Below are 69,909 nucleotides of genomic sequence, written 5' to 3'. Positions count from 1 at the left end.
AAGTGGTAGGTATAAAACTGGTTCATCGTCACCTTGCTTCTTTCCTTCAGTTGCAGGCTCCTCCCTAACTACCATACGGAAAGAGCAGCACGAAGTGGAGCGGATCATACTTCCCGTCGAACTGACTCACAAATTGCAGGCCCCCACCACGCTTCTATAGAATAATGTTTCACCTTCCATCCCCTTCGTTTCTATCTCCAGGCATAAGAACATCGACTTTAGAGATTATGGGTTGATCGTAATGGCGATCGTGGACAGATGGCTCGCCGACTCATAGCTTGAACTCTTGGGTGGATGCAGAGTGAAGCGCTTCTTCGTTGTACGCTTGAAACTAACGAACAAAGCGGTAGGCCACAGCCAGAGTGTCGGGGATCTTTTCAAGGATGCTGCGTCGCAGATCGGGGAAGATTGAGCTTCGTCGGTCGATCTGGTAGTCCGTGTTGTAGATGTAGATTTGAGTAACTTAGGGAGCTTGACAAATGGGGGGCAGCAAAGCATTTGAGATCCGATGACAGATGCTGCCTTGGATGTAGTACGCGTACACGCCAGCATGGGTGTCGCAAGTGAACGGTCAAAATTTGCACTGTTGGACGTGAAATTGAAAGCTGAATTGTAGGCTTGAAGAAAATTACAAGAGTGCTTCGCCTCCTCCGTCGTCCGCTCCAACAGAGCAAGAAGTGGTGCAGGCAGGTTGGGAAACGCCAACAATGCAACCTCGCCATCCTTGTAGCATAACTGGAACATTCGGTTTCGCTTACTGGAGGCAGGTTTGCATTCTTGTAGCCACATCATTGATTGGCACGAAGCGCATGTTGCAATCATGCCTCCGAGAGAATGCGGTCGAACATTGCCACATCACGGGTAGCTGCAAGGAGTGTCCTCACATTGTCTGATCCTATCGATCAACGGTACGCAATTCTCTCGACCCGACGATTGCGCTCAGTAGCGAGCGCAATCAGCGTCTAGAAGGGTAAATGAATTCCTATTTTTAGTAGTAGAGATTAGTAGTAGACATATACGTTTAAAATGAAATATCCAAAATAATATCGAGAGATATAATATTTCATTACTCGTACAGTAGAAGCGTAGAAGGGCATATAAAAAACATTTCTTATTTTTTACGCCCATTTTCTATATTTTATTCAGAAAAATATAAATATACCTTCCCGTCATACTCTCTCTTACATAAGACATTAGGGGCGATATAATCAGGCTTGCCGACCGTTGACTTCGGTTGTGAATGGAACTCCGAAGACTAAATTCGAAAGAGAAAAATCAATGAAAGATTTAAAATCTAAATATACAAAGTCAAGGACGTCAAACCTTGGAATATCCAAAATCACAGATCTTCAATGTAGGAGCCAACGGTGTCAAACCTTGGAATATCCGAAATCGTAGATCTTCAATCTGGGAGGGAAGTGAGGTTGTCGGAAAGGAATTGCCAGTGCCCAGTAGAGAAGAATTGATGGCAAGGAGGGAAGTGAGGTCATTGGAAAATGAAGTGAAGGAGAGCGAATGAACATGAGGTGCTTTTTCACAAATTTTCATTGTTTGCTGATGGCCCTTCCAGAAAATGATTTTCGTGGCACTAAAAACAGAAAACGGGTTTAACCTGTTTGATTCCTTAAAGCGGGTCTCTGGACCCATTCCTTGTCAGCCAATCAGCGTCCAGAAGGGTACACTGATTCCTATTAGTAGTAGTAGAGATGGGAGCACTAAAGAGTTAGGTGCATGTTTAGGGTGAGCGGTTAAATTTTAGGGTTTAGAGATGAAAGCGATTAGTCTACTAAAAACATTGAAGAAAAGATTGGGTAATACTATGAAAGGGTAGTTACATAGATGAGGAAATGGATAGAGAAGGGAAGAGAGGAAAAGAGACGGATAGAGAGAGATAGGGTGACAGAGTTAGAGAGAGAAGGAAATGGATGGGCCAGGAGAGATCGATAGCAAATGCGCAAGGAGAATAGGGAGGGATAAAAAAAGGAAAAATCATGGACACAAGAGAGAGAGGGAGAGAGAGAGAGGGAGGGAGGGAGGGAGGGAGAGAGAGAGAGAGATAGAGAGAGAGAGATGAAAGAGACGAGAGAGATGAGAGAGACGAGAGAGACAAGAGAGATGAGATAGAGACGAGAGAGATGAGAGAGACGAGAGAGAGAGAGAGGAGAGAGATGAGAGAGATGAGAGAGATGAGAGAGACGAGAAAGATGAGAGAGACGAGAGACGAGAGACGAGAAAGACGAGAGAGAGAGAGAGAGAGAGACGAGAGAGAGAGAGTGACCCAGAGAAAAGAGCAAGAGGGAGAGATGATATGGACAATTAGAGGAAGAGAGAGAGAGAATATGACTCAGGGAAAAGAGCAAGAGGGAGAGAGGATATGGACAATCTGCAGGAAGATAGAGGGAGAGAGAGAGAGAATACGATTCAGAGAAAAGAGCAAGAGGGAGAGAGGATATGGACAATCAGCGGGAAGGTATAGAGAGAGAGAAATCAATGGAAAAATATGGAATTAAAAAGCAGGAAGGATCAGGCCAAAGTAGAAACCCAATAGAAGTTTTTTTAGATTAATAAGATTAATAAGAGGGTTTTTATTCGTAGAAGTTAGAGAAAGAAAAGATGGAAATTTTGAATATCCATGAAAATGTCGATAGAGAGATAGACGTAGAAAGAAAAACACAGAAAGAGAGAGAGAGAGAGAGAGAGAGAGAGAGACAGATATAGAAATTCGAAGAAAAGCAGAACTCCCATTAAAGAAAAAAAGCTTTGGAGATCCATTAAAAATCTGGAGACATATAAAGAGATCAATAGCCTGGAAGGAGTAAAATAGTAGAATCAAACTGGGGAAAAATCATAAAGCCTCTAAGATGATAAATAAGAAGGAACTAAATTTCGAAGACCAAAGAGAAATCTAGAGATCGGGATATATAAAGAGATAAAGAGATCAATTTTGAGATTTAGAAAAACATGACGAAAAAATTAAATCCGACCATGAAATTCTTGAGAGAAGGACATAATTGACTCAATAGGGAAGGGAAGAAATCGACTAATAGACGGCGTTATACCGGTGGATGTCTTTTTTCTGAGCGAGGAGGCATTCGAGGATGTAGTCCTTGCAGAAGACGTGTCCCTTGGGGCAACAGAGAGGGAAGACAAAGGGCTTCAGGCAGAGGCTGCACACATCGAAGGGCTTGATCGAGTCTTTCCTGAGTCGTTCCTTCTGCGTGCCATACCTGATATTCCTCTTCTCGTCGTACGTGAAGAACCCGAGGTCGTTGTTGTTCTTCGAGTGCCTCTACGGCATCTTTGAAGAAGAGTAAGAAAACCTAAACTGGCGCAAAATTCAGGATCAGAGAGCAGGAAGGATACGCGGAGCGAGAAAGGAATGATCTCTTCGAGAGAGTATTGCGAGCAGGCCCCCTCTTCTCTCTCACTCTCTCTCTTCTCTCTCTCTCTCTTGTCAGCCAATCATCATCCAGAAGGGTACACTTATTCCTATAAGTAGTAGTAGAGATTTGAACAATTTGATCTGGTCCGATGTGGCTCAAGCAGTTCGAAGCGAATAATTTCAGGTTATCTGATCCAATCCAATGGGTTAGATCAATTTCAAATGGATTTTCTGGCTCAAACGATCGAGGTTTGGATTTGATCGATCAAATACTTGATCCTGTGAAACATTCTATTGATCGGATCGAATCCTTGATCCCCACATGGGATAGAAGGTCACAGAGAAAATCTTTAATGGGTAGTAATTATTTCATTTTAATGGCTGATATGTGAAATGTCTTTACATAGTCAATCAATGCCTACTACAACCCAACAATAGTTTGTGCCAAAAATTCTAGACAGGGAGGAAATATCTCATATCTAGAGTTGGACATTTAGGACTTGGGACCAGTCAGACCAGACCAAATTGGGACCACATGTTTTCCATTAAAGGTGGATTAGCTGGTGGGGGGTGGATTCAGTTTCACAGGATGGCAACAGAAGTAAGTCATTAACTACTTATTTTATATTTTACTGTAAAAGAGAATCCTGAGCTCCCCTCTCACTTCCCACCTCAAGATCTTTCCTGAGAATCCTGAGCTCGCCTATTTTATTGTAAACTGGAATCCTTCCCCCTCCCACTTCCAGCCCCTGATCTGCACCATCGTTGGCTCCCTATACTTGATGTTGAGGATGCCCCAATATGAGAGCTAAAGAGCATTATTACATGAATAAAAGATGGAAGTATAGAATTTGAGTATGGGGAGAGAAAATTTTGATAGGATCAGAAAAACTTTAGAACTAGTAAATTTAAAGGTCTGATGGATTAATCAGGCTTTAAAAGAAAAAAATACAGTTCAGTTTCCAACTTGTCCCTGTACTATTTCAAGTTAGTGAGTTCATGTTGATAATTATCTTGCATATTCCCATGATAATATTGGTAATGGTGATGAGACAACATGCACGAATACGGTTCCTAAACTAAAGAACAGGGAATCGTCACCTCATCCATATCAAATAAAAGTGATACTTATGTGGTCTGAAAATTAGATTTAAGATGATCCCCACGGTAGATAATAATGATATAATAAAAATACTAATGCATTGGAACCAAGTCATAAGATTCCCATATGCATTCAAATCAGCCACGGTAAAACATAACTAGTCATCTTTTGGATGTAGCTAGAGAAGATACTCCAAAGAATTCTCTGAGTAGACTCTTTTTGCGGCATCTTAGTTGTAAAAAAATTCAGAAGGAACTATGTACACCTACAAGGAGACGGAATAAATTTAGAATTCATTTTATTACCGTATCATTTATCTGATGTATGATTACACATAAAATGGGAAATCTATGGAAGTTGCGTCAATTATAGCTTTTGTAACCTGTCTACCTTCTGAATATATTTATTTACACCCTTTTCATCTTCAGCTAAAGCCACAACAGATCGCGGAATGATCACTATCTAACTGAAGGAAAGTCATGAAATTGATGAAAATAAAAATTTTAGATTATAGAAATATCTCTAAAACTCACAAATAACTCTATAATCCATTTTCACTACTTGAAGGATGTAGAAATTCATTTGTGGGATTCACCAGTCAATAAGTTTCTTCCAAGAAAATGAAAACCTGTGGAAGGACCTCCACCACATAGAGACGTGTCCTCCCGTCCACTGCCCAATGCGGAAGGTTCCTTCCTTCACTGTCTGCCTTCATGAGAGTGGACTTCACAGCAGTTTGTCCATTCCTCCTGGGCCCAAAGGAAGATGACATGTTACGTCAATGAGGCAAGAATACAACTTTATAAGTTATTACCTTTGTTTCAATTGGGAGGTGAAAACAAAACGAAATCTTCTGAGTGTTCAATATTTAGCAGACATTGGACTTTAAAGGCAAATGCTCTTTATAAAGCCTTCACTGCAGTTGAAGGCTTGCAATCTGGATTCAAGAGTAAAACTTCAATCGTAGGAATAATCGGTTACGTTAGGACAATTTAGGCCAGCAGGGTATCTACCAAAAACTCAGTGCACAGCACGTCGTGAGAAAGATATAGGTAAAAAGAGATAGAGCAGAAGGGACAAATGAATAGAGTTCTCTCTTGGCGGTTAAAAGAAGTGGTGCGGCGACGAGAGAAAGATAGACAGAGAGAGTAGAGAAAGCGAGCGATCGAGACACAGAGAGAGAGAGAGAGAGAGAGATAGATGGATAGAGAGAGATTGACAGATAGAGAGAGATAGACAGATAGAGAGATAGAGAGGGGAGGTGAGAGAAAGAAAGACAAAGAAAGAGAGAGAGAGAGCCAGAGAGAGAAGGGAGAGAAAGAAAGAGAGTGAGGGAGAGAAGAGAGCTATAGAGAGAGAGGACGCGAGAAAGAAAGAGAGAGAGAAAGAGAAAGAAAGGGAGAGACATAGACAGCGGGAGAAAGAGAGCGAGCGAAAGATAGAGAGAGAATTTATCTCCGGTAACGTGTAGGGTAGTCTGTCAACATCAGAACATTATCATGCAGAAAATACAAATAGTAAGCTGACTAATGGACGAACGTCTGCTAAGAACTGACCAAAAATTTATAAATTCGAGTAATTACAAGCCTGGACCAGAGGCCCCTAAAATAACGGGGCAAAAATACGGCAACGAAGGAGCGAGCGAGCGAGCGAGAGAGAGAGAGAGAGAGAGAGAGAGAGAGAGCGAGAGAGCGAGAGAGAGAGAGAGAGAGAGAGAGAGAGAGAGAGAGAGAGAGAGAGCTTAGCTTTACTAAAACGTGGTCTTGCGTCAACCATCAGCTATTGATCTTTGGGAAAATCAAAATAATAGGCTGACCGAGGGACGAACTCATTCATCAACCTCCGCCTAAAATTAATAAACACGAGATGATAGGTTGTTCTCTCCGCGCGTATGAACATTCTCTTATTATTTTTTTTCCTTCTCTTTGGGAGCCACCGCTAATGGCGTATACGCGTTGTCTCTTAATCCTCCACAAGGGAATTGGTGCCCAGCTGTCATTTGATGCTGTCTCCAATCAGAACCAACACAAGATCCAGAACGCGTTTGACTTTTAATTTGTCTCTCCTGACTGAAGATGTTCAATCTTTGCAGGAATGAATTAATGAAAGTGCGGGAGTTGTATGAATTATTCAACTTGAGATGATGAATTGGATGTAGAAAGATCAGTAAGATAAGATATCTGACTTAAACCTCAACAAAATCATAAATTTTCATTATTTATTCTCAGATCTATGCAATCTAACCTAACCCGCGGAAGATATTCAACTGTGTCATATTCATCCTGGTTGCGTCCAGCTGTCTGATGTTAAAAAATTGAATCAAAATAGACCCGGTGCCCACTCTGTTCTCGAATAATTCATCGAGTTTGATCAAATCCAAGTAAAAAAATTCTGAGGGCTCCCCTCCCTCGTCCAGAGGGCACTAAGCATGGCACGCGGCACGCAGACAGCGCAGGAAACCTTCTATCATTTATTTTAGGCTTCTTTTTATTTGTATCCATCGAAAATTGGCAAATTTAAGGAGAGATAGACTGGATCACCGTCTCGCTCTTGTCCCACTCAAACCTAACACCTCCACTGTGGCAGATGCTTTCAGATGCCGAGGGAGGCCGAGTTAGACTGGGGCAGGTGGGAACTTACCTCTCTTCGTTGAATATAGACGGCTTGAGGAAGACTATACCAATCTCGCTTCTTATTGTGACGCCTATAAAGATGGGAGATCGAAGACAAAGTGAGCACACCGAGCTTGAAACGAAGAGCTCTCTAGTAGAGCTCTGGTCATGTTTAACACAGCCATGGCGGTGCAGTGGCACCGCTTCCTATTTGTTTTAGCAGCGCTCTGTCTCGCCATAGCTGTAGTTTCTGCCGACGACAAGCATTACGCTTACGGCTCGCCTCCGCCGCCGTATAAGTACAAGTCTCCACCTCCTCCTTCTCCATCTCCACCTCCTCCTTACAAGTATAAGTCTCCTCCTCCTCCTCCACCGTCTCCGTCTCCACCTCCCCCTTACAAGTACAAGTCCCCACCTCCTCCTTCTCCATCTCCTCCTCCCCCATACAAGTACAAGCCCCCCCCTCCTCCGTCTCCGCCGCCCCCTCCTCCTTACAAGTACAAGTCCCCACCTCCGCCATCTCCGTCTCCTCCTCCCCCATACAAGTACAAGTCTCCACCACCACCATCTCCATCTCCTCCTCCTCCTTACAAGTACAAGTCCCCTCCTCCTCCTTCCCCTTCTCCACCACCTCCTTATAAGTACAAGTCTCCTCCTCCTCCATCTCCATCTCCTCCACCTCCTTACAAGTATAAGTCCCCTCCACCACCATCTCCATCTCCTCCTCCCCCATACAAGTACAAGTCTCCTCCACCACCATCTCCATCTCCTCCTCCTCCTTACAAGTACAAGTCCCCTCCACCACCATCTCCATCTCCTCCTCCTCCTTACAAGTATAAGTCTCCTCCCCCACCGTCCCCATCTCCCCCTCCTCCTTACAAGTACAAGTCCCCGCCTCCCCCTTCCCCTTCTCCACCCCCTCCTTACAAGTACAAGTCTCCTCCTCCTCCTCCTCCTCCTCCATCTCCTCCACCTCCTTACAAGTATAAGTCCCCTCCACCACCATCTCCATCTCCTCCTCCCCCATACAAGTACAAGTCTCCTCCACCACCATCTCCATCTCCACCACCTCCTTACAAGTACAAGTCCCCTCCTCCCCCTTCCCCTTCTCCACCACCTCCTTATAAGTACAAGTCTCCTCCTCCTCCTTCTCCATCTCCTCCTCCCCCATACAAGTACAAGTCTCCACCTCCTCCTTCTCCATCTCCTCCTCCCCCATACAAGTACAAGTCTCCTCCACCACCATCTCCTTCACCTCCACCACCATATAAGTACAAGTCTCCTCCACCACCATCTCCATCTCCTCCGCCCCCATACAAGTACAAGTCCCCTCCTCCACCACCCCCCTTCGTGTACATCTACAAATCCCCGCCGCCACCTTACCACAAGCGGTGATCTGGAAAATCAAAACCAGAAGTGGCGTCCTCAAGCATGAATCATGGCTATATTTCTGAGGAATCAAGGCAGCAATAAATGGATCATGGGCATGCATCGTCGGCTGTGCTTTTTTATGTTTTTGTATGTTTGCTGGAGTGATGTTTGTGTATGTGTAGTGGATAAATAAATGCTTGCTTGCATTCTCATTCTGCTTCTTATTTTCTCACACTCTATCCACATCTAACCACATCTCCAATCATAATTTATTCTCAATATTTTCCCTCTGTAGAACTCTCAGTCCACCTCTTTCTACTTCTCAGTTCAGCCTTTCAATCTGATATTTTTAAATGGTAATATTATATGAACATACAGTGATTCACATGTGTCTCCCTGCTTATTCCAGATCTGACTAAAAAACATCAAATGGAGGGACATGCGTAAAAACATATAGAGGAGGTGAAGTCATATAGTAAAAGAGGAGGGATGACAAAGGGAGACAGTAACATATTTAAAAGAGGCGCAATAAAATATATATTTTAATGAAAGCTAATGAAATTTAATGAAAGCTACATTAATAGACATTCCAACAAAGACACCAATGGAAAGAGAGATGGTGCTTTTAGGCAGACGTACAGTAAATGAGGGAAAATTAGTGAGAGATAAGTAGGGTTGTTGTTATACAGATATCTCATAACGGTAATTATAATGCCCCAAGGTCTTCACCAAAAATTACGTACAAAATTAATTCCATATTAACTCTAATGACAGAACAACCAATATGTAAGCACTAGTATATTGATAGTGAATCATGATTCACTTGGTCACCAGATATTCAAGCAGATATTCCATAACTCTAATGGCAGTTTGATTTTGTGGATATTATTCCTCAAAGGACTATATACAAATGATAGACTAAAAAATGAGGATTTATATGCCTTCTAAATGTGTTTGTTCCTTAAATTATTCCCCATAAGAAACATAACTCTATTTTATATTTAGCTATGTTTTTAATATGCTATTTTTATTCATGAATAGTTGATCTATTACCTGAAGCACACAGATGACACTCATTTCCTCTTTTTACTTTTAATACTTGTTTAGCTGTGAAAAAATTGACTTCCACATACATATTTATCATGTTAAATCATCATTTTATATGCTCTTAGAATTATATTGGGGTATAAATACTATCTATGTGCTGGCGGGACAAATCAGAGACAGGATACAAAAAAAAAACAACAAAACAGTGGTTGATGGTGACGGCACCTTCCCTCCTGCTCAATAAACCTCTCTTAAATAAGGTTTAAAACTAAATGAAAGAAACTATACGTTGACTTTTATGGCTCCATGGTAACTTTTTTATTGTTTTCTTTGTCTCTCTCTCGCCCTCATATTGTTAAACATTAACCAAAATATCAGTGAACAGTAATAAAAACTACCTTGGTAGATTTCTCCTAGAAAGTTCTTAGTCTAAAATTATCCTATTAAGCATTAAAACTGTGTCATACGAAAAATTTAGCAGCAATGTAAAGATAATGTAATATCAAGTTTGTTTGAAGGATATATATATATATATATGCCTGTAGAAAGAAATATAAAGATACTGCAATATATAGTTAGTTTGGAGGAGGTCTTGACAAATACCTATGCATGTATAAAAAAGTATCAAGATACTATAATATCAAGTTACTTTGGAGGAGGTCTAGGAAAATATCGATCCCCGTATAAAAAGTGAAAGATACTGTAATATAAAGTTAGTTTGGAGGAGACCTTGGTAAATATATATCCCTGTATAAAAAGTGTAAAGATTCTGTAATATCAAGAGAATTTGGAGGAGGTCTTGGTAATTATCTATCCGTGTATGAAAAGTGTATTAACTAAAGAGAATAGACTTAATGTTTTTCTAATATAAATTTGAAAATAAACTTATATAATGAATCATTATTCATGGAAATAATACTTTTAGATTTGATAAATAATGATGGTAAGTTATTTCCCTTAAAAGTGGTGACAATTCAACATTTTCATTGGAAGGATTCATGTCTCGGTTTTGACTAACATTAATTCATCCATATTTTCTATGCCCTTATGGTCTTGGAATTTCGTGAAAATTTGTTCATGAAAAAAAATACTCTCTGGACTTCATATTACCTTTTAAAATTATTTTCCTCTAGTTCACAAAAAATCCTGCAATGGATTATCAGTAACCACCCACAGTTGATCCACTCTACTTTGACCTTCATAAGGTTTAACCTGAATCAATGATTCTTTTTAGGGTTTAAATTGGTTTTTCTGTTTCCATAACAAGGGCTAAAAATTCATGAGGTCACATGAGTTCTACCTTATTCCTTCTGTACATGATACGTGCAGTACTTTTCATACCATTTGCTCACTCTTCAACAAGTAGCTTTACTAGAGGATATTCCATCACCCCTTCAAATTCACGCAACTTAAAACTTATATATGTATAGAACATACCTGATTATAACTGATGAATAGCAGATGAATGAGAACAATATGTAGGAAATAGAAGCTCAAGAAGTGCCAGTATTTCACCGAAGACTACACTTTCATGCTTGATATGATTATTATAATTAGATACCTCAGGATAATTTACTTCTCCCTCTCAATATTTGTACAATGTGTGTTTCAGTGTTTCAGTGACTGACGGTCAGAGATATTGGAGGATTTAGGTAAAGTTTTGGAGGTTCTTGATATAGTTCACATTTCACGAATGCATTTTGGTTCAACTCATAAATACTTTTTCTTTATATATATCTCGCATCCATAAACCCTCCCATAACTTTTTCATCCCTCTTGGCAATTTAACAAAACTTAAAATCATAACATTCCCAGAATCAACATAGTTTATGCACTCAACAAAGTAATCTAATGACACATGCATATTTCCTGAAACGAACTTTAATATATCTCATCAACTTTATAGTATGAAGCACTAAATTAATATTTTTATCATTGGTCTGATGTGACTTGGATGTGCATATAAGAACAACATTCCCATGAAATTACGGAGGTATTGGCCCGTCCCAAGCTGGGCCAAGCATGGGCAACTCTTAAGCCTTTCAGCACAGAAGGAAAGGTGGGTTTAGACACTCTGGTGAGTGCCCCTTTGCACCTTCAGTCATCTCTCATCCAAACTCCCCAGGTCTTCTCACATACATGCATCCCTGCATGTGAGGAGTGGCAAACTACTTCGGCACTCGGCGTTGTCCACTCCACCGAATCGCGCTCTTCCCCATTCCCTTCTCTCTCTTGCCTTCATTCCTACTCTCTGAGAACTGAAGTTGGAACCAAACTGCAAATATATCTATTCTGGAAAGCAATCTGAGTACATTGGGTTCTATCACAATCCATGTCATTTTTAGTGTATGCCCATGTACGTGCCTCTAATGTTAAAATGTTGAACTCATGATTACCAAGGCGGAGGAAATAAACTCTAATATTAGATAAAATAATAAAATATATTGAAAACTTGACTTCCATCAGGAAAAGTGGTCTTGCCTTAGAAATACAATCAAATCTTTGGGCAGAGATCCACTACGTTTAAGCCCAGAAAGCCCTCCAATCTCCTGGATGGGCCACAGCAGCTTTGGTGATATAGGAAAGCACAGATCCTTTGAATCTGATGAAATAAAAAGCACACAGGAATGAGAACAATAATTTAATCAAAAAAAGGATGGTCTTATCTAAATTGGTCAACACTCGATGATTATAATGTATTTTAAGTCAGTAGAAAACAAGTCACAGTTACAAGTCTAACAGATATGCAAACAGATGACGAGAGAGCTTAAGAAGTGTGCATATTCAGAGAAAAAAGAGGGAGATATAGAGAGAGGGGGGGAATATTGAGAGGACGAAATTGAGAGAGAGTGAGAGAGAGGGAGGTATAGTGAGAAGAAACTGAGAGAGAGGAAGAGGGAGGGAGAAATATTGACAGGAAGAAACTAAGAGAAAGAGTATAAAATAGAAAGAGGGAGAAAGAGTGAAAGTAAATAATAGATAGTGAGAGAGGAGGAAACATTGAAAAGAAGAAAGTGAGAGAGAGAGAGAGAAAGAAATACAGAGAGGGAGATAAATAAATGGAGAGCAGGAGATAAATAGAGACACACAGAGAGAGAGAAATAAATTGAGAGTAAGAGAGAAATAGAGACACAGAGAGGGAGAGAGAAATACGAAGAAATAGAGATAGAGGGGAAGAAATAGGGATAGGGAAGAGAGAGAGAGAGAGAGAGAGAGAGAGATGTAATGAAAGGTCAATAGTCAGTGGAGAAGGGACCTGTTAGCGTAAGAGAGTCTGTGTCTTCTGTAGGGTGCAGCATTGTAGTCCCAGCAAGCACAGTTATAAACCCACAAATAACTGACACGATGTCACCTGGCCTCTCCCCAGACCAGTCCTGGAAAACAAATACGCAAATGTAAATAAAAATCTTTAAACATTCACACTTGTCCCCCTCGAGGCAGAGAGGAAAAAAAGATTCAAATGAATAGAGATATGAATATTTACCTTGTACATTATAGAGCTGGCGATGATAGTGAAAGTGGTGAACATGACGTAGTATATGGGAGAAACCACTGCAGTGTTGAAGGTGTCAAGAGCCTGCAAAAAGAAAATAAAAAGGTATTGTAATAAATTGAAAGAAAAGGATGAGATAGTGGACTGCAGCGAGAATTTCTGAGAATGTGGAGAAGAGACAGAAAAATTGGGGCAAAATGAACTGACTTTATTACTGAACAGATGCCCCTTTTATACAAATTTTTCACAGAGAGAGAGAGAGAGGTTAATGCTTTTGTCCAACGGTCAAAAACTGACCGTTGGAAAAAGCTGCAGAAAAGATTCCTAATTCAAAAAAGAACTTCCAACAGCTATATTTATAGCTGTTGGAGGCTGGGCCTGATATAAATCAGGCCCAGCATATATTAGGTCCTTAATGGGCCCCTCACTATTGGGCCCTTAATGGGTCCTTAGTGTGCCGTTAATGGGCCTTTATTGGGCCTTTATTTAAATCCATTTTAGGTTAGTTTTTTCATTAGATCCCTTGGATTAGTCTATTACACGTACATGGCCTCAGGCCCATAAGTTAGTAAAATTAGCCCTAACTAGGCCGTGATGATCTAACAGGTATAAATTTGAATTTTTTTTCGTACAGAACTACAGTAGAAAAGGAAATGAAATACTTCTGGCGACCAGTAGTGACCACCAATTTGCAAAAGAATTGTGATAGAGGCCTTGATGTAGATCTCTGTCTGATTTAGATATCAGTATAGATGTCTATCGAGGAGACATCTAAAAGAAGATGTTATAGAATGAAAGACAAAGTTTGGGAAAATACCCTGGTCAGGGTTTAGGGATTGTATGACTATGTTACGTTCCCTCCTCCGAGGATCTTCAGTCGATCAAGACGCGACTAGCTCCGTAACAGAAATCAAGAACTCTCGTTCCAAGAACGTGGAATAGAGGAAACGAGTAGAATAGGAAAGTGTTTGCTAACAACGAAAAATAGAAAGAAGAAAGAAATAGGAGTCCAATTTGAATGGACCTCCTCCCTCTGGATCGGGCGTCTCCCGCTCTCCAGGCTCGCGACTTCTGAAATGCCAAAAAGACCCGTTTCTTTCTCCCGGTGCCTTTATCTATATGACTCTTTTGTTGACCGCTACGCCATGTTTGACCGACGGCGCTTGGTCCTCTGGTAAGTCCTTGGCAGGGTCGTATCAGACTATCAGGGGCAAATGAATGAGAAATTAGGAAGATGACAGAGGAACAGTGGCAGCAGCAGGCTCTGATTGGCCCTTAGAGAGTTTGATTATTTTTTTTGAAATACCCCTAGAGAGTTTGATAACTGCGTCTACATCTTCTGACCCCCTGTCCTCCTTAGGGGAGGGCTTCATTTATACATATGAAACTACCCTACCTTCAAACTATCAGTTGGAGATCGCAACAAATCATAATATTTAAACCAGAAGATCATAATAGGGTTTGGAGTCCTGGACGATGATGACCAGTGGACAATGACAAAGATACATTGTCATCATCATATTTCTGAATAATTGGATGACGAATTCGTCATTTTTTTAGTCATCATCTCATCATTACCTCAACATTATCTTGTCATTGTGTCATCACCGTCTCATCATTCATCTCATACCGGAAACAGATGATGATGAGGAAGATCAGTTCATAATGGTCTGCCAATTCCAGCTCAAAAGCCCACATCTTCCACATGTTGAAAAGAGATTTCATATTTATAAAAATGCCAAATACACAAAAAGCCTCACCTTGTTCAAATAATTGAGTTGGATAATAATGCAGGTGGCAGCTACCATGGCGAAAATCCATGCCTGAAAGCTATCAGCTTGGTTTCTACCCTCCACTGCAAGCTTAATAGCGATGCCTACAGCCTTTATGCTCATGACCTTCAGAAAGAGTATAAGAACCATCAGTTTCACGTCAGAAAAATGAAAATTTTCAGAATTTACTGGATTGATCACCGATTCCGGGTGATCTTCCCTTTTCTCTTTCAAAAAAAAACTTCAGAATTTATTGAGAATTTTTATTGCCTACTCACAGTGAGGGATCCAATCATAGAACATATGCCCAGATCAATCAGGACGTTTGTCTGGCCATAACGCAGGGAGAAGTGCAACATAAGAGCCAAGGAGACGGCCACCACTGACGCCATATACATCAAAAACTCTGAAATTGAAGAGCAAGTAGGTGGATGAGTGGTTGGATCCCCAAATTCTCTCAGCAGTAGTTCCATCTTTTATCCTTAAGATTATTTTTATATGAATACATCTAGCCCCAAATGAGTTCCCTGTTGTCATTAGTTATTCTCAATCTCCTTCTATAAGTCTTTCCATGAAAAAATATCTACACAAAACTCCTCTTTCCTCTCATTAGAGATCTATATGAATGATCAGATTAAGAAATACAATAAAAAAACATAAAGTATAGAGAAAATAACAATTTCAATCACCTGGTTGTGTGGCGAGAACCCAAATCTCATTCACTGACCCGGGAGATTTCTCCTCTGGCGCATGCAAAACGATCACGCAAGAACCCACAATGCATAGAACGCAGCCCCAGACGCCCATCTTCTTCAATCTCTCGCCCAGCATGAAATGAGCAAGAACAGCGCTGCACCCATTTCATCTTCTCTCTTCAGAATTGCCAATCAAATCCGAAGATTTTAACTTAGAAAATCAGCTGCCTCACCTCACAATTATGCTCAGAGCACCCAAGGGAGTGACAAGAACAGCAGGAGCGAACATATAAGCCACAAAGTTGGAAATCTCGCCGAAGATCACTGCAGCAGATGATAAGATCACCCATCCGAAGAAGATGAAAAGATAAAATACATGATCAGGAGGGGGAAAAGATGCTTACTCGTGACTAATCCAAGCCACCAGAGAGGCTCCCGGAGATACCCATGTCCTCCATGAGCTACCCAAGAGAATTACACAAGATTATGAGATTTGAAGGTGAAATTCAGGAGGCAAAATTACTCACCGGCGGCGTTTTCACAAGAAACTGCAGCGCGACGAAGACCCTTTTTCTTGAAAATGAAGCTGGATCCGATGAAAATGCTCGATCCTAGAGCTAGGGTAAGGCCCGTCACGTTGCCGGACAAAAGAACACTGCCTGACGGATCGGAAGCCATCTGATCATCGACCGCGATCCCAGATTTCAGCAATATAATCAATTCGCGGATTGGGTTTTTCTAGCGAACCAAAATTTGAGGAGAAATTGGGCTTTTCTAGCTCGCCATTTCGGATCAATCCACGCAATGAGATCGAAATCGATGAAAGAATAGAAAAAATTTGTGGGGCTGTCTGATCGGCAGGCGGCGGAGTGGACGATTGTAGAACGCCAAAAGAGAACGAACGATCGCGCCGGGGAAGAAGATTCCTCCCGGACGATGGGAAGGTCAGCGCGATCGAGACGGGAAGGTCAATTCCGTTGAAATCCCGAGGAAGAGGGCTGAAGATCCTTAATGGGCCTAATGGTCTTAATGGGCCTATTGAGCCAGTGGGCTTAATGGGCGTGGCCCAGTCCGACAGAGTCTATTCAAGTCAACGTTATTTGAAAAGTATCTAATAATTTATTGGCGATGTGATTTTAAAAAAATGCGTGAGGTTGACGTCAGCAAAAAGAAATGTCAGAAAAAGAAAAAAAAGGAGAGAGAAAATATATATAGAGAGAGAAATGCCAGAGAAAAAAGAACAGATGAAAAAAAAGAGGAGAGAGAGAGGATAGAGAGAGAGAGAGAGAGAGGGCGTGCGTTGTGTATAAATTCGAACAATTGAAGTTGAAGTGGGAAAAGAAACACAAGTGAACTCGAAGCGCAGTCCACGCGGGGAGGCCGACTGCGTTATGGTTTCCTCCCACGCCAAGCAACGACGATCGACGCCGACACCCCCTCCATGGCCGATTCAACCTCAAAATCAAGATCAAGATCAAGAACAAGATCGAAATCAAGATCAAAATCAAGATCCAGATCAAGAACGACCTCGCGATCCGGATCAAGATCGAGATCGCCGCCAAGAAAATCCCGAAAAACCACCATCAGAAGACGGTTGCTCGTTCTGCTAGGGCTCGTCGTCTGCTCGCCGCTTCTCGTCCCGATCTCCGTTCTCTCCTTTCCCGTCCTCCTCCTCCTCGCCGCGCGGCGGAGGCGGCGGCGCGCCGCGGCGGCGAGATCTCGGCCGTCAATCGACGCTCGGCGGCTGCTCGACCAGTACTTGGAGGATCAGATGTGGCTTGTCTGGAGATTCGAACCGGATCAGATCTCGCAAGGTTTTGATTCCGCTGATGAATTCGGTTTCCTCGAGTTCGGATTCCGAGATCTGACGAGTTTTCCGGTATTTCCTGTTGCAGCGACTGCTGAAGGTGACTGAAAAACGATCCATCCGGTGAGAACAGGCGATTGTCGTATTCGACAGAGAGGAAATCAATCAGAGTTCGCCGTTATCACTCAATCTGCATGATCGCCGCAAGAACCGAGTTCGATTGCGCTGCAAGGTATGATTTTCGTGATCATTCATCTCATTCTTCAGAACCGAATTCGAATTCTTCAAATTAAACTTTCGTGATCTCTGAGAAGTTGTTCGTTTTCTGATCACAGAAAAAAATAAAAGAATCAAGGCCCCAAGATCGACTGCTCAAACGAATCAAGCTTCGACTCCATTAATGAATTTTCTCGAAAATCAAGGATTCAAACGAATTCAGCTTCATTGCCAATCAAAGATATATTCAAGAAACAAGGCCTTCAAGTCGACCACTCAAACTATTCAAGCTTCAATTTGACTTCTCGATCTGCTCGATCTCAGGATTACAGAAATTCTCAAGAACCAACAACTTAAAGCAAATCAAGACAAAGCTGCAAAAAAGGAATTCCAGATATCACTCAACTGCATGGCAAGTAGGTTCATGGACGGATGACGAACAGAACAGAACAGTAAAGTCCACAATCAGTCGACAGTCATCCGTCCCGACCTCGGAACCAAACACAGAACAAAACCCCTTACCGGAACAAATCCAATTCCGTCATCAAACTCTGCTCCATTAGTCTATCATACAAGCTCCCTAACGGATATGATTGTCTGCAAGCCCCGCAGCGGATGACTGAACGGAACGGAAGGCCGGTTCAGCCCCCATTGAGCCCGTCCCAAACTGTCGTCCATCATCCGTCATCCGTCTCTGAACCTGAATGGCAAGTTCCCTGTACAGCGGACGGGGAGGGAGGATCAGCAGTCGGGAAGGGAGCCGGCGAGGTAGCTGGGGGAGCCGATGCTGGAGCCGCGGGCCGAGAAGGAGGCGGCCGAGGCGGAGTGGCGCGAGGCGGCGAGGAGCGAGGCGAGGGAGCGATGGGAGGAGGATTGTCTGGCCATGGCAGAGGGGGAATTGCAGAGTAGGTGGCGCCGCCGGTGGGAGGCGGGGCGGCGGGAGTAGGAGAGAGAAGGAGAAGGAGAAGGAGAAGGGGAAGGCGATGGAGAAGCAGATGGCGAAGGAGAGATTTGAATGGATTGGGCGAGGGAAGGAGAGGGGATGGGCCGAGGGAAGGAGAGGGAAGGGGACGGGGCGAGGAGGGGGGTCGACGCGCAGGGGAGAGGGCCTGCTGGGGGGCTGCTCTGCGCGTCGCGCTTGCACACTGGGCAGAAGCTCCGCCACGTCGTCAGCCACGAGTCGACGCATTCTGCATGGAACTCTGCTCGGCAAATAAGAAAGGAGGTTGTCAGTTATAGACAGAATTTTGTGGCTAGTTCCTCTCGTGGCAAATTATATAACAGATTTTTGTTCAGAGGATGAAGAAAGAAAGTATCTCATGACGCGTTAAAGGGATGGAGAAAGGAACAGAAATTTGCTTCAGAGGATGAAGTAAAACAGATTTGTGTATTGCGGATGAGAAAAGAAGTAGGCCTCTAATGGAAGGCTAATGACCGGATTTTTGTTAGAAGGATGAAGAAAGTAAATAAATACATTTTTTTGGAAATTTTGAATGGCGTTCACATGCCCATGCTGTGGTCACTAACGAGGACTTCCCAGGCGGTCACCCATCCTGGTAATGCTCTCGGCCAAGCACACTTAACTTCAGAGTTCTAATGGGATCCGGTACACTAGTGTGCTGATAATAGAAGGTTAATGACTGATTTTTTTGTTCAGAGAATGAAAGTAAACATCTTTGGCAACTTATTGACGGGAGTTTTTTTCAGCAAATGAAGAGAGCAAACATCTTATGAGAACGGGTTTCGGTTCGAAGGATGATGAAAGTAAACATTTTACAGCAACTTGATGACTGGATTTTTGTTCAGAAAATGAAGAAAGCGTCTCATGGCAAGTCAGTAACCGGATAAAATAAACATCTTAAGGCAAGTTCATGACAGAATGAAAAAAGCATCTGATGGCAAGTGAAATATCAGATTTTTGTCAGAGGACGACGAAAAAACCAATCTGGCTAGGTTTAAGACCAGATTTCACATCTGCGAATGGATTAAGTAAACATCTTATCGCAATTTAATGACGGGATGTCTGTTTAGAGAATGAAAAAAGCATCTGATGGCAAGCGAAAGATCAGATTTTTGTCAGAGGACGACGAAAGAACCAATCTGGGCAGCTTTAGGACCAGATTTCACACCTGTGAATGGATCAAGTAAACATCTTATGGCAATTTAATGACTTGATGTCTGTTTGGAGAATGAAAAAAGCATCTGATGGCAAGTGAAAGATCAGATTTTTGTCAGAGGACGACCAAAAAACCAATCTGGGCAGGTTTAAGACTGGATTTCACATCAGTGAATGGATTGGGAAACCTTCTGGACAAGTTAGCGACCGGATGATGGGAGAAAGAGAGCAGCAGCAAAAAAAAAAAAAAAAAGAATGGCATTGTTAACTTACTGTGGCGACATGGCAGGATTCTGATGACTTCCCCTAGATTATAGTCCTCAAGGCAGATGGCGCAGGCGCGCGAAGTGCAGTTGTCCTCCAGAGGGGACGAGAAGATGAGGCTCGGCATCTCCTTGACCAGCTGCTTGCTCATCCCCTGGGGTTCCCCCCGGTTAGCGCCTCGAGACCGGTCGCGTCTGATACGGTGCCTGCGCACGAAGAAGCAGGTGGCCAGGACGGCTGACATGGCCAGCAGAGAGATGAAGCCGATGGCTATGATCGACCACACCGAGCTTTCAAACGTGGGTATGATCCACACATCGATGTCGGTGAGTCCGGCGTACTCCTTCAGCGCCTCGCCCGATGCCTTGGAGACGAAGACAGCATATGTCCTGATGCCAACTAGGTTCCCTGCCACTGCATCAGTGATGAGCAGTTTAGTAAAGACTTTCATAGATTATAATATAAAGGTTAGTAAGCGATATCATCTCATTCCTTCAATGGAAGATTCTTTGATACAGATCATTTGCCATGCATCATATAATTGTAATTTAGTGACTAGATAATGTATTTTTTAAGGAAATATGTCTAAATCTAACCTATCAGGCTATCAGGCTGGAGTGTACAGCCATATGAAAACTCGATAAGATCTTTTCTCTCATTGATAATTTTCATTGATTAAAACCAAATATAGCCAGGAATGGGTCAATCAGAGAGCCAGCAACCGTGAAATTAGCTTTTTCATGAAGGTTCTTCATGAAAGATACAGAAAATCAAGAAAAGATTTTCTAGTGAGTCAGCAAGGAAATCAGAGAATCAGAATAAAAACAAGAGCAGACACAAGAAAAGAGTAAGAGATGGGGCAAAAAATCAGAATGGAAACAAGAGCAGACCCCAAAAAATGATTTAGAAAGTGGAAAAAAATATTTCCTTCAACATGGAAATCTTACTTGCGACAAGCGGCCCGCCGTCTACATTATCATATACGATTACAGCTTTGAATCCCGCCGTTTGAGCAGCCATTACTTTCTCATCAAAAGTACAAACTCCTCGGATAATGAGGGCAAATGAACTGCTGCCTTCTTCTACAATGTTTGTCAACGGGGAGCAAGCATCAAGAGGCTCTGCCAAGTACAAGGTTCCGGATGCACCAGAGCTCTTTATTGTGGGAGCTGAAATAAATAATAAACCATCAAATGAAGCAATAAATCTCAGCACAAATAGACAGTCCAGGAAAGTATGGAGAGAAATTTAGAGGTAAGTTAGACAGCCGTGAAAATCAAAGTTCATCTCTAATTTATCTCGATGAGAATGTTTGTTTTATTTTTTAGTCCATGCGATTTATCACTTTTTCCCTAAACAACGGCAAAAACAACCCATGGCGTTTTTTTGAATGTATTGTGATTTTGGATTTTGTGGGAGCTGAAATAAATAACAAAACATCAAATAAAGCTATAGAACTCAGCACAATTAGACATTCCATGTAATTAGGGAAGGAAATTTAGAGCTAAGTTAGATAGCAGTGAAAGTCCAAAGTTCATATCTAATTTATCTTGAAGATAATCTTTAATTTATTTTCTTAATTAATGCGATTAATCATTGCTTCCCTAAACAACGGAAAAAATTAACCAAAGGGTTTTGTTGAATGGCTAAACTTTGATATCGGATTTTGCGGGAGCTGAAATGAAGTATAAAACATCAAAGTTCAAATCTAACTTATCTTGAAGACAATCAATCCTTAATTTATTTTCTTAATTCATGGGATTCGTCACTGCTTTCCAACACAAATAATGGCAAAACAAACCGTAGCGTTTTGTTGAATGATTAAACTAAGATTTTTTATTTGCAAACATCATCATAGACACATCTCGCCGTTGAAATTCATGGTTTATTAAAATATACAACGATTATTTCCTTATTACGAGGACTTTCGGTTGTAGACGCGAATCAACAGGATAAAATTCAAACGATGTCGATCTACGCCAACCCGAGGGTTCAAATTCGAATCCAAATCGAAGAAAAACAAGGAAATTCATCAGAAGCCGACCAAAAATCGCAAACATCACTCACAGAAGTTGGCTTCGACGTCATCGAAGGTTTGCGACACGTTCTTCCCGATCACCACAACGGTGGCAGCGCATCGGACCGCCAACAGAGACAGAACAACACAGAACCACGTTCCCACGCGCGATAACCCCATCGGCTCCACAATCACCAGATCGAAAAGAGCACGATCTCAGCAGAAACAGGAATTCCCAAACCGCTTGTCCGTCGTATTCGAAAGATCAATGGCACGCGCTGAAACAAGAAGAATTACTAAAAATCCAGGCGACAAGAACACTAGAAGAATCGGCAACACCGGATTTTACTACCTGCAAATCGGAAATTCAATCGGATTGAGACATCAGCTTCCATGAGCGAATTGATGAGGCGGAGGAACCGATTCCGCCTGAAATCGCGCGCAGATCTGCGCCGCGAGCGATCGAAGAAGTGAGGGCGGAAGATTCTGATGCATATCCGTTAATCCTTGCCACCGAAATAAGACTATTTCCTTTTATTTAAAATCTCCCATTATTATCCAATTAATTTCGCTGCTTTCGAAAATCGCACTGCTGTACTAAACGATGATTGGCTGATTTTGAAACGTACGAATCTTCGTGCACAGCAATTCGCACGAGAAAACGGGTTTTGGCCTGAGAAAAGAGATTTTCAGCGGAGACGTGCGTTCCAAGGAAATTAAACGTGTCGTGTTATAATTGGTCTGTAGGGTAAGAGTGCTTGTCGCGACGGACGAGTAATTTGAGGGCCGTCGCTTTTGGCCCATGAGCATCTGGGCCGTTGGGCTCAGCATCTTCCAGTGGGTGGGAGTTCGAAATTTTGACAAAGACTGTGGCTTGACAATATATTTTTGTTTTTTCTTGTTTTTTTCGCTCCGGAGAGAGAAATTGGAATTTGAATAAGTGTTGTTTTTGGGTTATTGGTAAATAAAAATGGGATGTTTTTATTTTGGGATTAACAAGGCCAAACTCATTCTGGTCCCAGATTGAAATGTATTGGAGCTTGATGTGATCTGCCATTTTTTAAAAAGACAGGAAGCCCATAGACAATCCAATCAGGCTGGATTGAAAAAAAAATTATCAAAAGGTTTGATCAACTAGACTAGGGTTGGATCACGATCACCTTGATGGTTCAGTGCTGAGGTGTCATGGATCAAAGGAGAAAGATGATGAAATGTCAGACAACTGCATAACAGTTATTGTTTTCCTTCTGAAAATACCTAATCATTATCAAAGGTTTGATTTAATCACCATATGGGGAACACATGCATTATTATAAATGTCGATGCCTTCCATGTGATAAATGGAAGCACAGATCTCTTGAAAATATGTGTTCTACAAGACAAACACACATGCCACGTCTCCTTTCATATGCATCAATATACAATATTCATTATAATGCATGTGTGTTGCTCATAACTAAAGTTCATAAATACATGTAATGACTAATTAAGTCATGATGAGATCATAACATGACCATCACTAATCTTTAAATATGTGTTCCAAATATCATTATTTAAATGATACTCGTGATAGACATCAACAAAGAATAGCACTATCACGAGGAACTGAGGACAAATGGTTCATGCTTTTTGGAGAAATACTTAACTGAATCAATATGTATGGATTCCTGAATCATATCATAGATAATGTCAATAATTTTGATTCATATCATTGATTTGTAGGTAATCTTTAGACCTGAGACACCAAAGTCGCCTTGTGGATGGATGATTGTATTTTGACTATGACCTACAAGTGAATATTGGTGAGATTCCAATTGTGCCATGGGGTGCCAAGCTACACCTCATGCTCTAGAAGATACCGAGTAGTCTCGAACTCTCTCATGGAACATTTACCGTCATCAGTTACCGTATATGTATAATCCATCATCTGCGTGAGACTCTCAAACAACTAAGGGTATGATTTATCGTCAAACCCTAATTCGTCATTTGTTTAGTAATGATGCGTCACAGGGATCGTTGGAGAACGCCTTCTCCAATATCCTCACTACCCTGGCCAGGTATTTTTTTTGCATCGTCTTCCTCGAGTCAATCTCCTCTTATACCGAGGGCGGATGATCTTGTCTTGACCAATCAATGATCTCCGTGAGCTTCTTACTCCATTCGAGCGATGACTTGTTTGAATCCCATGATTAGAGGCTCGTAAGTCGTGGTCAAAATGTAGTCGCGAAATGTCCTTGGTGTCTCCGGTCAATGGTTCACTTATGCAACCGTGACATGAATGAACCTGATTCACGTTTAGGTATAATACCATTCAAGGATTCACACGGATCAATTCAGATAACGCTTTCTCCAAAGAGCACCCACTATCTGTCCTTAGTGTCACCACATTAATATCCATCTAATCAGTTATACTTATCATATAAGTAGGATCAGCTAGTGATATTCTATCCGGATAATTCGATATTCGTCTCGATTACCCATCGCATATAATATTTGGAATACATGTTTAACGGCTAGTGGTCCCTGTATTATGATATCATCATAATTCACTAAGGCATTGCATGTATTCATGGATTTCATTATAATGAATGTAAATATTTTATTCAATGAACTTAAATAAATATGGTTGTGTGATTGGCTTGACGGCCACATAATATCCATCAATGGCATCATAAATCTCAATGCCATAATGACTAATGATGGGCAAATGCAATTTAACGTTTTCATTTGCATGGTGACACAAACCAATTCAAAAAAATTGATTAAAATCACAGTAAGTGCATGTAGAGAATGAGGAAGGAATTCACTATGTTGGATGCATTTTTTGAAGTGTGAAAGTCATTAAATAAGGTGCAAATACATGATTACACGCAATGCCTTCGCCACATCAGTTTAGTAATTGAAAATTTTGTTCCTTCAATTCATTATTTAAACAGATTAATGTGTTAGTTTATGACTTAAAAAGGGAGAGATAACAGTCACGCACGGGGATGTGTTAAAATGTCATGCAATAATGTGTCCCCACATCATGCATTTATGACTTAGTTTCCTCTCCTTAATTCTATGCAAGACACACAGCGTTCTCATAGCGGTGACTAACAAAAAATGATAATTTTGTGCTAATGGTTAAAAAAAGGGAATATCTAGGCATTTTCAACCCCCCCCAAAAAAATGAGGAATCAACAATGCTACTAATGAAGACATAAATCTTGATCCCACATTTGGCTTGGATTTCTCCATGTTCAAAACTTGGCATGTAACACTCTAGTAGCCCCATTGAGCAAAAATTTTGATGGTAGCTTTATCTTTACCCGCTTTTCCACCCATATCATCATATCTATAAATTGAGATTTTATATCTTTGTTAAAATCATTTTTAAACTTGCTTCTTACAGTTATGGGCTGATCAAAAGACATTGTGTTTCTAAGATACATCAAGCCTTTTGTTTTTGTCATGGGTGTTTGAGAAGTGACAAAATATAAGAGGGGGACATTGTCTCATTTACATAACTATCTACAGTAAGTGTCCCCGCCGTATATTGTTTCTTTTCATCATTATCATTAGGTTAAAAAACATACTCTTATTATCATCATTATCATCATTTCATCATTCATCTCGCACACTCTTATTATCTTGCTCATATCACTGTCTCCCATCAAATGTCATTCAAAGTAATTGTATAAAATAACAAATAAAAGTATCCATCACGTTCTCTCTACACATTTTTTCTTATCTATTTTCCTCTTAATGTATAAGTTTTTTATCTCATTTTTTTAATCACCATGAAACAAGCATTTGATTCCTAATCATCGTTCCATATGGAGATGGTCCTTACTCGTCAATAACTATCCATATTTTATTTGGGCACTGGTTTCTATAAGTTTTATTGTTAAAATAATATCCTTTGAACATAAATTAAAGTACAAAATTTGAGTTTATCACTCCTTCTCATGTGGCAAATAATAACTTTTTAAGTGAGAATTTTGACAAAGTTGAGTGGGGGAAACCCTAATCCTACATGCAAAGAGACTTATTGTGAACATAGGTAAAGTGAGATACAAGAGACTGATTGTGAAAGCCACGTTGAGATATGGCTGATATGAAGTTCATGCTTCGATCATACAAAAGAGGGACTTCAGAATGGGACATTAAAATGGGGGAAGATATGAGAGATGTATAGTGTCCATCATAAATTGGAAACCTCTAGATTATTGATTTTATACCTCTAATTCCTTGTTTTGAACTAGATCTTTGGATTTGTGATAACACACATCATTAATAGTTTAACATTTATATATTTATTTATATTAAATTGGTTATATATGTGAATCATCAAGCCTAAAATGATTAAATCTATTTTTAGAAAGATGTTTAAAATTTAAGTGTTTTAAGTATTTTTAGGGATTTTTTCTGAGAACATATTTTGAAATAAAATAATTTTTTGAGTCATACAATCATTTTTTGTGAACTTTATGACATTTTATTCATCAAGATATGACTTTTTGTATTAGGAATATATATTTATTTATATTTTTGGCCTTTGTAATTAATTTTATACAAATTATCAACATAACTTTGACCCAGCCACTTGTTGTTCGATTTTGTCAAATATAACCAATCAGTTATTACGGTTACTGATTAAACTTCGTTAATGATTGACATCAGCAACCATCAAAAGCAAACCGTTATGGCATCACAATTAGCAACGACGTAATCACATTTAATGCCAACCAATCTCTTTCCTCTTTTTTTATTCGCTGGGGTGGCATGGCCCAATAAAATGGTTCGTTTTGAAATAAATGTGATTACGTCACACATTCTCCTTTTATTTAAATTTTTTATCAATATATTTTTATTCCTAGCTTGTTTGTCTTTTTCAAGATGCAACAGGTGGCGCATTGGGATCCGTGATCGAGAATGATGTGGGGAAATCCAATATAATGATTGCATTCAACGCCATGACAAGACAAAAACCTAAAAAAGGACATGACATCACTGAGAAGGATGAGGAAAGATAAATCTTTAGATTAAACCAATGGCTAGGAGTTGTCCAACATTAGGGCTTGATATCCAATCATCCAGAACTCCAATTGTGCTGAAATTTTGAGGGTAGATTTATCTTTCTATGCCCTATTCATTCATACAGTTGGATCTATAAATTGACCCCCCATACTTGTAAAAAGTGTCTTTAATCTCACTTCCTTCTAGAGAGGAAGATTGAAAGAAAGTGAAGTTTTTAAGGTCCATCAAGATTTCTCTTGGTGTCTTGAGTGCTTGGAGAAGGTCAATTGAGAAGTGGGGATGATGATCTGCATCAGGAAGATGCCTTGATTTTTACAGAACATAGGGATATCAGGTTAGTCTCTTGACTTAGATTGATCCTTCTTCAATACATTCACTTATGTAAATCATATCCATCACCCTCTATCATAATCTACCGTTCACGTCAAGTATAACCTTCCACCTAAATCATATATCATCCATGCCTTCATGATATTGTCACATGTTTCTTTCTCTAAGCACCAAGTAAACCCTAAACCAACGTCTTCCTCCATCTCATTCCTCACTCATTCCCTACATCCACCACTTTCCTTCTGACATCTCATTCTGTCATTTCAACAACATCTCATCTTCAAACTCTCTTATCCTATTACAAACCCTTTTTAAAATATCAAACCCCAAATTAGTTATTTTTTATTATCATATCCATTTAAGCATCGTATCATCTTACCTTCACTGCCTCTCGTCTTCTTCTATTCCACTCTCTCGCTCTCACTCACTTTGTTCACGATTACTATCAACAACTTGTGGTAATTCTCTTCTTACTCTTACTAAATAGTTATTATACATATCTTTGATCACCGTCTCCATCTTATCACTACCTCTTACGCTATACATGTCATTCTCATTCTCTTAAAATCACCTATTCAAGAGAGTTGTTTGCTTAGGATCCTTTCCTTGTGGAGATGAAATGTACTCATCCACTGTCTAGTGCATTCCAGTGAGTGTTGGTTGATGAATTTTACTGATTAGACCCAAATCCAATAAATACTTGAATTTACCGTAATTTTGAGTGTATCAATTTGCATTTGAGAGAATTTAGATGAAAGAACCTAGCGAAAGAGGAAAAGGTGAATTGCCTGTCTATGATTTCTGATTCTTTTATCATTTAGAAAAATCACCATTAGATTCCTCAAAAGTTAATGTGAATTTGATTATAAATAAATTACCTTTAATTATATTTGTAAACCATATGATTACTAAAGGTAGCTCTGCTCGCCCGAAAGGCTCAAAATATCATGTTGTGGATAAAGCTGAGAAGAACTTTAATTTTTCAAAGATTATGAAGAATTATTTGGTCTTTTGGTTTTTTCCCAGAGTTTAATAAGTAGGTTTATGTTCTTCTTTCATGTAATTGAAGAAATAGTACATGTGGAATTCATCCTGATTGCCATTGGTCTTGGCATATATTGTTCGAATAATATGAAGCATTTTTATCTCACAATCACATTTTTAACTACCTTGTTTAAAACCATATAAGTTTGATGACTTACACTATTTTATTTACCTTAATCACTTTTTATACATTTGGATTCTCTTGCATATCTAGTTGTAATATTTATTTGTTTCTCTTAAATAGACTGCATTTATTTTTCACTGATTTACTCTTTGTCAAATTATTTTAAATTAGAGGTTATATACACTATGATAAAGACTTGAAAACTAACCACTGAATAACATATGATAATCAGGTAGTGATAAGAAGGTGATATGGGAGTCATTTTCCTTTAAGCTTTGTTGGAAAAATATTAAATTTGGTGGAAAATTTTTAATTAAAATTTATGTACAAGTAACCATTATTAATTTATAAGTTACGTCAAGTTTTAATCCCCAGAAATTTCAAGACATCAATATGTATGTACCATGTTTCAATCCATATTTATGGACAGAGTCAAACGGATAGTGAAAACATAAATCAGTGATACAAAAGGGCTCCCAGGCTTGAAGAAATGTGAACTTACAGCTATTCATTTCTTTTCACTTCTTCCTTTTTATGGATTTTTCGCATCCATTCAAAAAATCAATGAAATGCAGAGCATGGTCATTTGTGGAGTGCTGTTTGTCCATATATTTTTCTTTTTATTTCTAACACCGTGTTAGAATTAAATAATAAATATCTAAACCATTAGATAGATAGAATTGGCACATAAATTAATTGATAGATGATGGATGACGTTAGTGAACTGAACGGATGACGATTAGTAGTGGCTATACAGTTATAGTTCTGGATTGTCCGGGACATGGACGATGGACGGGATGGGAGAGTTTTTTCGACCTAGACCTCCGGACGGGATGATTTTTCCATTCCGTCCGGACGAAAACGTTCCGTCTCGAGGTCTTGGGATGAATTTCCGTCCCGGTTTTCGTTAAACCTCACGGACGGGACGATTTTTTCGTACTGGGAGGAAAAAACCATCCCGTCTGCATCCCTGCACTACATAGGTCAGGATGTGGACGGTGGACGGGACGGGGAGAATATCGTCCCGTCCGACGTCCTGAAAATGCACGGGACGTAGACGATTGAAGATTTTTTTCGTCCCAGACCTCCGAACGGGACGAATTTTTCGTCCCGTCGGACGACAACTGTCCCGTCCGGAGGTATCGGGACGAATTTCCGTCCCGCTTTCGTCCAACCTCGCGAATAGGACGATTTTTTCGTCATGGGACGAAAAACCGTCCCGTCCGCTTCCCTTCTTTATATATATAGTGCGGTTCGACCGGTCCGGACAGTTGAATGCGAGGAGGGAGAATGCGAAGCTGGAGGAGGGAGATGGATCTTCGATCTCATAGGAAATCGCTAAATCTCGTTGTTCTGGTGGTTTTTATATGGATCGCCTCGTTACTTTCGATATCCGCTGACCAGTTCCGCAGGGATGGCACCGTCTTGGAGTTGGACGAATCGAACTTTGACGCGGCGATATCTTCTTTTGATTACGTTCTTGTTGAATTTTACGCTCCCTGGTGTGGGCACTGCAAGCGCCTGGCTCCCGAGGTTAGATTACTCTCTCCAGAAAAAAAAAATTTCTTTGTTCGTAAAATATGAAGTTTTTATTTTTGTTTTGTTTTTTGTTTCTTCTGACTAGTGCTGATCGACAGGTGGTTTTGGTTTTAGAAATATGAAATATTGGAAGGATGCTTGGCAGTATTTTTTCTAGATGTATTGAAATAGTTCGCGTTTCTTCTTGTTTTTCTCTGGTGCCCAATAATTCATTGCACCATTTTCAGGATGATTTATATTGTGCTCTCTTACTTTTTCATATTTTTGCGTGGGTTGATTTCATCCTTGAAATCATGAGATTTTTCACCGCGCCGCGAAATTTCTAGGTTCTATCCATGATTCGATATGATACATATCCTATTATTTAAAGACAGATATATTGATTTTCATTGTACTTATATTCATGCGGAATACTTTATAATGTTGCCGAAGGAATGAGACATACAAGGTCATTCCGTGAACATCGAGCCTACGAGATAGATTGGATAATACAGACACTGTGGAGAAACAAAGTATCATAGAACTAGAAATCTGATTTAGCTATGCATAAAATAACATCTATTTGAAAATATTGAAGGGGATGCGCAAGCCAATCGCAAAAAGGGGGAAAAAACCTTGTATGGTTATAAGATCCTTCATAATGGCAATCTCTTCAAATCCTCCTAAAGATATGCTGCTTCACCTTCCAAGAACCTGGACTGATTTGGCCTAGCTCAGTTGGGTGACTAAGACAATCCAAGAAACTCGACATTCTCAAATTCTGTTAGCAACTTCCAGGAATATTGATAAGGCCCTTTTGAGGAATTATTGTCAAAAAGGGGCAGGAGCTCTCCCAGGCCCGCCAGACTGTACCCGTCTGATCATTGGGCCAGGATTGATTGCAATGCTGAGGGTTAATGACCGCTGGATCCATTACGTATCTTTCAATTGTAGGGTTATTTTAATGTTGATGGTTTCACTAAGTACCCTGTAAGAACGTTTAGGGTTTGCTTATGAAGTTATTGGTAGTCTTCTGAATCTCTGGAGCTACACCGGGATAGGAGACCTTAAAAAGTATTACTTTGTTTTATCATCAAGGTGAATTTTTATCGGTCATATAACATTAATTATATTTGGTTGTACTGTCGTTAATGTTTTATCCCAGCCTTGAACCTGGTTTTTATTCTATTTGGTCAGAGGTAGAAAATTCTCGTTCTTCTGTGTAAGTCTTCGTCATTTCTAGTTCGCATTGTATTAAAAACATTAATATCTTAGAAAAAATGGAGAAAGTGGGGCCTCTTGTCCGCTGAGATCAATTTGTTGTTCTGCTTGTGTATTGATTTATAACTTAATAGATTTTCCAAGGATCAAATGATAAAAATATTACCCTCGATTGGACAAAATGAAACAATTCCTACTGGGGAGAAGACAGGGTGGTAGGGAGAAGACATCGGAACAGTCTACAGCGGAGGGAGAGAAGATGTTGGGATGGACTTTGGTGAGAGGAGAGGCCCAGGCAGGATGGACGTCTCTCAGGGAAGGATTACGGGCATCTAACGGAGGAGACAGAGGGGAACCAACTTGATTATTATTTCCTTGTCGGATTTCCCAAAGGGAGGGCTGCCCTATTTGAAACAATACAAGCATAGTGAGAAATGACTAAAAGGCCCCTATTGGGCTTATGAAGAAACTAGTCCTAGAAATGACAGGAAGCATATCAGATTTATCGATGAAACGATGACCAGGATGATACATTAACCAGATATATTAGATTCATTACCATGTTCTGGACTCTGGAGAAATATTTGGACAGATGATTGATCAGAAGATGACATAGGCACAAACTGTTTCTATCTTCCTACCCACATAGCAGGCTAGCTCACAAAGTCCCATGCGGTTATATTAATGGAAGGATGACTAACTCGCTCTCTCGCCAAACGACTTTGCCCCCGCTCTCTGCCTGGTTTATTCTGAAGTTTTTTTCTCAAATTGACCGGCCAACCTCTTTCCCTATCTTCCCTTTGAACAATTTTTTTTTGTAGTGGTAGGATCCCTGCTGGATCCTGCTATGATCTAGGGAAGGTCCTTTTGTGCGACCAGTGCAAATTTGGTGCGATGTGCACTTGCCAGCATAATCACACCGTACATCGCACTGAGGCCTGTGCGATGCGAATGTGCGGTTATGTTGGATTTTTTAAAAAATTATTTGCTGTCTCCCTCAATCATTCTTCTCTTGCTCCTCTCTCTCTATCAAGCTTCTCCCTCGCCCACTCCTCTCTCTCCCTCTCACATTCTATCGCTCTTCTCTCTGTCCCTCTTTCTCTCTCTATAGCTCCACTCTATCCTTTAACGAGATCCAGTGACCAAGAAAGTTAATTTTGTCTTGAGCGAATTTACACTTCGCAAGATTGACCCACAGCTGATGACTTTTTAATATTTCAAAAACTTCGTAGAGATGTTGTTCATGCTCTTTACTATTTCGACTGTAAATCAATATATCATAAAAAAATACAAGGACAAATTTGCGCAGATGATTTCTGAAGATGGAGTTCATTAGGGCTTGAAATGTGGCAGGGGCATTTGACAACCCAAAAGGCATTACGACAAATTCATAATGTCCTTGATGTGTTTTGAAAGCTGTTTTCGGAATATCCTCTTCATGCATACAGATCTGATAGTATCCTGACTTTAGATCCAACTTTGTAAAAATTGTTGACCCGTGCAGTTCTTTGAATAGTTCATCCACAATGGCAATGGGATATCCGGTAGGAATTATAATTTGGTTTAAGGCTCTGTAGTCAATACACGTACACCATCCCTCATCCTTTTTCTTAATCATTAATGCAGGACTAGAAAATGGGCTATAGATGAGTGTCAAATGAATTTCGAATTCAGCAATTCTTGGATCAATCTTTCCAATTCATTTTTTTTTTTGAAAGAAAAGTAGGGCAGACCACCCGGAAACCGGTGGTCCACCTCTTTCCAATTCATTTTTATGCAGATGTGAATATCGGTAAGGCCTGAGATTAACAGGTTTGGCATTTGGAACCAGGTGTATCTTATGGTCCCATGTTCTCTTTGGAGGTAGGCTATGACATAGAGCAAAAACAGTAAGGTAGAACATTTCAAATTTAGTAAAAGTAGAGTTTAGTTGTAGATGGGATACCATCAGACGATCCGGGTTGCATGCGGCATGTAATGCTCTGAATTGCCTTTTACTTTGAATGATGGCCTGAGTATCTTGCACAGGGGAGACTCTGTGTGGAAGCAAATCTGGATCCGACGCAAGATAGTATATATGGTTATTCCATAAAACCAATAGCTTTAACAGTTTATAATTGCTGCAGAACCATTCCAATGATTTCAGCCATTGTACCCCCAATATCACCTTCATATTGCTTAGTGGTATCGGTATCAAATCTTGTTTAATCTGAAGACCTTGCAGGTATATGGAGACATTCAAACAAATGCCTCTAGAACGTTGAAGTACCCCTTTGGCCAGAAGAATATCGGTGCCCCTTGGAAGACCGGAATCGATAATGATGTTATTGAATCTGAGTGAATAAAGTTGTGAGTGGCACCTCCATCAATGAGAATACAGACTTGTTTTCCCTTCATACTGCCCCACAACTTGAATAAACCGTTTGGAGACAGTGATTGAGAAAAGTGAAATGAGAGCTGAGCTGAAAATAGAGAACCTTCAGTGATAGGAGTCTGGTCTCTCTGCATGAAATCATCCGTATCTTCAGGGAGTAAATAATCCTGATCGCAATCCAGTACCATAATGAGACATAGACTAATAGACTAGTCAATTTTCCATCTATACTATGCTTAAAAACATAGTGCAGGTCTTTTTTAATTTTGAGATATCCCAGCTGTTTCATAGATCTCGTAAAATTCCCAAACCATGCTCGAGGCAATTGTTTGAGTCCATAGAGCTTCTTCCGTTTACGCACCACTTGTCTATGATCAAATAGATTGTATCCAGGTGGAGGTGACATATACACTTCTTCGTCAAGTTCGCCATATAGAAACATATTCTTATCTTAATACTGAAATATTCTACAGCTGAAATGAGCTATGAGTGCAATAAGTATCCGTACTGTATTTAATTTTGCCACTGGTGTAAATGTTTCAAAATAGTCTATTCCATATGACTGGGTAAATCCTTTTGCCACCAGGCGGGCATCGTACCTCTCCACTGTTTCATTGGAATTGTACTTTGATGAGTACACCCATTTACACCCCACAGCTTTCTTGCTTGCTGGTAACTGCACTAGATCCCATGTATTTTTGTCTCCCAGGGCTTGCATCTCAAGAGCCATTGCTGCTTTCCGTTTCTATTAATCGTGGGATGACCACATCCACCAGGTTACCGAGGAAAGCATGATTCGGTGGGGACAATCTGTTGTAGGCCAAGGAATTGGACATTGGGTAAGTAGCCCTCCTGGTATAACTTCTTACGCCCTTTCACAAGGCTTGAGGCTGCTGGAGTTGTTTGATCACCTGCACTCTTGAGCTCAGATTGAGAATTACAGTGGCATTCTTCAACTTCTCTGGCCCCATCTTGCACTGATGCAACCTCGACTGATTCAGTCTGACTGATTGCAAGCTCAGCTTCTTCCAAGTTACTTGGAGGCCCTCTGCTTCAACACTTGAGGAAGCCCATTTTAACCATGTGTTATCACTTCCAGATGACCCGATGCAGGGGCAAAGCATTTGTACCCCTTCTGAGAGAAAGAGAAGCAACCTTAACACACTTAATCGCCCTTGGGTCAAATTTTCCTCGCCCTTTACTGTGGACATGGACATATGCCGCAGACCCAAAGACTCTGGGCTTCAGCTCTGTCTTCAGATCAACCTGCTCAAATGTCCCTGAAGGAAGTTCCAATGGACTCTAATTGAATTGCCCGTTTGAAGGGGTCTGGTTTATCAGGTGGGCTGAGGTTAGTACAGTTTCTCCCAGCAAACTCTTAGGGACATGATTATGGAGCAGTGTTCTTGCCAGTCTGGCCTGAAGAAGTAGGCTTTGCACACTCAGCTGCTGGAGAATTTTGGGAGTCAAGTTTCTCTGTTGGTGGATGAGAAGTTGTAAAAGCCTTTCCCTGTTGAGCTTGTTTCCAATGAAGCTTCCAGCACATGTCTTGAGTATGTCGCCACATCTTGCAGTAGGTGCAGAACAGATCATCCTTATCCTCCTTCAAACGTCCCTGCTGAGTCTTGAACTAATTATCCCGCTTGCTGACATTGCAACTCTTGGTCTCTGATGCAGTAGGGAGTGGAAGGGTTCCATCTGTCTTCTTAGTCAAGAAGGCTGTAGTCTCTCTTTTTCCAGGTTCCACCAGCATATGCAGCCTCATCTCCTCCTCTAGGACGATATTAATTTCTTCTTCAATATTGGGAACTCTCCCGGTGTGCAAAGTCTGACTCCTTAACGCCTCATACTCCATGTTGAGACCCATAAGAAACTTGTAGAGACGATCCTTCATCACATACTGTCACTCTTGTGATGCAGGGTTCTTAATTGGCCTTTAATAGTTGATCTCTTGCCAAAGGGCCATTAATTCAGTTGAATATTCCTCCACGGGCCGCTCTCCATGCATTTAGTTAGTAGCGCTAGTAACCAAGCTGTAGATGTGCCATTCAATACCTCGTTTAGAGCTACTCCTTTGTGCATGGTCCCATAACACATTTGCAGTCTTCAGGGAAAAAAAAAGCTTGAACCTTTCCCCAGCCATGCTACCCAGGAGCCAAGCATTAACTAGTGAGTCTTCCTGTTTCCAAACTCTGTAGTTTGGAGCTCAGAATCAACCACCACAGTAAGGTTATCAAGTAGTCCCATTCCTCCAAGAATCAACTCATCGTACTGACTCCAGTGAAGCAGGTTTAAGCCATTGTACTTCACTGGTTCAGAGACCTTTGGAAAAGAAATATGGGGGCCTCTCTCATGGTTCTTGAAGAGACACCATCGTTTCTGATGGAGCTTGACTTGCAGAGCTCGCCGCCATGATTGCATTTGCCATGAACGAACTCTCCACTCTCCTCGCACCAAGCAGGCCGAAGTCGATGCTGGTGTGCACAGGTTGGTGGCCCGGATTAGCACTTTGACACCATGTTAGGATCCCTGCTGGATCTTGTCATCTTCCCCACTAACACCAGGCAGCTAGGGTTTGGAGAAAGAAGAAAACGAAAAAGATTTCATCATTAACTTGGGGGGGACCTGCATAAATACAGGTTACATCCCTAATGAGCCAGGCCCAATAACTAAGAAATACAAGAAAAGTGGAAAAATAGAATGCAGCCGTAAATATAAAAAATAGAAAGACATAGGTAAAAAGATTTGGCTAACATCTAGAAGTAAATGTGGCATTGAATTTCGGAAATAAAGTCTGTAATCACAATTCTCTCTAGTATTTATCATCCTGAGGGGACGAATTTTTTTTCGGAAGTTTTCAAATTTTTTTGGAAATCAGTGTTATAATTTCTCTGGCTGGATAGCAATGAAGTTCGCTAGTCGGTGTTATATTCCTTTGATATGTAATTGTCGACTTGGCTTCTTGCTCAATGAAGGAGTAGGAAGGCGAGAGAGACTGAGAGAAGAAGAAAAGAAAGTCTTTGTTTTTTTAACCAAAAAACGTACATACACATTGAGTTATCCCTCCCCTTTATAGGGGGGGATTAACTAGCCGTTAATAACGGCTAGTGTTATAACGGCTATAAATCTAGCCGTTATAACTTACGCGAATCCGATAAGGATTCGGGTAATGGGTCTACCCGGACCCGATAATGGATCTACCTACAAGAAGAAGATAGAGAGAGACAATTATTGTTTTAGGCTTATATTTCCGCCTATACATTTAACAGTAATAATCTTCTTTTTTTCCAGTTGGATGCTGCAGCTCCCATACTCGCTAAGTTTGAGCAACCGATTGTAGTGGCGAAAATAGATGCTGACAAATATTCTAAGTTTGCTTCCAAATATAGCATCGAGTACGTCGAACCCTATTCTGTTTCAAGTCATTTTTTTCTCTTAATAATATACATGCTCACTAGGTGGCTTCCTCCATAGTATTTTTTTCTATTTATAACCCTGATTTCTTCTGCTATAGTGGGTTTCCAACTCTGAAGGTCTTTATTCATGGGACCCCAAATGATTACACTGGGCCGAGGAGATCTGATTTGCTTGTGAATTATTTAAGAAAGTTTGGGGCCCCAGACGTGACTATAATTGAATCAGATTCTGGAATCCGTAATTTTGTTGACTCGGTGGGATTACAGTTTCCCATTTTCATTGGCTTTGGCTTGAATGAGTCTGTAGTTGTCGAGTTGGGAAGAAAGTACAAGCAGAAGGCCTGGTTTTCTGTTGCAAAGGATTTCTCTGACGATGTTATGGTGCGATATGATTTCGATAAAGTCCCTGCTTTGGTCTCTCTTCAACCCAAATATGATCAACAAAGTGTCTTTTATGGTCCGTTTGATGGTATGTTAGGAACGGACGATCACAGTCTTGATGTTTATATTTCAGCATCCTTGTTGCAATGAGATTTTTTTCTCGTTTTATTGTTTTCCGCTGTTTAAGTCTCCCCTACTCTATTCTTTGTGTGGTTTGACTTCCTTGATAACAATGACACAAGACAATGACGATGTGTCATCTTTCTTATCATTTTTTTATGCCAGGATGGCAATGATGATGTCAAAGTTGTCAATGTTGCTCGCCAGCAATTCACATGGCAACGATGATGACAATTTTTGAATTAGTCATCACCTGCCTGAATCCTAAGGGGCACCACCTCTTCCCTTTTAGTAAATTTTAATTTTGATGCACGACATGTGGTTATTTTTCTGTTCTTTGGTTGTGAGCATTTCCCTGTTTTAAGGGTTTTTTTTGTAGAAAAACATTTGCAAGTAAAAGTTAAACGCAAAATCACTTAATTAAGCTAGATTATAGCTTCATTTTTCGTGTGAATTGATTTCTATCTTTACTTATCTCCAAGGCAGTAATTTAATGTTTCGTTTACTTGATAGAGCAAACATCGTCTCAAATATCAATTGTATTTGATGTGCAGGAGATTTTTTGGAAGATTTTATCAAGCAAAACCAGCTACCTCTTGTTGTTCCTATAAATTTTGAAACGTTGAGACAAATGGGAGACGATAAGCGGAAAATCGTGGTAACATTCTTGGATGATGAGACTAATGACGTGGCACAAAAGATTGTGAATATCTTAAAGTCTGCGGCATCGGCAAATCGCGACCTTTTGTTTGCATATGTTGGGGTGAAGCAGTGGGAAGATTTTACGGAAAGATTTGACATCTACGAGAAGTCAGAACTCCCTCGGATGATAATTTGGGACAGAGGCGAAGACTATCAAGTGGTTAGGAATTTCTCTGCCATCATTTGAAATTATGAAGCAATAATTGTCCTTTCTTATCTCCAACTGATCGTTTTCATCTTTATTCTCATTTACCATATTTCTTCTATAAATTCATCGGGTTTATGTTTAACTTTTGGAATATCGGATTCTTTTTATGCACTTACAAAGTAACCTGTGTTCTGCCTTGCACTGTTCAGAGAGAGAGGAGAGGTCATAGTGATATAAATTTGCTAGTTTATCTAGGTTGGACATGTAAACAGACTACTCTTCAATTTTTCCTTTTTCATTTTTAACTCAGTTTCTTGTATTAAGCTATCTGGTTTATGTATAAATTATAGATTATTAGGTTCCTTTTATGCAACTTCAAGTAACCTAAATTCATCCTTGCATGGTTAAAGTGAGACATGGAGCCAGTGTGACAAAAATGGCTTTGTTTATTCAGGTTGAAGATGTACACAAACTAATTTTCAATTGCTCATTCTCATCGTTATCTCCTTTACCATATTTCATTTGTGAATCTTACCTTAATTTTAAAAGTTGTGGATTATCGCTACATTTTTATGCATTTCCAAGTTAATTATAGAGAAAAAGCAAGACAGAGCGACAATAATGGGCTCATTTATTCAGGTTGAAGGTATGGAAAGCTTTAAGAGCGACATGGACTGGCGTTCTGAAGTGAGTCGGTTTGTTGAAGCCTACAGAGAGGGAAGAACCCTTAAGAAAAGTGTCAAGGGCCCTTCATTGATGGGTTATATTAATTCGCTGATTACCGTAAAATCAATATACATCCTCGTGTTCATCGTCGCCGTGATCATGCTTGTCCAGTACTTAACAAGGGATGATGACGATGATGGTAATGTCGATGACGCACTTGGAAGGAGAAGGTCAGATGTTGGCAGTAGCTCAGTTTCTGAAAAGCCCAGCAAGGAATACCAGCCTGGAGACAAGGAGGACTAGAGAGAGAAAGATGAGGTGAGTAGTTTCACACATTGCCTGGTTCTTTGTTTAATGTTGTTTATTATCTTTTCTTCAAAAAAAATGTTGTTTATTATCTGTCTTGATAGGACTAGAAAATATGGTGTAATGTGAAGACACTGCCCAATTTCCATGTGTTTTGGGTGTTCACGTTTATAGATTTCCTTATACTTTTCTGATGGAGAGAAAAAAAAATCTTTGATTCCCTAAATATGGGAACAAACTAGATTGATTGGCTAGAATGGTTATTACTAAGATTTTGGACCTGATTAATGATTAGAACATGCTGTTCTTATAAAACATGAGGGATGCCAGTATTTAAATATAAACATTTGGTTTGAGAAATACAAAAAATATCCCCCTTAAAAGTTTTATATGATGGTCTAGGATGTTATTAGCTTACAAACTTTCTTGAGAGAGAAAGCTCATTGAAGTTAACTCATGGCCACTATTGATGATTACAGATGCTGTCAATATTAGATATATCTGAATTAGATAACTTGTATGTCACCGGTTCATATAATAAAAGACTTGTAAAAGCTTCCTTGATACTTAGGCATTGCCTATTTAATAGAGTACTTAGAACAAAATCACCTGTATAGTTTCTAATGTTATAGATATTGTTAATAGTATTGAACAAATCCATACAGTACTGTAGTGTATCCTAAAATTGCCCAATTTTTCAATGATTTTCTTTTATGATGTTCCAGCAATGTCCCAATATTATATACTTCCCCCATTATTTGTTGCCCTTTCCCCCGAATAAGGGGCATTGTAATGTTGTTATTTTTATTATATGAATACTGGCTCCTCTTTTTGCCAAGAACATGATAATTTATGTTATAAAACTAATTTTGAATACATGCTTAGTCTATTTTCTAAATAGTCATGGCTTTTGTAATTCACAAACCACTGGACAGGAAGCAGTGTGTATTCTTATATCTTACTTGATAAGAAGTATATTACTATTGAGACTGAAAACTCATGGATACTAAGCCTTCTTCTATAGTCCTGCACTTTAAATATCGAAATAATTACAGTTGGCAAGCAGTACAGAAGTGAGGATCACGCGCGACGAGTGAATAGTGACACGTTACTTAAGGAGCAAAGAATGTGGTATTAATATGATAAGTAAGAAATATATTTTGTCTCATTGAATTTTTCATTGGAATGTGGTACTAATACGATGAAGCGTCAATCCACGACACGTCATAGGGAGCCGGATAATATTGTGGAGCCAATTAAAATCTATTGCATAAATATAAATCCAAAATCTGGATGATACACCCAGGAAATTCAACTCAATGTTACAACACGAAAATGTTTTGTTTTCGTAAAAGGCAACACATTATACAATAGCTGCTCCTGTTAATAACTTATTTTGAACATTGTCAAAGAAGCCATTATTGATGAATAGTTAGCCCAAAATAGGGAAAGAATAGCCAATATTAAACAACCTTTTACTAGAAGTACGGTCTTTCAAGTTATTTCCCTTGAAGGTTTTATAATTCTTTGAATAATAATTAAGTTACGCTTTTATAATTCCTCATTATCTACCTATTCCTCCTGCCACCCTGTTATATATCTATTAATTCTCTCGCTTATTTCTATGTTTGATTACCTTTTTTACAGAGCTAAGCACTAATAAATATAGTGGTGAAGGATGTATTTGAGTCATTTTTTAAATTTCTGTTTGTGGACTTTTAGATAATCTCCCACATTTTACTGCTACACCTATAGATTTTCCATATATGCACTTCAGAGTACAAATATTCAAGTCAATTTATTTCATTCTTCGAACTAATATGTTGATTGAGAACTCATGCATTTACCTCTATATTGCTCTGAGTTCCTTTCTTGAATGAGTATTTTTACTCACCCAGATATGAGTTGGCATGAAATTCTTTGGCACACATTCCCCAGTTCAGTATGTTGATAAAATTGATTGTCTTTTTAATTATCATGGTTAAAATACACATATTCACATGTGTAAGTGATCTAACATAGTCACATGCGTTTCAAAGAGAAGTTAAAAAATAAAATAAAAATGGCTACATACTTTAAATTACATGAAACTTGCATCAATTAGGTCAAAGAAGCTAATTGTTCTGTGGGATCATCATAGCTCAAACTGAAAAAAAGTATTAGCTAGATGGAAAACTTTGATTCCAATTTCAATTTTGATTCCAATAAGTAACGTAAATTATCGAATTGCATTATTTCTATAAAAAGGCTTTAAATTTTGTGAATCAAATGACGCAGGAATGGAATTTTTATTCATCCAATCAAAACAGCGGATTCATTAAATATATGTTTTAAATGTGTATATTGACCTTTTTATTAATAAAATTTTCGCTACCGGTATAAATTAATTGAATTTACCGGCAATCGAGCTGGCCGAAAAATGGCCGTTGGATCAAACTATTCTCTGATCTTGGCCGTTCAAGAAACTAGATGATGATCTGGATGGCGGTTCATAGAGAGAGATAAATTAGTTTTCCTGGCGCGGGAACCGCCATTGTTTGTCACCAAAAATCGAAAATTGATAAAAAAATTAGCGGAAGTAATTTGCATATAAATTTCTAAAAGTTTTAATCTGATGAGCAGCGGAGAATCTCCCCGGATTACTTCCTCTTTTTCGTTTTTGTTTTCTTCTGATCGGTTTTCTTCGCGCATTGGGCGATGGCGACGGAGTTGGAGTTGAATTTTTGCTGCTTATCAGTCGAAGAGGCGATCTGCGTGGGAGATTTCCTTGCGACTGTTGACGGGGCGGATGGCGATTACCCCCTCGGCCGAAAGATCGGTTCTTCTCATCAGGGTAATCTCCAAGATTCTCTTCTTGTCTTGTATTGATTGTACTGCTAGTTCACTTCTCTAGTGGTTAGATTTGATTATTATTTCTCTTCAGATTGGTCTTCTGAAAGTCAATTCTAAAGTTCTTTGTTCTCCCACTTTATTATTCCTCAACATGCGGCACTGTTGAGTTTTATTACATCAGGGTAATCGGAGTTTCTTGATGCCGTGCATTGATTGGTCTGCCAGATCATTCTCCTGGTACTTGGTTTTGATTATTCTTTCTCTCCAGATTTCCTTCTGAAAGCAAGTTCAAATGTTTTTTGTTCTATCACTTGAGTATTCCTCTACTTGCGGCATTGCTGGCAGGGAAATCGGATTCTCTTGATACCTTGTATTGTTAGTTATGCTTGATCAGTCTTCTGGTAGTTGGTTTTGATTATTATTTCTCTCCAGATTGATCTTCTGAAAGTCGTTTCAAACGTTTTTACATGCAATTACTTGATTTATCACTTCATTATTCTTCTCCTCACGGCGCTGTTGACCTGTATTTCAGTTTTGGTGTGTTTGTCAAGGCATCTGAGGATTTTCACTTGGAGTTGAATTTCAGATTTCGCAGGGGGCTTAAGAGAGGCATTAATTTGAACTCTTTTTTTGGCTTCCAATCACAATGGACCTGCATCAAGATCAAGAGCTGGAGAATCTTGAACATGGATGCGATGAGGGGATTCAATCTCTCTTAATCGAGCAATTGAAGGAGAATGGGGATTATGTAGTGGAGTCTTCCTCCCTTTCAGATGATGAGTGCGATTCTGAAAAGGCGACCAGATCAGATGGCTCGAGTATATATTCAACTCCAACTCTGAGTCCTTCCTCGTCATTTGCAAGCTTCAAAAGTTGTTTATCTACTTTAGGTGATTACTCTTATCAATCTCGCCAAAGTACATGAAAAATCATGAACTTATGATTGCATTAACCCGCGTGTTTATCTATTCTTCAGAGGACGATGAGGCAGGAGAGGAGTCAGGAAAAATGTGAGTTAGTGTCTATAATGTTTATTTTCCATCGACAAAAGACAGATGCTCCATCAAAAAATCCCCTTTCTGTCGCTAATTAGACTTCAGTTAATTCACCGATATGCAGCAAAAGCTGGGTGGTCCATCATGCCAAAATATATTTTCCACTTTACAATTTACATTCAATGTATATGCTATTCTTTCTGATCTATCTATACTTCAGTGTCACTTGAATTTTAGAAATAATACCTCCTACAAACTTGCCCAATTTCTTCTATTAATTGCTGCCGTGCTTCTTTCTTTTAATTTTTTTAAATCTTGAAACATGAAGCATGGACGGAGATGAACCAAGGGTTGTAAGTCCACACGAGCGAGATGTCAAAGTCTTGCGAGAATCCTGGAGTGAAAATGGGGATAATAATTCTCCAAAGAACTTTGGAGATGAACTTGAGGATACTATTTCTCCTGCTTTGAGCTTTTTACAGAGTCAAATGCAAAGTATAGACAAGGATCCGGGTTTTTATCTGTCAAGGGAATATAACTGGTCTATGGTGACTCCAGATGGCTTAAATGAGGAAAACAACAGAGAGAAAGGCGATAATCAGTTACCTTTTAACACTATTACAACAGATCCTCTCATCTGGTTACCTCCTCATCAGGAGCAGGATCTTACTGTTGATTCGGAGCAAGCCATGCCGTGGATTGAAAAGAACAGAGCTGCTAATCAGTTACCTGTTGATACTATTATGAATGATCCTCTTGTCTTGTTACCTCCTGTCAAGGAGCACGATCTCGCTGCTGAATCGGAGCAAACCATTCCGTTGACTGAAGAGGACAAAGCCACTTATCAGTTGCCTATTGATACTATTGCAGCAGATTCTCTTGTTTTGTTACCTCCTGGCAAGGAGCATGATTTCACTGCTGAATCGGAGCAAACCATGCCGTTGACTGAAGAGGACAAAGCCACTAATCAGTTGCCTATTGAGATTATTGCAGCAGATTCTTTTGTTTTGTTACCTCCTGACAAGGAGCACGATCTCACAGCTGAATCTGAGCAAGCCATGTTATTGACTGAGGAGAACAAAGCCACTAATCAGTTGCCTATTGAGATTATTGCAGCAGATTCTTTTGTTTTGTTACCTCCTGACAAGGAGCATGATTTCACTGCTGAATCGGAGCAAACCATTCCGTTGACTGAAGAGGACAAAGCCACTTATCAGTTGCCTATTGATACTATTGCAGCAGATTCTCTTGTTTTGTTACCTCCTGGCAAGGAGCATGATTTCACTGCTGAATCGGAGCAAACCATGCCGTTGACTGAAGAGGACAAAGCCACTAATCAGTTGCCTATTGAGATTATTGCAGCAGATTCTTTTGTTTTGTTACCTCCTGACAAGGAGCACGATCTCACAGCTGAATCTGAGCAAGCCATGTTATTGACTGAGGAGAACAAAGCCACTAATCAGTTGCCTATTGAGATTATTGCAGCAGATTCTTTTGTTTTGTTACCTCCTGACAAGGAGCATGATTTCACTGCTGAATCGGAGCAAACCATTCCGTTGACTGAAGAGGACAAAGCCACTTATCAGTTGCCTATTGATACTATTGCAGCAGATTCTCTTGTTTTGTTACCTCCTGGCAAGGAGCATGATTTCACTGCTGAATCGGAGCAAACCATGCCGTTGACTGAAGAGGACAAAGCCACTAATCAGTTGCCTATTGAGATTATTGCAGCAGATTCTTTTGTTTTGTTACCTCCTGACAAGGAGCACGATCTCACAGCTGAATCTGAGCAAGCCATGTTATTGACTGAGGAGAACAAAGCCACTAATCAGTTGCCTATTGATACTATTGCAGCAGATCCTCTTACCTGTCTATCACCAGATCAGGGACACGATCTCACTGTTGAATCTGAACGAGCCATGCCATTGACTGAAGAGGATAAAGCCATTAATAAGTTACTTTTTCAGACTATTACAGCAGATCCTCTTGTCTGGTTACCTCCTTACCAGGAGCAGGATCTCACTGCTGAATCTGAGAACCCTATGACGATGATTGAAGATAACAAAGAAAGAGTGTGTTTGAAACAAGAACCAGACAAAGCGTTGATGGATGCAATGAAATGTCGGTTCAAGTTTCTTGTTAGCCAATTTTTGGCTGCAGAGGAAGTTCCTACCGTAGAGGAGTCTGGAGACAGTTGGCTTGAAGTTGTTAGTGCTCTGTCATGGGAAGCGTCTCAGTTAATTAGGCCAAATCTCAATGATGGGAATGCTATGGATCCTGGATTATACATAAAGGTCAAGTGTGTTGCATGTGGTTCACCCTCACATAGGTAATCATATGAATTTCATGCCTTTGTCAATTAGTTTATCCTTGAAAAATATTTTAATTTGTTAAAAGTGGAAAGCTATGTTTTTATTAGCTGAATATTCTATATGCCAATGCAGCCAACTGATTAAAGGCTTAGTGTTCAAGAAGAACACTGCACATAGGCACATGCAGTCTAGCTTCACAAATCCTAGATTGCTCCTGTTTAAAGGTGCTCTTGGCCACGAGGCAGTCTGTTTGTCATCTTTTGACTCTATGGAAAAGGTGGGTCCCTTCAGTTTTTTGTGATCTATGACTTGTTCATACAATCATATAACCCATGGTTATCTCAGTCACTTTAGCTCATTAGGGGCATTTCAGTCTTTTGATTGTCAGGTCAGTTCTTCCTTTTCCCTTTAAATACTTGTAGCCTCCCTTTAGAAGGGAAGAAAAAATGTTGAACTGAAATCGACTTGTGGTTTTGTTATCTCCGTCATCTGCTCTCAGGCCGGCACTTATCAATCCAATCCCTGTCCCTCTTTCTCTAGTCCTCGGTCGATCCATACCCTTCTGATCGACATTAATACCCCCGAGGGTATCTGCCATGTTCTACCCCATTGGAGGTATTTTAGGAGTATCTGCTATGCTTGGTTAGCTTTCCCTTTTTCCCTTTAAACAGTTTTGGCCCTCACTTTAATGGCAGCAAGAACTATCGAATTGAAATCCCAGTGTGGTTTAGTTATCTGTACATATGCTTTTGGTCTTCCCCTCAATTGTCTGTGATCTCCATCTCCAGAGATCCTCACTCCCTCGACGCATCTGCAGGTTTCTCGGACATAATTGATTGCTGATTCCCCTGATTGACCATGATACTACCCATTTTCCCCTTTCCTCAATAAGAACCTAATCAAGGCTCCTGTCCCTTAGATGAGGGAAGTCTCTTATGTGGTCCCCTCTTGGAGAGATATTGATCTGACATCATAGTAGCAATAACGAGAGGAAATGAAACACTAATATAATCCAAGAATTTTCCAACAGTGGGTAAGAGCTTCAAGAATCGTGAGAAATAAACGGGAGAATATGCAACAGGGGAATAGATGGAGGGAATTGTGTAGAGATCGAGGAGAGAACGAGGTAATAGATAGAATGAGTGATCAATCTGGATTGGTCTTGCCACTCTCTGGATTGACAGGATCTCCTGATGACTAGCCCAGAACTCTGCATTGACAGACTTCAAGAATTCCATCTTCCCCCTTCTGTTTCCCAGATGACTTTTATTTATTGGCGGCATATCTGTCCACCCCCTGTTTCACCCGTGGCTCGAAGAGGCCTATGTGAGACCTTTGTTGTTCTTCTTTATCCTTTCCAGATATATATGGGGAAGTCCAATATCAGTGTCTTATTTAGGTTTTACCCTGGAGATGGAAAATTTTCTTACCTAAGGTTTTTATGATGAAAACAGGAAAAAAAATATTCAAAGTTCATGATTGAGATGATAGATGCATGCCGTCCAGACATAATATTGGTTGAGAAGTCAGTGTCTCGTGATATTCTGGAGTCCCTTTTGGAGAGAAGGATATCGGTGGTCATTGATATGAAGCTCCACCGCTTGAAGAGGATCTCCATCTGTACTGGTTCCCCAATTATCTCATCTGCTGACATTCTGACGAGTCCAGAGCTGAAGCAGTGTGATCTCTTCTATATCGAGAAGTTCTTTGAGGATCATGCCGGTCAGAGCGGAGGAGGGAAAAGGCAAAATAAGACTCTAATGTTCTTCGACGGATGTCCAAGGCCCCTTGGATGTACTGTAAGCAATCCCAGTTCAAATTTCAATGTTTACATGTCATCACATAGTGGAGAACATGAGTCTTGTTTTGTGTCATCTGCTTTGTTTTGCCCTCCATTGAAAAAAAATTAAAATTTTTGATGTGCAGTTATATATATATATATATTTTTGTTTTTTAAAAAAAGGTTTGTTTTTAACTTTTCTGTTATTTTCTTTCAGATTTTAGTTTATATTCAACATATTTTCTAGATCATACTCTTGATAATGCAAATCGAAGCAACTTGATATCTAGTTGGGTTCTGCATTATAGGAATATGGCCAATTGAAAATAAATACTCCAACGTTCAATCTTCGTCATATATTCAGTTTATCACACTATAGATTCCAAATTCATGGAATACTATTGAGTTTCAAGATGCCTTGATGGTGAAATGGTTGGCTCAGTTTAATTCTAATTTTGATACCAGATTTTGCTAAAAGGAAGTCATAGTGTGAAGCTGAAAAGGGTGAAGCGAGCAGTACAGTCAGCAGTCTCTGCTGCTTATCATTTAAGCTGCGAAACTGCATTTCTTGCTGATCAGAAGGAACTTTTCTCAGATTCACACCAAGTATGCTACTCATCTTCGCATGCTTCTACGATTGACATTAAACCTGATGCATCCTTCGAAGTAGACATTCCTAGTAGGTGTTCACGTGAAACATCAGTGTCCAACAGAGAGACAAGAAAATTACCAAATTACCCTTCCCCAAGACACAGTGAAATCTCAGATAACAAGGGGATTTTGGTATTGTTGTCAAGGCAACACTCATTAAAGGGCAGGACTTGTGAACAGAGCCACCTCTCACGCATAGAGTTTTACAGGAAAGCTGATGTGCCACTCGGTAGATTTATTCAAGAATTATTATGTCCACAGCAGGGAAAACTCTGTTCTTCATGCGGTGAACCTCCTCAAGAACACTCTTACAGCTTCACCCACTATAACGGGAACCTCACTATCATGGTGAGAAAGATTCCCATAGAACAGCATCTTCCGGGTGAAGCCGAGGGAGAAATCTGGATGTGGGTCAGAAGTAAATCTGGCTGTCCAAAGTCAAGTGGAAGGATTGTAATGTCCGATACTGCTCGAGGCCTTTCCTTTGGGAGATTCTTGGAACTTTGCTTTTTAAGCCAGTCCACATACGGGAAGATCTTACCACTTGGTTCTCTACTTTATAAGGAATGGGTTCTGTTCTTCGGGTATGAATGCAATGCTTTTTATTTACCATTTTTGCCGTCGAAGTTCTTCAATATGTAGATGTGTACAGGCTGGGGTCATACGTGGCGATTTTTGTGCACTCTCCCATTGATGTTTACACTGTTTGCCAGCCGCCTCCGATCCTTGACTTCAACGACAGGACAGAGCAAGATTTTCTAGAGGAAGAAGCTAGAGATGTAACATACAAAATTATGGTTTATTCTCATTATTATTTTTTTAAAGATTTTATTTTTTATTTTCAAGATCCTCCAGGATGGCGAGCAACTCTTTGCTGACATGGCAAGGGTGATTGCGAGTATAAGGTTGGAGAATAAGGATCTTGAAGCCCTGTGGAGAGAAGAAAATCTGGCTCAAGAGGTTCCCTTGGCCCTTCGAAATCCGCTGAAACACTCCTGAGATTTCTCTCGCACAGAAATTATTGCATACAAAAAATATTGCATATAAATACAATATACGAAAATAAAATCTTTGAGTTATTTTGTGCATATTTATTTGGTTTTCATAAAAAACCATTGGATGTAGTGTAGCATGAACTGGAGATCATAACATGATTTTGTTGCAGTGTCTCAAAGTTCTTTCATTATTCATTTTGCAGCGAGAACTATTATGTTGATGCATATTGTTTTTTTCTTTTGAAATCCTTAAAAGTTTTCTCATTTTTTTAGAAACTCTAAGAACTAGAGAAAGAGGAAATGATTTCCAGATGTAGATCTTTTTTACATTCATGGCAGATGAGTCATCCAGAAGAGCTGTTGACCATAAGATCTCTGCCCATTGACCAGATTCTGGCATCAAGGAATCTTCATCCGGAGATCAGGGTAGCCGACGGAAAAGGATCCAATAGCAGGGGATTCTCGGTGATATGTTTATTCCCAGAGGAGTTTCATAGACTGAGGAGCTTCAACTGTTCATCTGAGGCTGCTTACGTGGCTTCGATTGGCCGGTGCAAGGCTTGGGATGCGCAAGGGGGGAAGAGTGGTGCAATATTTGCCAAATCCCTGGATGGGTGGTTGGTGATAAAGCAGATTAGTCGCACCGAGCTCGAATCCTTTGTCAAGTTTGCTCCCGACTATTTCAAGTATGTCTCTTCCTCATTCTGCTCTGGCAGCCAGACATGTCTCGCCAGGATCTTGGGCATCTACCAGGTGTGTCTCCCTCTAAATCTATGTATTTAAAGCTTTATCACTGTCAATATCGGCATCTCGCTCTTTTATTCTCACTCACTCACCTTCTCTCACTCGCCCTTTATCTATGTCTTTTACATATAATCTTTCTGCATTCTATCAAGAATCTATTTCCACTTATTTATCCCTATTACTGCATCTCTCTCTTTGGAAAATCTCTGCAAATATCTATCTCATTATCTCTCTATCTCTATTTCTATTTCTTAATCTTTATCTCTAATCTTATTACTCTCTCTCTCTCTCTCCTCTTTCGTACTCAGTGATATGATCCCCATCATATCTGGGTCTTTTTTGTTATTTGTTAGATCATCACGGCCCAGCTAGGGCTAATTTTACTAACTTATGGGCCTGAGGCCATGTACGTGTAATAGACTAATCCTAGGGATCTAATGGAAAAACTAACCTAAAATGGATTTAAATACAGGCCCAATAAGGGCCCGTTAACGGCCCACTAAGGACCCATTAAGAGCCCAATAGTGAAGGGCCCATTTAGGGAATATATTAGGTCCATTAAGGACCTAATATATGCTGGGCCTGATTTATATCAGGCCCAGCCTCCAACAGCTATAAATATAGCTGTTGGAAGTCCTTTTTGAAAAAAGGATCTCTTCTGTAGCTTTTTCCAACGGTCAGTTTTTGACCGTTGGACAAAAGCATTAACCTCTCTCTCTCTCTCTGTGAAAATTTGTATAAAAGGGGCATCTGTTCAGTAATAAAGATCAGTTCATTTTTCCCCAATTTCTCTGTCTCTTCTCAACATTCTCAGAGCATTTCCACATTTTTCTCCAATTTATTACATTATTCCTGCCTAATAGTGGCATTTTAATCATTTTACCCTTATGTAATTTCTTAAAATATGGTAGCCCTCCCTTTAGGAGGGCAGCTAAGAAGCATCGTGAGATGTGTCTGCCTCCAGCAAAGTCCATCCCAAGCCTATCTTCCCTTGGGCGTCATCCATTCTGTTAAATCTCTTAGGTGACGTCCATTCCGTCTGCCTCTCGTCTAACCGAAGTCCACCCAGGCATTATTTGTTCCAACGCTGACGACCATTCTGGTGTCTTCTCCCTCCCTTCCCGTCCTCTCCGATACGAACTTGCGGTTTGTATCACACTCTCTCCTTTTTTTTTCTTCTCTATAATTCTTTGCGTCTCCCTTCTTCATTCTTTCAAGGTTTTTCGAAAACCTCTCTCTCTCTCTCTCTCTCTTTCCCTTTCTCTCTTCTTCTCCTCCTTTCTCTTCTATGTAGGCCTCTCCATCTCCTTCCTTTTTCTCAATGTTTCTCCAAAACCTCTCTCTCTCTCTTTCTCTCTTTATTTCTCTGTCTCCCATTCTCTATATTCCAAAACTTACAGTTATTGCTGCAGAAACTGTCCCTCTACTCAAAGAGATACTTCCCTGGTTCTCTCAAAGACCTGTTAACTCTTTCTTCCTCCATGTTTACATTTATCTCTTTCTCTCTATCTTGAAGTCTAGCTCTTTATTTATGTACGTCTTTTTTCATATCTTCATCAGTATTTATTTGCGTATCTATGTCTATGCCTATGCCTATACCTATATCTAGAAATGTACCAGTACCTGTACCTGCACCTGTACCTGCACCCCTACTTCAACTCCTAACCCTACCTCTCCTTTACTTCAACCTCATCTCCATCTCCATGCACCTTTCTCTCCTCCTCATAGCTCTCCTCTTCCATTCTTATAAATTTCATGTTCTCTCTTTTCCCTCTCTGTCTCTTTACCTTAATACTCAGTTGGGCATGTATTAACTACTGCAGGTTAAACAGACCAAAAATGGCAGGGAAACGAAAATATATCTGGTGGTGATGGAGAACCTCCTCCATGGACGACTTATGTCCCGTGTGTATGACCTGAAAGGTGCTGTATTTTCCCGCCACGTGGCGGAAGGAGACAACCCTGGGAAGGTCCTTCTGGACCAGAACTTTGTGCAGGACATGGTAGCACAGCCCATCTATTTCACCATTCCCTCCAAGCGCCTCCTCCAACGAGCCATCTGGAATGACACCTCCTTCCTCACCGTGAGATCATCATCATCATTTCTTCAAAAAAAATCATCATCATCATCATTATGATCATCATCATCCAATGATCCTCTTCTGACGTGCCATCTGGGATGAACCCTTCCTCACTGTGAGATTATCATCATCATTATCACCATAATCATCCAAAACCACATTCCTCAGGGAGAGATTATTATCTTTATCATCATGATCCAACACTCCATCAGGAACGACACCTCCTTCCTCACCATGAGATTATCATCATATGGAGGAACACCTTTGTCACCGCGAGATCATCATCGTCGTCATCGTCATCATCATCGAACATGCCATCCATCCTTACTCATCGTGAGATCATCATGATCATTGTCATCGTCATCCTCCTCCGCATCATCATCCTCATCGGTATTATCATTATAATTATCATGATGCGCCTATTTTTTTGAGAGAGAGATGAAGTAAGAGAAACTCTTGTGTTGCAGGCAGTAGGGGTTATGGATTACTCTCTGCTGATCGGTGTGGATGAGGGAAAGAGGGAGGTGATGTTTGGCATCATTGACTATCTGAGGCAGTACACGTGGGATAAGAAGCTTGAGAATTGGGCCAAGGCCTCATGGGTTGTGCCCAAGAATGAGCAGCCCACAGTCATCTCCCCAAGGGAGTATCAGAAGAGGTTCAGAAAGTTCATGTCGCGCTACTTCCTTACCATCCCCCATGGTTAGTATCGCAATTTTGTCATCATAATTATCATCATTATCTTCTTCTCCTCTCTTTCTAGCTTCTTCCCCTTTCTTCTAGCTTTCTCTTCCTCCATCTGCATGTTCGTGTTTTTTTGAGCTTCTCCCTTATTCATGTTGTTCTTCTACTTCTACTTCTTCTTCTTCTACTACTACTACTACTAATACTGCTGCTGCTACTACTACTACTTCTTCGTGTTACTCTTCCTCTTCTTCTCCCCCTTTTTTCTTTTTTGTTTTTGTTCTCTTTCTAGTTATTTTGTTCCTCTTCCTCTCCTTCTCTTCTCTTCTTTTCTTCTTCTCGTTACTATTCTTGTTGTTCTACTTCCTCTTCTTGTTCTTCTGTTTCTCCTCCTCTTTTCTTATTTTTCTTCTTCTTCTTCTTCTACTACTTGTTTATCTTCTTTTATTAGTTTTTCTAGTTCTTTTTATTCTTCATCTTCTTCTTCTAACTCCTTCTACATGCCTATTCTTGTTGTTCTTCCTCTTCTTTTTGTAGCCCCTTCCACAAGCTTCTTCTTGTTCTCTTCCTCTTCTTTCTCCTTCCACACACTTCTTCTTGTTCTTCCTCTTCTTCCTTGTCTTCTCATTTCATGTTTTTGTATTGGTTCTACTTCTTTGTCCTTGTTGTCGTCCTCCTCATCCTCTTCTGCTCGCTTCTTCTCCTTCTCCTTCAATTTAAGTAGGAAAAACGTATTTTGAGGTCTTGCATTTTGATTTACCTTCCTGCCAGCATTTTTGTAGTCAACCCCATTCTTTCTCTATCCATATATCTTTTCTCAAACTCTCATGGTCTCCTTTTGGGGGCATACTTACAAATAAGAAGCCATCACTTCGGCAGTCGAGGGCATGCTGGATGGGTCATAGGCATCATGATATACTGATGAAAAAAGTCTTTGATGGTCTCCTTCTGTGTCCTGCTTATACATATAGTCCCCTCACTTGGGAAGTCAAATGCACAGTGATTGTGCTGATGAAAAACCACTCATGTTCACGTCCCATTTGACTTGGTGTTTGGCCTCCGATGTCTTTTCTGATATCAGATAAATGGGAAAAAGAAGAGGATTTCAGATGACGTTATCAGAAACTGGGATGGATGTCAGGACTGTAGTACGTATCAAATATCGCTATGTATGTCGCCATCATATAGAGAGTAGCAGGTATAGCTAAAGCATATTGGATATCAGATCTTGGATTCGATATCCAGTAATTGGAAATAGCAAAACACTTGGGCATTATATTCAGTAACTTTTAAAGAACTCACTTATAAACTACATCAAATCACAAATGAATACTGAAATAGTAATGCTGGATTACCACACTCCTTGAGGGCTGAATGCATGCCTCATGGCCAGGGTCCACCCTTCTCGAGCCTGATATTGGAAGCTGATATGGGGCACAGGTGCTGAACTAGATATTGAAAATGGGTTATCCAATATTCGTCTTTACTGATATTTGGATATCCGAGGACAATATTGGATAGCAGTTGCCACAGTACCAATATCATTATCCATCCCAATATCAGCATCTGTCATCATCTCTATGGTTGGATGTCGATATTGGAAAACGGTGTTGGATATTATTATTATTTTTTTGAAATAAAATTTAAAGAAGTTATCAGTTTCTTAGGAAACATATAAATGCATAATTAAGCCACATGAGTTATCTTTATACTCTGTTAGAGTAGAAGTAATATTTGATTAATGACATTGTCAATATTCAATAAACTAGGACTGGTTGAAATTGTTTGAACAATTATTTAGTCTGAACCAGCCAAAGTCAGCCTAGGACTTGCAGACAAAAATGAACTCTAGTATGACTTGGTCTACTATATTTAACGCATGATGGGTACCGCACATACTGATTGATGGCGTATCTTATAGGCATAGCAGCTGGTTCATTAGTGGATCTTATATTATATATGCAAGCCACCTTTGATTTTAGTTGTGTTGTTGTTGGTCCTAAAAATTCCTTCACACTTTACGAATGTAAACATGCAAAATTAGAGTGATGCTGCTTCTTCAACTTGACACACATAGAATGGGAAGGGCAGGGTTGACTCTCCGTCTGGCTTGGTCTCGCTCTTTTCCTGCATGCCTGTAAGATTTATAATCTCAAGGACCTTTTCTACCGTGTGTTGATTTTAAAAAAGAGTCTATTTCTTACCTAGCAGTCACCATGAAATAATATCTTTTGAGTTTAATGAGATTAAACGAATATGCTTCTATCATTGTCTCTAGTTTCAAACCATTATTCTGCCTTTTACTCTTATTTTTTTCGTATGGGACAATGGGTGCTTATTTTTTAAACTGATGTCCAGATACTGTGTATCATTACAGGTTTCTGTTGCCAGTACCTGGATATCAGATTCTGATATCCAATATCAGTTCCAATGTATGGATACTGAAACCGATATCAGGTACCAGCATCCAATCACGGCCTGACCCCTACAACATCCATCCCAATATCTGGTATCGGGTGGATATTCAATATATGCCCGGTCTCCAATATTTGATATCTGAAATCATCTCGATTTCATCCAGATATTGGATCTCAGCTGTCCGATATTAGATATCCGATATGGCGTCAATGTGGAGAGCAGTCCTCTTAGGTTTGAGCATGATATGTACATGTGTAGGTCCAGATTGTATTAAATTTTCCCCAATTGACTCAAATGTATAGTCCAACCACATCTTTACCTTTTTCTCCATGGTCAATAAGTGTGTTGACCAAGCAAAGTATGAATCAGTGCGAAGATAGAGAGGGAAATATTTTTTAAAAGAAAATTAGAGAGAGGAACATATGGAGAACTATAACAAGAGTAAAGAGATAGAGAGAGACCTGAGAGAGAGAGGAACATAGAGGGGGAGATGTGGGGGAGATAAAATTAAGATAGAAGATTGGTATATTGACATATAAATAGAGGGAGGTATCCGAGTGCAATACTAACGACACTGCTCGGCATAGAGAAGTAGCAAAGGACTTCAAAGTTTAGACAATTGTATAGAGAGATAGAGAGTGAGAAAAGTGAAGTAGAAAAGAAAGGGGGGAGTCTCTTAACTAAGTATGTTAATCATTCATACTATAAAAATATTAATGACCCACAATGTTATATCACAATACAGTAAATATACATTAAAAAACTATGTCAAATACCAGAAAGTCTGATAACTGATATTGGCATCCAAACCTAAAGACGAAGGGGGATAACAAGGGAGCGGGTATCGATATTGGATGTCTTGCCAAATTGGATACTAAGAGAAGGGAACTCCGTAGTTAAGCATGTTGAGATAGGAGCAATTCAGGATGGACGACCACGCAGTTCAGAAGTATATTAAGAAGTCTCCACTAAGCCGAGTTTTTAAAAAGATAGATCACATGATGTATTAAGACCACTTCATATAAAAATATGGGTCAATTTAACATGTTCAAGGAACCCAGGAAAAAAAAATTCTTAAAAAAGCCAATATCTGATCTTGGCAGCTGATGCTGATTTTTCCCTGTCCGATATCAGCAACCTGGAAACAAATCAATCTTTATTTCTTCTCTCTCTTATATTTTATTTTGTTTCTTTCCCTTCTTTGAAATAAAATTGAAGGGAATAACATGAATTATGGATCTGGCCTGTATTTTTTCATCAATATCATATCTTCTCTCTCTAGACTTGTCTCCCTCTTGCTGCTAGAATACTGCCTATGGAAATTATTAAACAGAACACCAACTAATAATATTATAACATCCCTCCCCCCGAGTTACATTTATACACTAAAAAATCAACAACCCTCATATTTCCTGCCCTTTTGCTGTGGCCAGGAAAAAATAATTTTATTATATACTCATAAAATTAATAATCCCCGCAATAAAATTCTGGTTCAATGAACCTGGACGAAAACTCCAGCTGTAGAGTATTCTTACAATTTTCATATTTAGAGGGTTCTGCGGCAATAAAAGAATAAAAAAGGGGGCTTAAAGAATGAATGGCGTCATTCTTCTAACAGCCTTACGATTTTTCTTCTTCAATTGGAAGAGAAGTTAGGGTTGAGTTTCGCTCTCCATCCTCCCCCAAATCGTTGTTCCAGTCGATTTCGCCATGAAATTCTTCAACTTTTGCTGTTGTTGATCCTTCAGTCGCAAAGGGTTGTGAGATTTCGCTCAAAAACCGATCGGAAGAGAAGCTAGGGTTGAGTTTCGCTCTCCATCCTCCCCCAAATCGCTGTTCCAGTCGATTTCGCCATGAAATTCTTCAACTTTTGCTGTTGTTGATCCTTCAATCTCAAAGGGTTGTAAGATTTCGCCCAAAAACCGTGTAATTTTTCTGGGTTTTTCCATGGATCTCAGCTCACCGCAGTCGAATCTTTCGCTGGATCTTCACGCGCCGCCGATTTCTCACGCTGTTCCTTGCTTCAACGATTCGATTTCCTTCCGATTGGAGTCCGGATGCCGGGAAAGCTCGCTCCCGATCCGAGCCGTCCCATTGCAACTTCTAGATCAGCAGCCAGAGGACGCGACCAAGGAGAATTCTTCCGCCGCAGCGAGCGATATCGAAGGTTACGAAGACGATCAGAGAGAGTTCAGCATACTGGGTTATCCGATGTGCCTCAGGAAGCGGAAGGAAGGCGGGGAGTCTTCTTCTTCTTGTTCTTCGACGAGTCTTCATCCCCACAAGAAAGCCTTCGCCGAGCCTGATCTTGATGCTCGCCGGGCCACCGTCCGATCTTGGGGAAATCAGAGCCTCTCCGTGGCCGATCCCGATGTTTTCGAAATCATGGAGAAGGAGAAACAGCGACAGTTTAAAGGGATCGAGCTAATCGCATCAGAAAACTTCGTCTGCAAGGCTGTTCTTGATGCTCTTGGCAGCCATCTGACGAACAAGTACTCTGAAGGGCTTCCTGGGGCGAGGTACTACATTGGGAATCAGTTCATAGATCAGATTGAGAGATTGTGTTGGGATCGCGCTTTGGCTGCTTTTAGTCTTGACCCAGATTGCTGGGGCGTGAACGTTCAGCCCTATTCATGTACTTCTGCAAATTTTGCTGTTTATACTGCTCTTTTGCAGCCCAAGGACAGGATTATGGGCTTGGATTCGCCTTCTGGAGGCCATGTAAGTCATGGGTATTACACGCCAAGTGGGAAGAAGGTTTCTGGGGCGTCGATTTTCTTCGAGAGTTTGTCTTATAAGGTCAATCCCATCACGGGTTATATCGATTATGATAAGCTCGAGGAGAGGGCGTTGGATTATCGCCCAAAAATTCTGATTTGTGGGGGGAGTTCTTATCCCAGGGAATGGGATTTTGCGAGGTTCAGACAGATTGCAGATAAATGTGGGGCTGTTTTAATGTGCGATATGGCCCATATCAGTGGTCTTGTTGCTGCCAAGGTAATGAATTTCCTCTGCGAGAATCCTCTTTTAGTGCATTCTTTAGGAATTTGAGATATGTCAACGTGGGATGGATAATTCTTTTGCCCTTTTATCAATTAAAGATTCCTCTTTTACTGCAATTTTTAGGAATTTGGCTTGTCACAGAGATGTCAACGTGGGATGTATAATTCTTTTTCCCTTTTATCCATTAAAGATTCCTCTTTTACTGCAGTTTTTTAGGAATTTGGCTTGTCACAGATATGTCAACGTGGGATGTATAATTCTTTTGCCCTTTTATCCATTAAAGAATCCTATTTCTTTTACTGCAATTTTTTAGAAATTTGGCTTGTCACAGATATGTCAACGTGGGATTTATAATTCTTTTGCCCTTTTATCCTTTAAAGAATCCTCTTTTACTGCAATTTTTTAGGAATTTGGCTTGTCACAGAGATGTCAACGTGGGATGTATAATTCTTTTGCCCTTTTATCCATTAAAGAATCCTCTTTTACTGCAATTTTTTAGGAATTTGGCTTGTCACAGATATGTCAACGTGGGATGTATAATTCTTTTGTCCTTTTATCCATTACTGTTCAAAGTTAGTGATAGGTAGTCCATGACATTTGCATGTTGCTTCAATGGAATACTGTCTGTGAGAAGAGGAGTTTCCTGTGATTGTGTTTTCATGGCGTGTATGTCGATGAAAAACAGATGCGTTGTTTTAGCTTTTCTTATGGTAATTTAATGTGTTGATTTCTTATTAACTAAGCGTAACCCATCCTTAGATTATTATGTCGTTGTGAGAGTCTTATGTATCGTGATAAGTATACATGTATACATAGTTTATAAGGCTTGTGTATCTTATTATCATCATGGACTACCTATTCCTTCCCTCTCTCTCCCTGTCTCGCTGTATGTTTCTCTTTGTTGCTCTCTGTCTCTCCTGTCTGTTTTCTTTTAATATATTCATGTCTGTCTATCTTTCTTTCCCTGAACAAGGAGGCTTATTGGGTTATATTGTGCAGGAATGTCTGAGCCCCTTTGAATATTGCGATATCGTCACTTCCACAACCCACAAAAGCTTGCGTGGCCCAAGAGGGGGCATAATCTTTTACAGAAAGGGGAAGAGGCAGAGGAAGAGGGCGATGCCCCTTTGCCAGCCTGAAGAGACCGACAGCTACGACTTCGAGGACCGCATCAACTTTGCCGTTTTCCCTTCTATGCAAGGCGGGCCACACAACAATCACATTGCAGCGCTGGCCATCGCCCTCAAGCAGGTGGCCACTCCCGAGTTCAAAGCCTACATCCAGCAGGTGAAGAGAAATGCGCAAGCGCTGGCCTCTGCCTTGCTCCGGCGAAAGTGTCGGTTGGTCACCGGCGGGACTGACAACCACCTTGTTCTTTGGGATCTCAGAAATCTGGGCTTGACAGGTACCTTTTGGAAATTATTGATCCGTTATTGATGTTAATTTCTTCACCTCTAGTTCATTTTGTGGCTGAGACTACTCACTGGGTTTTTTCTTGGGGTTGTGTAAATCTATTAAGTTTTTTGATTAGTTTTATCTCGTATGTTCTGGTCGTGTCTTATTTTTTTTTTTTCTAAAGTGGCTTTTTCATCTTCTTTTCTGTTGGCGTTTCTCCTTGTGGGGCCTTCTCCTATTTTATCCCATCGTTGTATCACGATTTCCAGTTGAATTTATTTTTTAATGATTTTTTAATCTTTTCCAAAAACTCTTCGTTGGTACGAACCACTGGTTTTTATGGAATAGACAGGAAAACAACCTTTAATATTATTTTTCTTCTATCTTGTGGTCGTATCCTTTCGTTTTTTCCCTGTTGGATCTTCTTGTGTGAGATATTCTGCGGAGATGTAAAATGAAGCTTAAGATGTTTATGAATCTGTGGGCTGTTTTAAAGCTTTTTATATTTCTACCTTTTAGTGATATATTTTGTGAAAAATTGTTGTGGCAGGGAAGAACTTTGAGAAGGTCTGCGAGATGTGCCAGATCACGGTCAACAAGACCCCCATCTTCGGTGACAACGGCGCCATCTCCCCCGGCGGAGTGAGAATTGGTATGTTTCTCTCTAAATTGTGGGTGGTGCATGTCTCTCTCTAAATGAATGACTTAAGATGGTCGGATGGGTGAGCAGGGACGCCGGCGATGACGACGAGGGGATGCGTGGAGGCGGACTTTGAGACGATGGCAGAGTTCCTGCTGAGGGCGGCGCAGATAGCGAGCTCAGCGGCGCGAGAGCATGGGAAGCAGCCCCAGAAAGACGTCCTCAAGGCCCTTCACTCCAATGCAGACCTCATTGACCTTCGCTCCCGGGTCGAGGCCTTTGCCTCCCAGTTTGCCGTCCCCGCCTTCGACGTCTGATTTCATTCCTCCCTCTCTCCTTCATATAGTTTTTTCTTTCTCTCTCTCTTTCTCTGCACTCTTTCTACATTTCAGGTGTATGTGTCCCTCATCTCCATCAATCTCTCCTGTATAGGTGTGATCGGTCGGCCATTCAATATGAATGAGAATTGGCACATTTCTGCCCTCTTTCTGTCTATCTACGACAGTCACTCTATCTATTCGTATATTGCTATCTATCAATCTCTGTTCATCCATTCACCCATCTGATCATTTTTCCTTTTTATCCATCCATCCATCCATCCATCCATCCCCTCTCTAGGATGTATCAACTTGTCTCCCTTCTGTAAAAAATATTGAAGCTTTAGAGTGCACTTGGTAATTCCATGGTTGTTCAATCTTTTAACCTGGCTTAGATACTGTTATAACCAACAATCATACGCTGTCATGCAGACACATAACTATGATGACTGTGAACTTCAGGTATCTCAAACATGTAGTGTACAGCTGGTATTTTCAGGGTTCTCTAAATCTTTGAAATACAGTGGCCCTAATCTCCTAGACTGGGGCTGAACTCATTCTTGAGGGCAGAAGTTAGAGCCACCATCTGATCGAGGAAGTTGAACCTCTGATCCATATTTTTTGGATAGAAACAAGAGTAAGCTAATATTAAATCATGACCTCTTAGAATCATGGCTTCAAATTCTTTCCAAAATTCTTATTGAACACATGAAACATATTTGGGATCAAGTAATTCCACAAGGGCCCTTAAGTGGAACAATGACAAGAGGATTTATGATTTGATTTCCAAGGCAACAAATTCCAGTCGTAAAAAAAAACAAGTGATGCTGAATGCATATGATTTTCAAGCCATATGCAAGAGATTGATTGTGCACCCTTAGCACTGGAACAGTGTAGCAACACAACTTGAATCTATATGGCTTCCTCTACTTGAAGCAGCTAACTCTTGAATCTACAAAACTAGCCTCTCCAACCATAGAGTCCACAACGGGGTTGTGCTTGAGTCCACAAACCCTAGAGCAAGAGAGAAGGAGAACACTCAGAAGGGAGAAACAGGTTTCTCAACAAAATAAAATACTTCAATAATTATGATTTGTCAAGGTTACTATGGGCCCTTCTATATGACACTAAGGGTTTTGAGTCTCCCATAATGACAGTACCTTTAATAAGACAAATTAAAACATTGGAAAAAACAACAGGAACAAGATAAGATAAAAAGATCAAAAGCCTAGAGGCCTGAGAAGAGATATTATGGAGGTTCTCAGACCTGTAGAATCTGTCAGAAGATATGGTGTGGCTCAAAAAGATTCTAAGAAAACACAACATAAGATCTGCACCTCTGAAAAAGGTGTAGCAAAGATATTCTGAAAATTCTGGTAGAAGAAGAATCTGGTAGAAGACTTTGTTAGAGGATTTTGAGGGCATCTAGGCACTTTTTTGCAGATATTGTCAACTTCTTGAAGAATCTCCATCTTGGGCCGCCAGTTCTTAATGGGCCTCAAGAAACAGGCTTCTAAGCTACATCATTAACCATTACTGTCAAATAGAGAATTCAAAGGGCTTGGAAAGGTTCAATGGAGAAACTCAAATAATCCTTAGAGAAGACAGCCAGGTGCAAGTTATAGCTGGTCCAATAGAAGAGAATGTCACAAGGCTTGTGGTGAAAGAAAAGGTCACTATAAGATAGAAGGTGAAAAAGTTCCAATGAAAAAGATAATTGGCAAGCTAGAAAACAAATATCATGTGAACATATAGAAAGAGGAGGTCATACAAAATATTGTCTGATCACTACATGTCAGGCCTTCCAAATTTATAAGGGGAAGTCAGAAGAAGTGGATCACATCTCAAAATACAAATAGTGATATCCACAATTTCACAACCGGAAGTGGGATAAGTTGACACACACTAGTATAAACTCTTTAGATTTGAGTATGGACTCTGGTGCCACCAATCATATCACTCCATCATAAGTTAAAATTTAGTTGTTTTAAGTCATTATCAATCAGAGAGCCAAATATATTTATGGTTATTTTCACCTTATTATTATATAATAAATACATGGCAGGAAAGGGGTTCATTCTCAGGAGCTAAAAAATAATATAGGAAAAGAAATATAGGAAATTAACCAGAATTAAGTTCTCAGGAGCTAAAAAATAATATAGTTCAATTTTAAGAAAAATTAGAAAATGGTAATGAAGTCAGACAATTATTTTTTTAGTTATCAAGTATTTCATGTAATATTATGAGCTGGATTCATGACATGAAAAACTTATACATTCATAGTATAGTTTTAACTGTTAAGTCTGACATTTGTGGAGGTTTGTTGTGCTGCCATCTGTTATTTAGTTGTTGGGTGCTGTAATTGTTAAGGTGGGTCTAAAACTTGCAATGGTTGGCATGGGTGGTACAAGAGTGGGCGTGGTTGCTGCTGGTGATGGTTATATACACTTTGCAGGCCATCAACAGGGTTTGCATGAAGGTGATGGTGAGAAAAAATGTAAAGTGAAAGGGAAAAATGTTATCCTTTTATTTAATTTTCTGGGGGCATGAAGCTAGAATTTAATGGAGGTTGGGAGAGATAAAATAATTCTTAGATAGAGAAAATTTGTGAAAATGTAAGGATAGAGTTATGAAATGAGTAGAAGACAATGAAGATGATGAATATGGATTGAATCTAACTTTTTATGATGTAGATGCTCATGTCTTAGGATTTCAACATGAACAATGGGGAATCACTTAAATATACTTATATAAACTAGATTTATGATCTTGGAATCTGGAGAGCCTTTTCCTAGTCGACAGACTCTGATGGAGGACATAAAAAATAAGGAGATGGAAGAAGATAATATTTAAACATAGGGCATGATTTCTGAAATCTCTCTCCATATTTCTTTATTTTTTCTCATTGGTTAAAAGCTCCTTCATTTGATACTTTTGCTCCTTATTTTGTGGGAAGTTCAGGGATCATTGGATGGAGCCAGACCAAGCTTAAATTTCTTATTTGGCCCACAAACTCAATGATTTAGCTTTAAATTTCCATGGGTTGCTCCATCCCATAAATAATTATCCAATGGAATTCATGTATTGTGATATTCTTCTCGATGAACATTATATTTAATTTATAGTTAAATTTTGGATTGATTTCATACAATCTGAATAAAAAATTTAAGATAGATTCATTACAGTATTTCATCGAAAGTCTGGTGAAAGTTGTGATATCTAATTTTTGTTTAGGATGTCTTATTGAATTTTACATTAATCCTACTTCATATTCTATCTACATATTCCTAAAAATGAGGGAAATATATTAAATAATAAGTTTGAAGGATTTAGGTCTCCAAAAACTTTATGGCGTAGGATGGATGGCCAGGAGTTTGTCTGCTGCCTAGATTGATATAATTCCTCAGTTGAGATCTAGTAATTAGGTCCCATAGTCAAAGTTAGGCTGAATCAAGAAAATGTGGAACTCTTTTGGTCACATGAGGGAATCTTGGATATATTTGATTTGCGAATTGAATGCCCCTTTTTATTGTTTGGGCCTCCTCCTCTAGTCCAGGTCTTGGATCTGGCTTCTATTTTTCTCCCATTTATCCCAAACGTTGTCATTAAAGCCAATGAGGTAATTACATTTTAATAAAATAAAGAGAATGTGAGAGATACATTTGACTTCATGGAAATCAAGTGGGGTTAGTTTGAAGCATAAATAAATACATAAATACCTCAAATAAGATTTAAATGGTAATTTTATTTATTTACATAATTTAATAATAAATTATTTTAATGTGTCTAATGTAGACATTTCATGAATAAATATGCAACATCAAAATATTAATGCCTGCATAAATTTTTTAGTTTCACAATCTTACTGTGGACCCAGTCTAATGAATATGTGTATAAATTTCGTAATAAATTCATCCTTTTATGTGCATAAAATGATGTCAAATTCATAATATTAATGCATGTTATCATAGGGCCCACTTCAATGTATCGGCCCTATCCTACACTTTGAAGATACTAAATATATCATAACTAGGACAAATATATCTTACTTTATATAAAACAGATAAATTCTGAAGAAAATAAGCAAGTTTCAAGAAAGAGTAATAGTCTTGACGCATGTTTGATTTAATGAAATTTTACATGCATTTATGACATTGATCTATGTCTTTTATTAAAATTTTATTTTATTTTTGCATCAATACATTTAAGCATAATCTTTATACATTATTATATTATGTTTTTGTATTAAGGCTGTGATATGTTGCCAATATTTTGAAAACAGAAAGTATCCATGATGATCCTTGCACACCCATTCATCTATAAAATATCTACAAGAGAGATTTGTGAAATGCTGTGGGATATTGCTGAATATGATTAGGTCATCAAGCCAATTACACATCCATGTCAGTTTAAGTTCATTGGAATAGATATTTAGTCGTTATTATTCTTGTGTGATATTTATAATTAAGTCCCTGATTACACCAAGTCAATGATAAGATTTTAATAAATTGATCACTATTATCTAATCATTCATTCTCCAGATTATTAATGGATAGATACCCGATACAAACATTAAGCTATTAGGAAAGAATATCGCTATCTGATCCTACCTGTAAAATTAGTATGGCTAATCCTGTGGCCATTAGTAAAATACACTAAAGACGAACGGCGGGTGCTCTTTTTTGGAAAGGAGTACAATGAATTGATGATGTATAAATCCCTAAATGAAATCATACCTAAAACTCAATCAAATAAATTCATGGCATGTTCACACAAGTATTTTGTTGATCTGAGACAAAAATATATCTTGAAAATGTAGGTTTATATTAAAATGATGACTTAAGAGACCCTAATTAAAATTGAAATAAAAGTTAGTGAATAAATAGCAAGAACAACACAAGGAGATTGAGTGTCAAGATGTGATTAATCGTCCTTGGTATATGAAGATGTTGTCTTAAGAAACAAGATACATTGTGGAGATATTGGATACGAATTCTCCAACAACATTTGAAACACATCAAAGTTAACTAGAATCGTAGATTAAGCTAAAACCCCAACAATCGTACTATGACCGTCTCCACAAAGAAAGCAACTACAAGATGTTTTACTCTGTTCGCTACATCAGCCACTTCCACAAATGCGTCAATGCATGCAGGTGCGTTGTCCACTACCCGCCTTGTAATACTCGTGCAACACGCAAAAAACTTCCCCGCGGCTTTGTTGTACGAGCCCATCCTTCATGCGAGCGCATCGATTTGAATATGATGGATTGGATCTTTCTCTTGCCCTCCCCATTCCTGTCATCATCGCAACAAATAAGTTCCTCCAGTGCTCCTCATGGAGACAGGAAGAGCGTTGGAGGAAGGGATGAAAAAAAAGAATGAGAGGGCGAGGGATGGAGAGATGCAGAGAGAGAAAAGTGAGAGAGATGGAAGGAGAAGGATATTAATGAGACAACGGTCTAGATCTTTTCAACATAGGAAATCAAGATTTCGTGGCAATAACCAAATGGCAATGGTGGGACGAAGACGGTTGAAAAAACAATTAAACTATATCAGGCTCATTTTTTTTATTACTCCATCTCACCTCTCTTTCTCTTTCTCGATCTCGCTTACTCCCAATTGCTTAACAAATAGTAAGTTGGTTTCTCACTGTCTCCATTTTTTCAATAAACAAATGGCGGTATCCATTTTTTTGACATGAACCAATCATAGGAAGTTTTTTAATGAATAGCTGTACTTCATATTATGATAATGTTTTGTGTGGTATCACAAATTTCTATGTGGCTGATAACACCCTAAATTCAGCCTTTATTTCAAGAAATTTAGTACAATTTTATGCATTTAACGAGATTAAAATGGGGTTATTATCATATATTTACATGTAATTAATGTTTCCAAGTGATTTCTGATTTTTCCTACTTTTCTGTTATTTTTATGAATTTTCTGGGATTTATTTAAGCTTGAAATAATTATTTTTAAATAAAAATGGCAGGTTTAAAATTAAAATTCGAGGCTAATTAGTATGGGGATGAATTATCATTAAATGAGATGGACATGATGTGCACACATTGAGAAAATAAAATCAAGATATGTAAATGAATATGAATCAAATTTAAAGGGTCACAAAAGTGAGACATGTGCCACATATTTTGAAATAAAAAGCTAATAAATATAATAGGAAGACCAAGAAACTAAAGCACATGTCACATATTTTGATTTCCTAAAAGTGAATCAATGCAGAACATGATACACATATTTTGGAGAATCTGAGGGTTCATTTTTACCACATCAGATTTGAATGTAAACATAGTGGTGACCAAACTATTTTCTCACAACATAGTGGTGTTCTGACAGGTAGATTGATAAGGAGAGAGAAGAATCCAAAGCCTAGAAGGATCCAAGTTCATAACATACTATATAATAATAAAATCAGAAGTCTCAAGATAAATTTCCTTGGAAATTTCCTGTCTCTCAGATCTATTCATCCATATCACTAGTTATATAAACACAGCCCTCTATTCATGTACCAAATCATCTTGAAAATTCTTCGTTCTTTGTAGACCAAGTGAAGTAATGTAATTTGGAGAGCTCTCAAGTTTTCCTGGTGCACATTGTTGTTCAAATTGAGAAGGCAGAAGACATGCGTAGGGGATCTCTCACTGTTGCAAATAGCTTTGACCCTGGTGGTATATAAGAAACTAAGGTAAATTCCTTGTACTTTTGTTGCCATATCTTTTTCATATCCATCCATCCATATTCATGAATCCAAACCCATCCATGAAAATTCATCCATCTACATCCATCCATGATGGCTAAGTTCATATAATCCATCATCATCATTATTCATTTTTATGAACATTAATGAAAATATTTATGACAATCTAACCTTGTTTAATCTCCTCATTTTACCATAGTTATTGTAAAATTATCTCTTCATTTTTTATGCATATTCCTTCTTTCTACTGCCTTTTTGCATGTACTCATGTGCTTTAAATTTTCCTAATGCCCTTTTAGTTTCATTAAGTTTGATTATATTTTCTTATTCTATGTACATCAATGATACATTGGTCTCTCAAGTGGGAGTATTTGGAGAAGACTATTTCATTATCTTCCTTCGAATTTCTGTTCACTTGTGTTGTCCAATGCCCTTCTAGTTTCATTAAGTTTTATACTATTTTCATATTCTATGTATATGAAGGATACATTTGTGTCTCTAGTGGGATCATCTGGGAAGACATCAAAGCCTATGAAAAGAAATTAGATGGACAATAAAGAGGTAGTATTTTCCAGAAGGCTCAAGTGAAAAAAACATTGCGACATTTCCAGATTACTCATTCTCCATTTGTCTCTTTCATCTGAAATTTTTCTCCACTTTTCCCTATCAAAGTGAGAACGGGGAGGACAATGAAGTTAGAGATAATATGGGATGAAGGGCAATGGAAGTGGAACAGAAAATTAATGACAAAAGGATGTGAATAAAAAAATTGAATGACAATGGAGGAAAGGAAAATATGGGGAAGATCAAGAGTATGAAATGGGGGGAGAGAAAAGTATGTAAGAGTTGATAAGTCCAAATTTAGTGGTTTAATGTCATTGTTTCAAGCCATACTTAAGAAATAAAATTTATGGAAATTTCCACTTAAATTCTCTATAATTAATATAGGGCAAGGGGTCCATCTACGGAGAGGCATAAATTGAGTTTCAGAATTTTTATTAGGTGTTGGAATGAAAGATATGAGTTTAAGAGTGAGAAATATAGGTGTTGAAATATAATTTAAATAATTCTCTATGATCTAAACTGAAGTAGAAGTACCAAGAAAACCCTAAAAATATTTTATACTAATTTTCCTAATTTTAATTAACACCAGATATAGTAAATAAATATGTTTAGACTTTTCTAGAATTAAATTCACACTGAAAATCACTAGAAATAACAAATATGATAGTTAGGGAATTTTTAGAGTTCTTTTAATATTAAAATCATTAGAAATGACAAAAATGAAAGTAGAGAATTTTATAATCTTTTTAATGCTAAAATTACTATAAATTGATTAGATTAATTCATAAAATTTTTATGATTTGTTTACAATTTTTAAATGCATAAAAAATATTTTTTAGGACCTATTTAATTTGATTCAAACTATTTTGAACCCGTCGAATAGCTCCCGGGCTTGGCCAAAATTTTGCTAACTCGTCTGGAGAGGAACGTCTCTGTGCCCGGGGCGTGCACTGCTGCGTGCACACGCGACCGGTGGGCAAATGCGCATGTGTGCTGTCCTGCATTGCACACCACTGCACGACATTGGTGATGATGGGAAAATACAATTTCAAACTGTTAAATATTTTTTCATTTTAATGCGATTGTTTTGAGATACAAAATGGGGATTGACAGAGGGCCTAGAGAGGGAAATGGGAAATATTTTAGAGACAGAAAGGAGCAAGACTAGAGAGAGAAAGTGTTTGAAAGAGGAGACAGAAAGAGAAAGTGAAGAAATGGTGTTGGAGTTTGAATGTGAAAATGGTTGGGATTTTTATGAAATTTGTGGGGAACAAATTATAGGTATGTATCAAGTTAAGAGAGATAAAAAGTATATTATAGAGAGAGAAAGTAAAGAAAACATAGATTTAGAGTGAGAAAGTGATAAATTCAAAGAGGAAATGGGTAGAGAATGATGAAAAAATGGAAACATAAGTTCCTATTGCCTTAATGTAAGTCTACTGAGCCCTCAATGCATCCTATCAAGTATGTATCCCTATATTTTTCCAGGATCAGATATTTTTAAATGGAAACAAGAGATGAGACTGAATGAAAACTTCAAGAAACTTACATCAAGCAGGTTGAGCAACCTGGATTCTGAAAATGCCTTGTCCTGCAAGCCAGCCACTTGAAAGAGCACGTCCATAATGAGGGAAAATAAGGAAGAAGAAGAGTATTTATACACATGTAGAATTACTATAATACCCCTTTCGACATTTTCTATTCTTTTTTCTTGCCATTTTGCCTCTTTTTCTCCATTGGTTGAGAGCTTTGCCTTGTGATTTTCAGCTTCTTTATTTTTAAGGTGTTTGAAAGCCCAATAGGCAGGTCAGGTTGTGGCCCAAATCCCTCTGATTGCTCTTTTGGAGGCCCACAACACCATTTGTTCATTTCAAGCTCATTTTTAGAATCATCGAGCTCCCAAGATTCTCCAACTCCCTAAGAGTTGTACATTCTCATTCCTCCAAATTTCTGGATATGTGGAACTATAAAATACTCATCAGTAATAAAAATGATTGACTTCAAAGAAGTCAAAGAGGTTGGTTAAAAATAACCAGAATATGCAGGAATCAGAATTTATAGCTGATGCATAAATATTCAGTTAATTGAAATAATAATATGATTAATTCCTGATTAATAAGACCAAACTAAAATGTATGAAAATAACCATGCATTTATCATGTTATCAAGAGTCATTATAAGTGACTCCTTAACTTGGCCAGGCCTTGGTTTCAGGTGCAACCAAGCATGGTAAGGTAATGATACAATGGCTCACATATTCCTTCTCTCTTCTGCCATTTTCACATGTATGTGATGGATATTATGTGGCCTTCAAGTCAATCACACCACTATGTTTATTTAAGTATATTGAATAAAATATTTACGTTCATTATTATTCCGGTGTGATGTTTATAAGGAAGTCCATGAATATGAGCAATGACATAGTGAATTATGATGAGATCATAATACAATGATAATTAGTCTTTAAACATGTATTCTAAATATTGCTATATGATGGATAGTTTAGACGGACATC

The 69,909-nt window shown here is 39.3% G+C and overlaps 6 protein-coding genes and 1 long non-coding RNA gene across 34 annotated transcripts in view; 4 read left to right on the top strand and 3 right to left on the bottom strand.

The window, feature by feature from the left end:
- The window catches only part of LOC144716227 (uncharacterized), an 11,835-nt gene extending 5,386 nt beyond the window's left edge, over positions 1-6,449 (bottom strand). For 2 of the 20 annotated variants that reach the window (XR_013584857.1, XR_013584858.1), the window contains exons 1-6: positions 5,299-6,431; positions 5,080-5,233; positions 4,054-4,190; positions 3,060-3,325; positions 1,324-1,407; positions 1,163-1,255 (exon numbers count right to left, since the gene is read on the bottom strand). Coding sequence is in view for 2 of the 20 variants with exons in the window: in XM_078591323.1 (XP_078447449.1) it covers positions 1,163-1,255; positions 1,324-1,407; positions 3,060-3,320; positions 5,113-5,199 (525 nt within the window). In the remaining 18 variants the exon portion in view is untranslated. Of the gene's footprint in view, positions 1-1,162; positions 1,256-1,323; positions 2,807-3,059; positions 3,326-4,053; positions 4,191-5,079; positions 5,234-5,298 lie in introns of all 20 variants that reach the window. The other 18 variants (XR_013584855.1, XR_013584856.1, XR_013584861.1 and 15 more) reach the window with 16 other exon arrangements.
- Positions 6,450-11,936: 5,487 nt separating this feature from the next.
- On the bottom strand, positions 11,937-16,444 carry LOC144716201 (putative magnesium transporter NIPA7). Of its 2 annotated transcripts, XM_078591289.1 has the most exons (9): positions 16,002-16,443; positions 15,879-15,935; positions 15,708-15,798; positions 15,469-15,629; positions 15,058-15,185; positions 14,768-14,905; positions 12,999-13,091; positions 12,771-12,888; positions 11,937-12,116 (listed from the first exon to the last, which is right to left on the bottom strand). In XM_078591289.1, exons 1-9 carry the CDS (start codon positions 16,150-16,152, stop codon positions 11,977-11,979), a joined length of 1,077 nt encoding a protein of 358 aa, XP_078447415.1. In that variant the 5' UTR covers positions 16,153-16,443; the 3' UTR covers positions 11,937-11,976. The 2 variants fall into 2 exon arrangements, with proteins under 2 accessions (XP_078447415.1, XP_078447416.1); XM_078591290.1 differs by lacking the exons at positions 11,937-12,116; positions 12,771-12,888; positions 12,999-13,091 and adding an exon at positions 13,931-14,208 and having other exon boundaries at positions 16,002-16,444.
- Positions 16,445-16,829: 385 nt separating this feature from the next.
- LOC144716202 (uncharacterized) lies at positions 16,830-18,439 on the top strand. The gene is made up of 3 exons (XR_013584839.1): positions 16,830-17,288; positions 17,370-17,513; positions 17,617-18,439. It is a non-coding gene; the product is annotated as an uncharacterized LOC144716202 (long non-coding RNA).
- Positions 17,873-22,412, bottom strand: LOC144716200 (receptor homology region, transmembrane domain- and RING domain-containing protein 1-like). The gene is made up of 5 exons (XM_078591288.1): positions 22,247-22,412; positions 21,945-22,172; positions 20,825-21,046; positions 19,887-20,291; positions 17,873-18,699 (listed from the first exon to the last, which is right to left on the bottom strand). Exons 2-5 carry the CDS (start codon positions 22,072-22,074, stop codon positions 18,239-18,241), a joined length of 1,218 nt encoding a protein of 405 aa, XP_078447414.1. The 5' UTR covers positions 22,075-22,172; positions 22,247-22,412; the 3' UTR covers positions 17,873-18,238.
- A 7,281-nt stretch (positions 22,413-29,693) lies between these two features.
- Positions 29,694-39,416, top strand: PDIL5-2 (PDI-like 5-2). Its single transcript, XM_078591174.1, has 5 exons — positions 29,694-29,947; positions 36,819-36,922; positions 37,042-37,412; positions 37,999-38,306; positions 38,934-39,416. Exons 1-5 carry the CDS (start codon positions 29,705-29,707, stop codon positions 39,261-39,263), a joined length of 1,356 nt encoding a protein of 451 aa, XP_078447300.1. The 5' UTR covers positions 29,694-29,704; the 3' UTR covers positions 39,264-39,416.
- A 2,389-nt stretch (positions 39,417-41,805) lies between these two features.
- On the top strand, positions 41,806-55,078 carry LOC144715992 (putative 1-phosphatidylinositol-3-phosphate 5-kinase FAB1D). Of its 8 annotated transcripts, none has more exons than XM_078590966.1 (13): positions 41,806-42,099; positions 42,685-42,988; positions 43,075-43,108; positions 43,422-45,422; positions 45,538-45,682; positions 46,860-47,204; positions 47,651-48,420; positions 48,489-48,615; positions 48,683-48,796; positions 49,222-49,584; positions 51,399-51,659; positions 52,124-52,358; positions 54,718-55,078. In XM_078590966.1, exons 2-13 carry the CDS (start codon positions 42,745-42,747, stop codon positions 54,750-54,752), a joined length of 4,674 nt encoding a protein of 1,557 aa, XP_078447092.1. In that variant the 5' UTR covers positions 41,806-42,099; positions 42,685-42,744; the 3' UTR covers positions 54,753-55,078. The 8 variants fall into 8 exon arrangements, with proteins under 8 accessions (XP_078447092.1, XP_078447095.1, XP_078447093.1 ...); XM_078590969.1 differs by lacking the exon at positions 54,718-55,078 and adding an exon at positions 54,385-54,404; XM_078590967.1 differs by lacking the exon at positions 54,718-55,078 and adding an exon at positions 53,202-53,448 and having other exon boundaries at positions 48,692-48,796.
- Positions 55,079-56,388: 1,310 nt separating this feature from the next.
- On the top strand, positions 56,389-60,289 carry LOC144716021 (serine hydroxymethyltransferase 7-like). Its single transcript, XM_078591030.1, has 4 exons — positions 56,389-57,755; positions 58,761-59,166; positions 59,707-59,808; positions 59,887-60,289. The coding sequence occupies exons 1-4, from the start codon at positions 56,706-56,708 to the stop codon at positions 60,111-60,113; spliced, it is 1,785 nt and encodes a 594-aa protein (XP_078447156.1). The 5' UTR covers positions 56,389-56,705; the 3' UTR covers positions 60,114-60,289.
- The last annotated feature ends 9,620 nt before the right edge of the window (positions 60,290-69,909 follow it).

This window comes from Wolffia australiana, chromosome 20 (genome assembly GCF_029677425.1).
Source record: "Wolffia australiana isolate 7733 chromosome 20, ASM2967742v1".
NCBI classification, from domain to species: Eukaryota; Viridiplantae; Streptophyta; class Magnoliopsida; order Alismatales; family Araceae; genus Wolffia; species Wolffia australiana.
The sequence above is the reverse complement of the archived record's forward strand: the minus strand, read 5'-3'. Positions and strand labels throughout refer to the sequence as shown.

Excerpts from the sequence above, each read along its gene's own strand:
- PDIL5-2 (XM_078591174.1), top strand. The coding sequence starts at position 29,705 with ATGCGAAGCTGGAGGAGGGAGATGGATCTTCGATCTCATAGGAAATCG. Across the intron at positions 29,948-36,818 it reads GCAAGCGCCTGGCTCCCGAG|TTGGATGCTGCAGCTCCCAT; the intron begins GTTAGATTACTC and ends CTTTTTTTCCAG. Across the intron at positions 38,307-38,933 it reads GAGGCGAAGACTATCAAGTG|GTTGAAGGTATGGAAAGCTT; the intron begins GTTAGGAATTTC and ends TCATTTATTCAG.
- LOC144716201 (XM_078591289.1), bottom strand. The coding sequence starts at position 16,152 with ATGGCTTCCGATCCGTCAGGCAGTGTTCTTTTGTCCGGCAACGTGACG. Across the intron at positions 13,092-14,767 it reads AACTCAATTATTTGAACAAG|GCTCTTGACACCTTCAACAC; the intron begins GTGAGGCTTTTT and ends TTCTTTTTGCAG. Across the intron at positions 12,889-12,998 it reads CCAGCTCTATAATGTACAAG|GACTGGTCTGGGGAGAGGCC; the intron begins GTAAATATTCAT and ends TTTGTTTTCCAG.
- LOC144716200 (XM_078591288.1), bottom strand. The coding sequence starts at position 22,074 with ATGGGGTTATCGCGCGTGGGAACGTGGTTCTGTGTTGTTCTGTCTCTG. Across the intron at positions 21,047-21,944 it reads TGACGTCGAAGCCAACTTCT|CTCCCACAATAAAGAGCTCT; the intron begins GTGAGTGATGTT and ends TATTTATTTCAG. Across the intron at positions 18,700-19,886 it reads AATCCTGCCATGTCGCCACA|AGTTCCATGCAGAATGCGTC; the intron begins GTAAGTTAACAA and ends TTTGCCGAGCAG.
- LOC144715992 (XM_078590963.1), top strand. The coding sequence starts at position 42,745 with ATGGACCTGCATCAAGATCAAGAGCTGGAGAATCTTGAACATGGATGC. Across the intron at positions 47,205-47,650 it reads CAAGGCCCCTTGGATGTACT|ATTTTGCTAAAAGGAAGTCA; the intron begins GTAAGCAATCCC and ends TTTTGATACCAG. Across the intron at positions 48,797-49,221 it reads AAGAAAATCTGGCTCAAGAG|ATTCTGGCATCAAGGAATCT; the intron begins GTTCCCTTGGCC and ends CCCATTGACCAG.
- LOC144716021 (XM_078591030.1), top strand. The coding sequence starts at position 56,706 with ATGGATCTCAGCTCACCGCAGTCGAATCTTTCGCTGGATCTTCACGCG. Across the intron at positions 57,756-58,760 it reads GTGGTCTTGTTGCTGCCAAG|GAATGTCTGAGCCCCTTTGA; the intron begins GTAATGAATTTC and ends TATATTGTGCAG. Across the intron at positions 59,167-59,706 it reads CAGAAATCTGGGCTTGACAG|GGAAGAACTTTGAGAAGGTC; the intron begins GTACCTTTTGGA and ends TTGTTGTGGCAG.